This window comes from Marmota monax, unplaced genomic scaffold (genome assembly GCF_021218885.2).
Source record: "Marmota monax isolate L192 unplaced genomic scaffold, Marmota_monax_Labrador192_F-V1.1 WCK01_AAM20220418_F8-fsc00577, whole genome shotgun sequence".
NCBI lineage: Eukaryota > Metazoa > Chordata > Mammalia > Rodentia > Sciuridae > Marmota > Marmota monax.
In genome coordinates this window covers 200,201-272,289 of record NW_026693716.1, presented here as the reverse complement: position 1 = coordinate 272,289, position 72,089 = coordinate 200,201, and positions in this window count along the sequence as shown.

Below are 72,089 nucleotides of genomic sequence, written 5' to 3'. Positions count from 1 at the left end.
AATAGCAAAGGCAACACACCTATGGCCCACATACTTTGTGCATATTAGTCAGTGAGATTTCAGCTCATCCCTCTGCAAGAGCCCAGGGAACTAAAATTCATGAAAAAACTTGGTAGTGTCTTTAGTAAACAGTTTTGATGATCAACAGTCTTTCTCCAGGGAGTTTTGTGAAAAAGGGTTTTAGACAGAATGCATTCATAGATTCACTGTCTGCAAGAGAAGCAGAGGTAGAGACATTTGTTACAGTAACCAGGTCAATTTAACCACCTGCAATATGGCCTTGGCCATAAGAGCCATAGTCCCTGTCCTCATAATCTGTATAAAGGGGGAAGAGCTCACATAAACACACAGATGAAAGCAACCCAACAGATTCTACCTCATCTGGAGTTTCACAGAAAGGTAAAAAAAAATAACAAAAAGGTAAAACCAACAGTCCTGGCTTCCAAATTGAGCTGCATAATTGATATGACAAGCTATTTAAATTTAATTACTATTCAATACAGTGCAGATTTATTCAGGCACAACCACCTCATTTTTTTGCAGGCATCTCTTCTATGAAAACTGTGCTAGTTTAGTTTCATCAGAGTTAACTTAAAATGACCAAATCTAAGCTACTTCTGAACAAATAAAGCTGGAATCTATAAAGAAACATCATTTAGAACCTCAGAACTATAAACTCAAGCAGACTCAGACAGAGGGACTCTATGCCTTGGAATTCTCAGTAAAAATTTGCTAGTGTGGAGTTTCAAGAATATAAAAAATAATCCTACACACAGAGTCATGTAACTTGGAATGGCTACATCACTGTTGATGTATTCTGTGTGCTAGGGCTTTATTCTCATCACAACCCCATAGGCTAAGTCTTATTAATCCCACTTTAGAAATGAGTAAATGGGAGTCAGAAAATGTAATGACATATCCAGAGCCAGAAGCCACAAAGAGGCCTTTGCTGAGCCTAAAGCCTACACCACACTGCCCCACCCTGGCTCCTGGATGTTTTCTATTTTCCTATCATTTTGAGATAGGCTGGACATTGATAAAATAGCTCTCAGTGTGACATTGGCATGCTCTAAAGCAACACACAGGGTGGTGAACCCCAAAACCAAGGGCACTGTAGAAGTTCCACACCTGGCTTGACCTCTCTGGGAATACCCTAGAAGTAACAAAAGAGCAGGAAGGCAAAACATGGATCCGTTCTGACTAGATATATTGTGAATTTACTTGGATATAGGGGTCTTTCCCTTCCTGTCTACAGAGAGAGCCACCTCTTCATGGAAGGTACAGTATTTCAGGTTGAAGAATCTTGACAAAAGTGGAATTAGACATCTAAGTCAGGATAGATATGTTAGGTTATGAGCCCAGAAATGTCACATGAAATTCCAACTAGAGTTGTGAGACTTGACTCTGACTTCACCTTAGTGATCTGTCCACACTGCAGAGTCTTAGTAACCTACAGGTGCTGTAAATCACAATCACAGCTGAACCTAATGAATCCACAAATATGTTCAGGGACCGAAACATTCCATCCCACCCACACCATAACTTGGCTCAGAAGGTGTCCATGGGTAACACAAAGAAGCCCCAGTGCATTTTAGGAAGATAACTCAAGAAGCTGGCTCCATGATGACTTAGGACCATGATGTGATGCATTTTTCAGTCCAAAGATCAATTCAGAAAAGATAAAAAGGTTTATGAACTGCAGTTTTTGAAAAATTCATGGAGATTTCCCCTAATAGCTGTGGGAGGATGTTGGTATATTTTCCTAAACACCAACTTGAATGAATAAAACAAAAATAATACTTTCAGGGCTGTGGGAAGTAACTTAAAGCATATAAGAATCTGCTTAAAAAACTGCTGAACTCTGGGTAAGAATATGAGGTCAGCAATGTTCTCACCCAGGCCGACTCCCATCTCTCTAGCTCAACTAATTAAAAGTTCTGCCAGAGCTGGCACAGAGTAGTGTCTGAGGACCAGCATCCACACCACCTAAGCAAAGGGGATGCTTGCTTGGCTTAGAATGCATGGTACACACTGATTATCACAAAAATGGCACATTCCTGAGACACCACAGCTTCACTAGCCTGACACAACATATTCCTGACTGAAGTTGCCCACATGCAAGAGACATACACAAGACCTAGCAGAAATTACATCTGGGCATACCTGAAGATGATCAAAACATCCTGTGTACTACAACAGCACACATGGCCCCACTGTACTGAGTAAGATGGGATAGAGAGGCAGTTAGGGAAATGGGCCCCATGACAGCATTTTTTTAAAATTTTTAATGTAAAGGCTAATCCATGAAATTAACCTGTAGAAACATTTCAGCCAAGGCTTTGTTCCAGAGAAGCAGGAAAATGGAAGTGAGGGAGGATCTGAATAGAGGATACAGGAAAGTTCTAACCCAAAGGCACATTCAATCAGAAAGTCACAGGCCAAAAAGTATTGGCACTTTTTCAATATTTTAGTAGCATAGACTTTGACTAATAGTGTTGACAGGTTTCCAGTGTCATGTTTCCAAAGTATAGCTTTGATCAATAGCATTAATCTAGTAGCTATATTGATTCCTACACTAGCACACCTACATGGTCCCCTCTTGCTGCCCAAGAGTTCTGTTTCTTTGCTTCTCACCCAAACTTATCCTACTGTTTTCACATATATCCTACTTTTTTCACACTCTTTTCTGTGGTCCATTAATTTCTTTCTTCAGGTTTGTAAAACAGGAAACTAGAAATAAATGGATACTTTGCTGCTGAGGTCTGCTGCAATACTGGGGGACAAAGCCCATCACATGCTGTTGTAGTCATAGCAGAGAAGAATCCAGCTTTGCCAGCTGTGACCCACAGAGCTGACACTGGCAGGCATGTTAGCCGCTGGCATTAAACCAAACTTTCTTGGCTGCAGAGGCTTGTGACTTCTGTAGACTCTATCTGCCAGCAGAAGCAAAGAATCCCTTTTTGTCTCAAACTCCAGTTTCAGTTTCACTGGGGACACCTGCCCCAAGTGTCTGAGCACAGTCTTTATACAAGAACTGCCTTTATACAAGAACTGTATGTAGATAAAGGAAAACAGCTAGAAAGCTGGTCTTCAAGAATTAAAGAAAAAAAAAAATTCTAGCAGGGACATTAGTGACCATACATCACATGGGAGGCATATCTCACAGATTTAGTCCAGAAAATTTAATAAACCAGAAAAAAAAAACATAAACAAACCTGTTACAACATGTCTCACTAGAGAAATAACAAAATTTTCAGTTTGCCAGATGAAAAGATCTGGAGATCTACTTCCAACAATGTGAACACTACCAAACTGGACACCTAGAAATAGTTATGATGGTAAATTTTGTGTATTTTACAGATATAAAACATTTTTTCTCCCTGTCAAAAAGTAAAAAAGAAAAAATCTTAGGTAAGCTGCCTAAAACTAAAGGAAAACTGGGCCAGGGTTGTGGTTCATCGGTAGAGCACTTACTAACATGTGTGAGACCTTGGGTTTGATCATCAATACCACACAAAAATAAATAAATAAAACAAAGGTAGTGTGTCCATCTTCACTTAACTTTAAAAAAAAAGGTAAAGAAAAACACCTGAGTTCACATTACTGATGCCCTGTTACTTGACCAGCAATTGTAAACCTACTGGATGCATGTCTATGTACAAACAGAAAGAAATAAATAAATGTTCTTGGTGGGCCTGCTTATATGCTGGTTGGCAGGTGGTGACAGCATAGATCTGTAACCTCCCTGGATATCCCTCCAGGCCAGAGTACCACCACCCAGCAACATGCCCCACACAATCCTCAGCTACAGGAAGACAGGCCCAAACCTCCACTCCTTGTTCCCTAGGGGCATTCTCCCACTTTTCTCCCAACTACCTGCTTGAATCCTGACCAACTGGGAGGGTTCCCTCAGACCTGATGGGCCAGAAGCCCATGCACACCACACAGCCCATAGCCTTTTCTTGGTCTATATGTTCCTGTAACATTCAAGGGCAAAAGACCAGGAGGCTCTCATTTGAGACCACTTCTTCTTGCTGATGCATCTGTAGTGAATCCACACATTTTGTCTATGATTGAAATCTTAAATATAGCCTGACAGGTTTTTCTCCCTCGCTCACATTCACTTAGAGGAATAATAACAACTTGAGTAGCTGATTGGCTAAAAAAGTGAAAAAACTAAAACCAATGAAATGCATACTGAATGACCTTAAGACCTCTCTAGGGGCTGCAGGTACAACTCACTGACAGACCACTTGCCTGGCATGCATGAGGTCCTGGCTCCAATCCCCAGCACTACAGAAATAAAAAATAATGTCCTCCCTGGACTGTGGGGTAATCATTCTTCTATCAATAGTGAGGCTGCCTGTGTTGTTTTTGTACAAAGAAGGTTTGTGGGGTGTTATAAACTGCAACTCATTTGCCACTTATTTGATCCTACCTAATATAATTAATTAGCCTCTCACATGTTTGTGTACTGCATAATGTATCTATATAAAAAATTATTTTGCTTGTTAAACTTGTCACTTTTTGAGCATTTAAAAGCATGGTGGCTGAAAGCTGGCATGTAATTGATGAGGGTCAGCCTGAGAGAACAAAAGGGCCAAAGGCCAGGGTCTATACTTGCTGATGCACTGAGCTAGAGACCAAAAGTCCTCCTGGCTCTGCCAACAAGCTGAAAAGTAAGGCCACCCTTCAGACAGGTAGCAAGGGGCCAGGGTGTCAGACAACAGGGAAGCTTCTAGAGCTGGTAGGGGCCCCTACCAGATGCACCTGTTAGCTCAGGATGTGAGGTGGCAGACCACCCATCCTATCACATGGTGACAAGCCAAGCAAAACAGAGAGAATGAAACTGGTCAGATTAGGATTCAGGGCCTGTGCAGATGGGACAAGAGCCCAGGAAGAGGTGACACTGTACTCTATGACAGAGCATATTCCCTGCTTGGCTCTGGAAATCCCAGGCCCCCAAATCTGTCCTATTGGGGATTCTGTGTATACAGCAAGTGCCCACTAATATTTAATATTGGAACTCCCTGAAGGCCCTGCCCATGCAGGGCTTGGTAGGAATAAGAGATGCATGGAAAGAGGTTCATATTCTTCCACCCATCCATTTCTTTCCCACCTTGCATTTTCTTTGTTCCAAATCCATACCATCTTCTACCCCTTACCCAAGTTTACCCCAGTGGGGAATAAGAGAAAGTAGACTTACCAATCTCTAACCTACATGAGCAGGAGAAAGATCACAAGAAGGAAACTATGGTGGGCCCAGTTTTCTTCAACAATATTGTTTTAGATATTAATATTGTTAATATTGTTTCAGTTCCTTTATTTTTCCATTTAAACCTTAGAACTATTTTATTTATATATACAAAAATAAAAATCCATTGCTAGGGACTTTTATAAAAGCTGTGTTAAAATATATAAGTCAATTTGTGAAGAACCGGCATCTTTACTATGTTGAGTCTCACACTTCATGAACGTAGTACATCTCTCTATTTATTTAGGTCTTTTTTGATTTCATTCATCAATTAATTATAATTGTCAGTGTATAGTTTCTGTATTTATTTTGTTAAGTTTATGTCTGAGTAAATTTTTTGTGATTTTGAATAGCACTGTGGTATTCTTTTTTCCCAATATTTGAGTTTCTTTAAAAATTTGTTCTTTTTATATATACCTGACAGCAGAGTGTATTTTGACATACTTAGATTAAGTATAACTTATTCCAATTAGGATCTCATCTTCTTAACTGGCTCTTTCATAAAACTATTTTATTCTGGGAATAGGAAAGAGAGTAGAATGAATCAGACATAACTTTCCTACATTCATATATGAATATACCACCAGTGAAACTAACCCCACATCATGGACAACCACAAGAATGATTTTCATCTTGAATCTAATTTTTCCTTTTTAGTATTTGAAAAAAGGAGATCCTCATGCTGACCTTGCATCTGTGACCTGGCTTTTTTTTGGTCAGTTCTAGGAGTTGTGTTTTTTACATTCGTTATTGCTCCTCCAGGAATTGCTAACTTTGCTACCAGACTCACATGCTGCTATCTCCAAGCCCCAGGAAACCTGAACATCCTACACCTTCCCAGCCAGAACCCAAAGGTCAATGTACCTAGGGAGGGTAGCATGGAATGCACAGACCTTGGTCTGGGCTCTTCTTTCCACCTGCAGTCAGACAGTGCAGAACTTTTACATGGAAGTTTTTCCTTTCCCCCCAGAACACTGATGATCTCTTACTATGTGCAAGATGCCTGCTGAACACTGGAAAGACAAATAAAACAGGAGGGCGCCAGCCACCAAGAATGACTGCCTCCTCCTTATGGTTGTATATTTGTCTTCAGCTGTCTTGAAACTTTTGTGGTACAGCACCTTATAAAGTTTTAAACTTTGAACAACTCTCAGGTTAGATCTAGAATGAATGAGGTTGGTGAGAATAAACAATGAAACTAAAATAATAAAGAGGACAATGAACACATGGATACTTAAAATATGCACAATGCTACTCTAAATGCCACACCAGAATTAACATGTGTATCCTTTATCAAAGCCCCACAAAGCTGGATATTATTTTTCTCTATTTAACATTGGGGAAGTTGAGGCACAGAGAAGCTCAAGTTCATATAGTTAGGATGGGCAGAGCCAGAATTTACACAAGCCATTTGTCTCTCAAGCTTGTGTTAAGATGTGAATTATATTCTAATACTATATTATAAACATTACAGAAAATGAATTCTTTATAGCACAGTGAGTAATCCCACTTACTTGGAAACTGGCCATTTAGAAACTGGCCAATCCCAGGTTCACTGGATGACCTTGGGGGTGGTTATTTAACTTAACTGTGTTTCAGTTTCCTTGTCTATAATATACAGGTAGTAATAATACCTGCCTCATAACTCTGTTGCAAAATTTAAACATAAAAATGGTACTTGATTCATAGTAGTTTTGCTTTTTTTATTAATACATGTCAAGTTCAAATAAAAATATAAAATTGGAAAAACAGAGAGAGAAGTTCTTCATGTTTTTCTTGTCTGTATCTCAGGGGCTGCTATATTTTATTTAACTCTTTTTTTTTTTTTTGATAAAGTATAGACTGTCTCATTTCTGCTGTCAGGAAGAATTTGTGACTTCTCAGACAGAGTTGCTAATTTGGCTCTAAGGTGTCTTCTGAGAAGTGAAACTGCTGGATCATAAAAAGTTCTCATTTTTAATTTTAAAGTCTACTGCCCAAGCTGTCTTGTGCAGTGACTGCATCAGTTTACATGGTCTGGGCATTTCCGTTTCTCCACACCCACAGCAACACTTGACATTGTTATTCTTTGAGCTACCTCCCTTTGGGGAGGGGCAGAAGAAAGAAGTAGGATACATGGTATCCAGAGGAGACATTTTCTTTATGATTAATATTTCAATGTTTTCAAAATAAATTCTCAATGACTTAGGTAATGAAAAATTAATCATAAGCATCTCTCTTCAACCAAATACCCCTATGAATCTTAAATCTAATGAGAGTGATATACACTGAGCAAATACATACATAAAAATGATGATTGCAAATGGACAAAAAGAGATGTGAAGGACACTGGTGGGAGGTGACAATGTGGTTGATGATGATGAGATGAATGTGATGATGATGGTAGCTGCCACTATGTGCCAGGCACCATGCCTTGCACTTTGCAAATACAAATTCACTCATTTCTTGCAATGACTTTACAGAGATCACATTATTATTTTTATTTTACAGATGATGAAACTGAAGCACAGAGCTTAAAAATTTGCCCAGGGTCACAAGATAAATAGAAGAGCTAGGATTTAGGCATAGGCAACCCAACTACAGAGTCTATGTTCTTAACCAATTTTGCTACAACCACCCGCTTCCTATTAGGGAGTTGTTAAGGGTGGCAGAGGGGTACCACACCACATGCAAACTATCAGAGGGCCATGTGGTGTAAGACCAATGGGACAATGACATCTGTGCCTGCAGAGCTGATGAAAGGACTTTAGCATGTGAATTTTATTGAAGCTGAGTTTATATAATGAATGATGGCAAAATTGTTAATCTCTGGCTCCCATACTTCTACAGAGATAGAAATTTGAACTCAGGCAGTTAACAGTTTCATCCACACTTAGAGTAAGTTTTGGAGCAAGGGTGTAAATCCTATCATTCTGCCTCCTTGCCCAGTGTGGGAGGCAGGATGGTTCCCCAAAGATGTGTGTGCACAAGTCCCTGGAACCTCTGAGTTACATTTCAAGGCAAAAGGGATTTTGCAGATGTGATTAAAGTTAAAGACCTTAAGTTGGGGGAATTATCGTAGATTTTTCTAGTGGGCCCAGAGGAAGGGTTAAAAGCAGAGAACTTTCTCTGGCTGGAGTCAGAGAGATGAAGCAGCTGAGGTTAAAGAGATTCAAAGGGAGGGGCTTTCATCCTGCTCTTTCAGGAGGGTCCTCTGGGAAAGCATGAAAAAGAGTGCATACAGCCTCCAGGAACAGAGACCAGCCCCCAGATGAAAATGAGGACCTCAATCCTACAACCCCAAAAAACTGAATTCAGCCTACAGGGCATCTGCCAACACCTGAGTTCCCCCCTCTTAGTTTCTAGGGAAAGACATGTAGCACATCAGAGAGGGAGAGAGGGGAGAGGAGGGAGGGAGGGAGGAAAGGAAGGGAAAAAGAATGGGAGGAAGGAGGAAAGAAAAAAAGGAGGCAGGGAGGAAGGGAAGAAGGGAAGAAATTCCTCAGCTATGTTGGGGGATCCAGAGTGGATTTAGTAAAGAAAGGTCTTTCTTGCCAGGACTTCTGTGCTCATTCTGCAGAACACGGTGGTGAGTGCCTCCATCTAAACACCCACCATTGTGCCTGTCACTGTGCCCCTGGGAGCTGGAACCCACTCTGGGGCTGCTCCCTGAGTTCCACACAAAGCAGGAAAGAGGAAGCACTAGGATCTTGTGGGGGTGAAGGGCAGAGAGAGACAGACACAGAAGAAGCAAAGGGAAGTGGAAATGGGGCAGAGGAGTTCTGCTTAGCAACCACACAAGAAAATTAGAGAAGAGATGGGACCATTAAAATAAAATACCACTCCTCACACACCCACACCCGCTAATTGTTCTTGTGGCATTTGGCTCAGTGTTGGTGAGAAATTGCAGGGCTCCTGTTAGAGTGAGCACCATTGTTGAGGAAGCCCCGCCATCTTGGTTGATGTGCAGGAACCAGTTCTTAACCAGCTTGATGGTAGCACTCTGCAGGGCCCTGGAGGGAGGGTGGGAAGTCCTATAAGAGAGATGTGAACCCTCCCCTTTGCCTGTCTCACCATTTCTTTCTAGCTCTCAGCTCTTCCTCCTCAGTCTACCAACATCTAGAAGAGAAAGGAAAGTGTCCGGGGGTTTTCCCTCACCCCATCTTTTCCCCAGAATCCCACTCCCAGCCCCAACCCTGTTCTTTCCTTCCCACTGAAAATCCTCCCTTGATTTTCTTTCTTAATTTGATTTTCTCTAGCTCTGAATTAAGATCAAAGGAGGAAATTCTTTCCAGTCTTTAAAATATAATTCCCAGAGTCTCCCACTAGCAGATGTATACATAATGATTATAATTATTTTAAAAGAAATCTTTCTTGCTCCCTTGCCCTCTTCTTTTTGACCTCTCCTGCAGGCTGAAAAAGAGAGATTCTAGAGTGTCCCTGTGGTTGCAGGTGGACCAGCATACATCAAATTCTTCCAGTCAAAGTGGGAGATGCACTCACTCTCTCTTGGAGCATGAGGAAATTGCAGGTGGTACAGGCAGCTACCTGCTGGAAATAAACACAACTGACTCACCAAGTGGGAAAGTTACTCCCATTATAATTTGTTTTCAACTGTTTTAAAATCATTGAGTCTCAAGTTGGTGCTAGATAAGTCACTAACTCCTCCCGGCCTTTCTTAACCTTTCTTTTATTGATATCTTCAACGGACCCCAGATGGGAGCCCAAAGCAGCTCGCTATTCTCTTACGGCAAGGTTACTCTGTGCTGCACATATATTTTTGCAGAATAGGAAAGGGGCTTTTTGTCACAGATGATTCCCTTCAAAAAACAAAAAAACAAGTAATTAACAAATGCTTAGAGAAGAGCCCAGATGCTAGCTGATGATCAAGGAACCTGGCTTCTGCCCAGCAGGCTGTGCCGGTCAGGTTCAGGCAAGACTCCTCTTTGAAGCGAGCTGGTCCAGGTGGTCAATGGCTGGAATTGAGACATCTTCAGATCACAGTTTTTAATTTTTGTCAGAGGTGGTTGGCCTGGCTTCACAGCTCCATTGTAGCCCCTTCTTCTCCCTGGGATTTCAGGACCAATGACCACTCTGGGGCACAAGTCCAGAGAGTGGGTGGCTGCAGAAGACAATTTTTTTGGTAGCTGTGCCTGATTACCCTCTGGGAAACTTGTTTACTCCTTTTAGATCTGGGGTTGGAGTGGATTTACCCACCCACCCCAAATCTAGGACCTGTCCCTTTATGAACATTCTGTACCATCCACAACAATGGGTGGTTTCAGGGCAGGGCAGTGTGATTTTATGAGAATGCCAGGACTGGCTCATTCCCACTGACTTTGAAACCAAGAAGATGAGATGCCCCTGCAGTAATTTCTGCCAATTGGGGAGGGAGCAAACAGCGAGGGAATCAGGCTGAGAAACCAGGATAAAGAAACCCAGTCCTGATGGAATCATTTCCATCCCTTGATCCAGCTGTGTCTAAAGCTAGGCTATACTCTTGGCCACCTTTAGACTTATCCACTGAGCCAATAAATTCCTTTTTCATGTAATCCAGCTAGGATCACTCTTTTGATCACTGGCAACCACAGAAGTCTTAACTGTGAAGCACAGAAGCAAGTGCTAGTTGAAATGGTTCAATGCAAATCTTTGGCCACTGAGAGACAAAGAACTCAGAGGGCATGTTCAACTGACATGGGCAAGTGGCATCATCATTATACATTAAAAGGCATAGGAAGAGCTACAAATGTAATGAGAAGCTTCAAATCTTAGATGATCATATCACAGGCACAGGCTAAGTGCCAGGCATGTGATGACTTACTCATGTAGGCCCTGCAACAATCCTACAATGCAGATCTATTTTTACCATCATGGTATAGATGAGAAACCTGAGGCTCAAGAACCCTCTGTGCACTTCAGCAGCAGTTGGGGCTGTGTCCCTGATACTGACCTGTCCCCAGTGTTCTTCTCTGTTAAACAAGTAGACTGCTCCCTGGTGAACACAAAGCTCTAACAAAGTGTGCAACTGTGAGGGGTTTGGCTCTCAGGTGGCACACAGGATGTTTATATCCCACATGATGTGAAGGCTATCCGAGGAACAGCCTGGTACCCAGCTTACTTGGCTGTCTATGGGCTCTGCAAAAGAATCAAGTTCTTTTTGTCCCTGCTCAGAGACAGGCAGAAAAGGCCCTGGCGTGAGACCAGAATACAGTAAATACAAATTAGCTGTGTGACTTTGGACAAATCATTTCATCTTTCTGACACCCTCTAGAAGGTGGAGAACTCAGCCTAGGCTTGCTCACACACCATGTGGTTGGAGCATCCTATGGAAGGTGATTTGAAAAATAAGAAGAGGGGCTGTAGGAAGGGGGGTGTCACTTGACTCCCCAGAGGTGAACTGGCAGGTGTGGAGAGGTGGGAGATAATGACCCACACGTCTTCCTCTCTGCCCAGGACTGGAATGAGGAAGGTCAAGTGTTGACCTGAAAAGAAGATTTCTGTCCCCAAAGAAGAGAGAGATAAGAATTGTGAAGCAGAGAAGCAAGTGCCAGGTGCAGAACTTGAGAGTTTATTTTTACCCTGTTATCTCTATACTGAAATGTCAGGCTTGAAGCTGCCTCTCTCATGCTTTATCCCTGCTCCCCACAGTGTGGTGATGTAGCCTGGAAACAGGCTTCCTCTCCTCCTCTGCTTCCTCTGCCTTTCCATGAGAGTAACAGTGGTATGGTGAAGGAAGGCTGGAAACATTGAAAGAGAGAATTGGGAGAAGAGACCTTTTATTTGTTTTTTGGGGGGTTGGTTTACTTCCTCCAAGGGATCAAGGATGCACAGAGACCCTCTGCACTGTTAGGCATCTACTGCAAGGTTTGTCACATGGGCTTTTTATGTTGCAAGACATGAATACCCAACTAAAACTGGTTTTTATAACAAAGAACACTGAACTGGTCAAGGCTACTAAAATATTCAGGATTTCTCAGGCTGCAGGTAAGGTTTGATCCTGGGCCTCAGTACAGTTCTCTTTCTCCCTGCCTTCTGTGTGAGAGGTTTTGTCCTCAGGAGTCACACTGTGCTTGTCCACACCGCCTAACACTTCCGTAATCTTCCCCTTGGTCACAAATAGCTGCAGTGATTCTAAATTTCACATCTTCATTCTGAAGGCTCCCAGGGAAGACAGGAAGTGTGTTTTGCCAGCAGGCTGTTGTCAATCTCTTCTTGGATTTCATGCCTCTGATTGAGTTCTGTGCCATCCCTGAGCTAGTCACTTTGATGTGGGGGTATGAGGAGAAAAACACTTCTAAGTAGGAAGAACCAAACCATATTCCCCCAAACAGGGAAGTAATAATTTCATGGAGGAAATGTGGGGTGTTGAATCCAGAAGGTAGGGAACAGATGCTGGGCTACAAGCATGAGCCTATCCTGTGGTTGATTCACATTTTACTTTCATCCTCTCAGGTCCTGGAAAGCCTCTTAGACAGGAGACACTGTTCTGTCTTACCCCCAAATAGGCTAACATTGACATCTTTCCTTTCCAAATGTCTGTTTATTTAGGGTTCTGAGTACTAAGAATCCCAAGCCTGTCCCTTTCAAAATTTCACTGGTCTACAGAATCTCCCCCAGATTGACAGGAAGGTTCTGGCTGAAGTGAAACATGTTTGCCTGTGGAAAGCTTCCAGTATTCAAAATAAAATCCACACTGTACCTGCTGGCCAACCAACCACTTGCCCCCTTGCTCATATTTAGCTACACTTTCTGCTTCTTATTCCTTAAATGAGCAAATTGCTGTGGAGCCTCAGAACCCTTCAAGTGCTCTTTCTGTCCAGAATGCTCAGGACACATTCAGGGCTCTGTTTAAATGTCATGACCTGCAATAGGTCTTAGATTAGCCAAGCAGGTAAGACACTTGAAATTGCCATGTGCATCAATGGTTTGAGTCTCTCTTTCCCTCCTCTAGATTACCAGCACTGTGAAGCAGGGGTTGTGCTTTGCATGGCCTCCAAATCCTGCGTCTATGTCTGGTACATTGTAGGTTCTCATTACTTGTTGAATAAATGAGTGAAAATTCCTTTTGAATGGTCTCATGAACTTTTTAGGGTGGGGCCATTTCTGATGCTTTTCTTGCCTTTAATTGGGTGCCTGTGAAAATGCTGGGCATAAAAGAGATAAAATAGTCAAATTTTTCAAATGAAGGTGTAAAAGCTCTCTGCTGTAGGGATTTGCTCTAGATTGTACCATATTGGCAGGTCTTGAGTTCTTCTTTGAGGAATTCTCCTAAAAAAGCCATTGCTTGTGAGTATCTGAAGGCATGAAATTGCAGAAGGGAACATGGGACCATCTTTCTATGCAGATTTCTGAGTACAGTGGCAGGACCATCATGCACCAGTAAAAGGCAGAAAATGACATGTGAGCATGACATTGTTTACACCTTCACTCAATGACGTAACTGAGATGAATGCACTATAAGAAAAAGGATATTTAATCACATCTACTGCAGACCCACAGGTCAAGGCCAAAGTCTCCAGGTGCCAATCACCTGGTGGAATCCCCAATCTCTCTGTGGACACAAATTCTCCCTGAGACTTTATTGCTTGTGATCATCATAAGGACAACTGGGTGAGGGTATGGGTGTCCCAGTGCTGCTCATGAAAACTCAAAAATATCCACCTACCTACAGCCATCAGTCATCTCTATGCTCAATAGACAACACACCATCTGATGTGTGTGGTCCTTCTCTGTCCCCACATCCAGGCCCATTTCTCTCATCTTTCAGGGCACCTTGACCTTTTCTGTACACAACTCTCCATTATTAGTGATGAAATCTTTATTTAGGCAATTATTTGATTAATATTCATCTTCCTCACTGGACTTCAGAATTCTTAAGGGCACGGACAGCTCTTTTTAGCTGTTATTGGTGCTCCAGCCTGGCACCTAACACACAGATGGCCTTGCAAATGCTTTCAGCTCAGAATCAGAGGCTGAATTTTTTTAACTGTTAATCATACCTGACACCTAGTCACCACCTGGCCATGGAGTACTCTCTGGCATAGAAGAGAGGGTAAACAGGTTACAGGAGAGAAAGTAAATAAATTGACACAATTATTTTCCTTCCCAGAGAGGGAGAATGGTGGGGAAGACTTATCAAGCCCAACAGTTTAACCAAAGTCCCTTCCTTCAGGCTCAGTAGGCCTGGTTCTCAGGCTCACTAACCCAATATACCAGCAAAGAAAGCAGCTTCAAGCACAATCTAAACTAGTTCTCTGGAGAGGCTGCACCTTTGGACTTCAGTGCAAAAAGTTCTGGGTTTGATATTTAAAGTTTAAGTGGGTCACAAATCCTGGTCCTTATTATATACCCTTGAAAAACTCAACAAACAAACACCCAGGAATGGTATTGTACTTTGAGAGACAACCTGGCTCCAGTCTCTGCCTCCAGGTCAGGAAGATCTGGAGAGAAAGGGATTTCTCCATAGCCACACCCTTTTTTGTGGGGGCATCTGAATCCTAATGGGGTCTCCTTGCAACTGATGTTTCACCAACCAAGGGCTCAAGGGTTTTTTTGTGGATCTTTGGGAGAGACAAAGGGGTCACAGATCTGCTATTCCATCAGGAATCTAAAATCAAGCCCCCCAAACCATACTGAGAAACCACCAGCATCCAAACATGCCTGGTGTCAGGGCCACCACTACCAACAACCCAAGTTGCTCACCCTTGAGCCTTTCTCCTTTCAAAGCCAGAAGAAATGGCAGAGGGATTCATGGCTCATCTCTGAGATGTAGGCTCTGGCTTGTTCTCAGGATGAGTTCATTTCCTATTCTTAGAGATCAGACTCAAACTAAACAAACAGTTTCTATAAAGAGAGCAGGGATATACTGGGCTCAGTGTCACTGAAAGTTCCTTTTCATTGGGACAGACTCACTACTTGGGTGTTCTTGGGTTACCCTGGTACTACGTGTGGCAGGGTTGTACCTTTTTAAGTGTTGCCCAGGAGGAAGAAAATAAAGCAGGTGAGTCAGTCCTGGGATATGGCCCAATTCTCTTGTCTTCATATTTATCTATGTCTCTCTCCCTCCCTCCCCTCCATATCTCTCTCTCTCTCTCTCTCTCTCTCTCTCTCTCTCTCTCTCTCTCTCTCCCCACTCCTACATGCTCATTGACACCCTGAGAAGGGGCCAAGAGAAAGGAGATCATGCTATCAACACCTTGACCAGCCAACTTGGGCAGTTTTCTTCTGAGAATGGGTCCTAGTTCAGATTGTATTTGACAGAATGTTCTGGCCTTTTAGATTAGATTGCAAAGTTCCTCCTGGAATGGTCCAAGTGCTAAGGTTTCCTCCTGGTTTTCCATAATGCCACCAAATGCAGAGTGGCTAGGGTTTTCATGGCAGACCCTGTGCTGCAGATTACAAGGACCCTCATCATGCATGGTGATCTTTATGGCAGGGAGCAACATGGACCAGAGCCCTAGCCCTAGCATGACTTTGGTATTAATCACACTGAGGTGTGCTTGAGAGGTGGATGACTTCCCACCACCATAATAGCCAAGTGGGGGATGGAAATGTCCAGAATAACTGAATAAATATAAAACCACAGAAAAAAAGAAGTCATTACATAATGACAGCCTTAATGACTCTGCCAGGCAATTTCAGCACAGTATTCTAATAGGTTTGTAAAAATTCAGTTGGCTTTTCTCTAACCCTATGATGTTGGACTTACTAGTATTTCTTTTCTGCACATAAGGAAACTGAAGCACCAAGAGATGATGTATTTTGAATGTGGAGAATATTAAAATTTGGGTTGTTACTCAGTTAATGTTGAATAAAATAGAGGCTGTAAAATAACAAGTGATGAGTGACTATGCTACTGTTTCTGATCCTTTAAATCTGATTCACCAGAAAGTGACTCTAGCCTGAAAAGTGGCATTTCTAAACTTGGAGTTGAATGTAGGCAAGTTCTGAACTCAGTTCTAAATACCTACCTCTCTAGACACTGTTCTTATCATGGAAAGTGCATGGGCTAGAATACAATTGCAAAAAGTTCAAATACTGTATTTTTGAGCACCAAAAGTTTAAGAACCAAACATGAGGAGAATGATGGATGGAGTGGCAAGCTGAATCTAGGGTATGTGGACAGTTGTGCTAAACTAATGCTTATGCTCTCCCTCAGTCTCTTCTCTCCCTTCTTCCTTCCCACATTTAAATTTCTAACTGCAGGTGTTTCAAAAATTTTAAATGTTATTTTTAATCATGATTTTCATGGTCCCTTTTATCATCTTCTATTTTGAATTTTTATTTCTCTGGTTTCAAAAATGGAGTGTTTCACTGATCAGTAAGACCTTGAAATCTTGAAAAGTTCATAATAATCTTCTTAAGAGTTCCTTGAATCCCAAGAGCTCAAAGAGATGTTAGAAATCACTTTTTTGGTTGTATCATGTACTTCAAAATGCCTAATCACTTTTCCTCCACCTAGGTACATTTTTACTTGATGAATCAACCCAATCTTAGTTTATATTTTCTTTAGAAAAAAAAAAAAACTCTTCGATTTCATCAACTGTATTACAAATTAATGTCAAATATCAGTATATTGTAAGATTCAACTATGTCTGTCTTCAAGATGTGATTACATCAGAACTTTCCTCATGTTCTATGGTGAAACATGTTCCTAATAATAGGTTGATCTAGCTAAAGATAGAAAATATTCAAAATGGAAATTTGAAAATTCTGTGGATGGAATAGGTTGCTAATAGATGATACAGTAGATAATTCCTTAGCATCACCTGGATTAATCAATTTTTTATTTATTATTGACATTTTTCCTACAGAGAGATGTGTGCCTAATCACTTCTGAATGATTCACAGATAAACAGAAATATGGGTAACTGGAACCAAAATTTTGGTCTTAAGTAGATCAGAGACCTGGCTCAATAACATATTTTTCATAGATATGTTGCTGAACTATATAAATAGATGCAATTAAACACTGCTTTTTTTGGAATCATCATAAATTTTGTCTATCTTTAATATAAGTGTAGTTGCAGTTTATTTTTTTGAATAGTAGATATTTTTTGATTGGTGATCCAAACTTACAGATAGCCTGATCCAGAAGAAAATAATCCTTTGATATTATAGTAAGGGATATCTGTGACTTTGTTGCTTAATGTTCTGCCCAAAACCATCAGTAAACTTCTAAGATGGCACACCAAAATGAGTTTTTATAGTATCATTCCCCTTTCCACATGGTGGGAATTCTATTTCTTCTTGCTTAAATAAATAAATTTTATTCTTCAAAATTTCTGAGACAAGTGTCCAAATACAATTGGCAAAGTGAGAAATTTTGTTTCATCTCAAAATTCCACTTTCAACATAATCAATTATTTTTTCCCATGTTTCTTAAAAATAGGCTTCGGAAAAAGCATCCTGACTATCATATGGATTCACTTTCATTCTTTCATTCATTCACCCCAGGAATGAAGGACTTTTGTGGGAGGCCAACCTTACTGGTGACTGAGTTACACTCCCCAGCTGGGTGCTGAGGCGCTCAGTCACAGAAATGGGTGTGTCTTGCTACAGCCCCATGGGTGAAGCTATGCTCACCTATTCCTTTGTAATATAACCCCTTGCCCTGTTTAGGATAGAATCTTCCATTGAAGTGCCTTGTGTGTGTCCCCTCCTCTTACTGTGCCCTTGGGTGTGGCCTACCCACGTGTCAGTCAACCTGCTGACAGTGGACATCATGAAGATAGACTCAGCCCCCTGAAACCTGACCCCTTGCCTCATTTGAATAGCTTCTCCTCAATAAAAGGGGTCAGTGCATGCTCTTTCTCTCTCTCTCTCTCTCTCTCTCTCTCTCTCTCTCTCTCTCTCTCTCTTTCTGCGGACCCTTAAGGTCAGAGGAGCCCTCACAGCAACCCCAAAGAAAAAGGTATTTGTGTCTCTTGTGTGGTTATTTCATGCAGCCCAGTTAGCCCAGTTTAACTAGAGTGACCACTGAGCCTTTTAGTCGCGAGAACAGAAACCCTGCAGACTTTGTTGGAGGTGTTCTCTCAAATGGGTTTCAAGGGTTTTTACATTTGAAATAGGCCTTAAAGGTGCTCATTAACATATCTTCCAGTTAGCCTTGAGGTGTGGTACAAAGAAGCCCATTATCCTCATTACAGGGTCATTTCATTATCTATTCTATTTTATATTTATTCACTGTGAACAGAGAAAAACCTTACAAACAGATATGTGAACAAAGATCTAGAAAACTAGGGGTTTATTCTCAGACCTATAAAGACCTAAGCTGAAGTTCTGGATTTCAATTATTTTATTTGGATTTGAGATAAAGCTTCCCTTACATTTAAAAAGCTCTGGCATCATGAAAAGCATGAGTTAAATGCCAGCATCAGCAATTTAGTAAGGACCTAAAAAATCTCAAAGGGACCCTATCTGTAAATAAAAATACAAAAAAGGGCTGGGTATGTAAATCAGTGGATAAACACTTCTGGGTTGCATTTCTGGTACCAAAAACAAAAAAAAACAAAAAAAATCAAAACAAAACAAAAAATCATGACTAACAAGCCCTAAAATCTACAGTCTCTCTCATGCATGAATACAACAAATGGAGTTGGGGTTCTCTCCTGATAATTATCCCAGGCTTCACCACTGGGATAATAATCTGGGGACATGCTGGACTTGTGGCACATGGATGCCCACAAAAGGTTTCAGAAAGAAGCTGAAAACTCCATCCAATCATGGAACAAAATGCTCAGGTTTTCAACTGCTTATCTAAGCTTCACTAGACTAGTCAGAGGCGGGTGAACCCTGAGCTGCACGGAGAGTCCCTCTGGCCCCAGAGTCTGGAGAGAACTATGAGGAGTCCCTAGCCACAATTTCCAGTTTCCACCACTGCCACTTCCACCACCTTCAAACAACCTTTCTACCCAGTCTCAGGATAACAACCACTTACCATTTCCTGACTTTCAGGTTTCTTAACGTTTTCCCTGTGATTTGTTTTCAGCTTCTGTGTAGCAGAGAAACCTGGGCTCCTGATCCAGGACAGAAAGCCTACAAAAAGATTGAAAAGAATGGTGGGCTCCAGACAGAAAGAGAACAGAAGATTGTGGAATCCTGCCACCTCATCACTGGCTGTGTGAGGATTGAACAGTCCTCACCTAGAAGACTGGTTGGAAAAGGCTTTAGCACTTCCCCATTTTCATTGTTGAAAGATTAAGGATCATATTTGAGGATATAGCTTAGTCAGTAGAGTGCTTGTTTTGCTTATTTAAGGTCATGGATTCAATTTCCTGCACCACATACACACACACACACACACAGAGAGAGAGAGAGAGAGAGAATAAGTTAAGGACTGTGGGGACTGGGGTTGTCATTAAGTGGTAGAGTGCTTTTCTAGAATGTGTGAGGTACTGGATTGAACACGCAGGACCACATTAAAAAACAACAACAAAGAAACAAACTAATAATGTTATTGTATCTATCTACAGCAACAAATAAAAATTCAAGAAAAAAAGGACTGTGTATTAGACTTGTGTACCCTCACTACTTGTGTACCCATAAGTATATATATATATATATAACTTGTGCACCCTCACTACTTGTGTACCCATAAACACACACACACACACACACACACACACATATATTATATATATGTCTTCAGAGAGGGTATAAATTGTTTCTGTGATGCGTTTTCAAGTAACTTATATTACAGTTGTGCTTCACAAACCTAGAATCCCCCTACCCTTCTTATTATTATTATTTTGAGTGGCTGTGAATTGCATTAAATGCTTTGGGTAGAGTTACTTTGGGGAGAATTTCTTTCCAGTAATAGGACCTAACCAAGACAGAAGTGCATTGACACTTATCACTGTATATAAGGTCAAAGCAATTTGTGAATAAATATGTATATATTTTTTATTTATGGAAATGATATCACTGTTAGTTTAAATTTTTATTTAACTTTTCTGTTCTCTGATCTTATGAAAAACAGCTTGAGATTTAAACTCATTAGCAATTTCCTTAGGCATCAATGTCCCCATATCTCTCACCCCTAAAAAGAGACTCACAAGTATAAGTTTAAAGTTTTTACTATTCAAATTAAAAATGAAAAACAAAAGTCAGGTACAGTGACATACACCTGTAATCCAAGTGGCTCAGGAGGTGGAGGTAGGAGGACTGTCAGTTCAGTGTAACCTTCAGCAAAAAGTAAGGCATTAAGAAATTCAGTAAGACCCTATCCTTAAATGAAAAAGGAGAAGAAGGAGGAGGAAAAGGAGGAGAAGGAGAAGAAAATAAGATCTTAAACAAATTGTACTGAAAACACTGTATTCGATATATTATCATGGCTTGACATTATGAATTTATTAATGCATACATGCACTTTTTGAAAACCATCTTTATATTCACTATTTACCTGAAGTCTCAGGCATATCTCAGTTTACTGTATCCAAATTTCACATTTGAGAGCTATGGATTCATTGACATCAGCAAGATGAAAGGCCTGAACCACTAATTTTATGTCCTAGGTGATGGAATACACTTCCTGAACATATTCTCAACAGTGCCAAAGAACAGGAGAGACAGTGCACATTGAGACAGCTTGCAACTCCAACCCAGAACTGTACAAACGTGGGCATTGTTTCTCACTAGATTCTAAGAACAGATTCATTCCCATTTCAGATCCCACATGGTAAACATAAAGATTTGGTGTCCCAGGAGGTGGATGGTGTCAGGTCTTCAGATTTTTCAGTAGCCCAGACTCTATAGTATAAATACATTAAAGGGAAACTTATTTGCAATTTTACCTTGACCCTAGAGGCAGGATTGAGATATTTGGCTTTTATAATTGTGCTAATATTCATATCAAATTTATACGGTACTGAGAGAATATTTTCACAATTAAAGGCCTATATGTCTATAAATATTTTTTTCTATAGTTCAATACAGTTTATTCAGAGAGTCAACAAAATTTTAATGAAGAACAAATAAATCACTATCTATAAGATGACTGCTGTTTTTCATAAAACCTCTGTACATCATGTGATTGAATCCTGGCATCCAGCCTATATTGAATAAATTGACTAATTATCTGTCACTAGTTAACTAATTCTAAAACTTGTTAGCTCACATTTGGATGATCATCAATTTAGGCACGGTTCACCTGGAATCTTTGCTGCATATGATTAGCTGATGGTTGGTAGGTGCACTGAACTTCAGAGTGTAATCTGGCTGCCAATAAAACACCCTGATGTTTTTTCCCCAAATAACTCATGATTAAAAATATATATATAATGAGCTCGTTCTCATGGAGGTAACAGTATTCTGAAAGTAAAAACAAAAACATTCAAATGTTTCTTGACCAGATACCTGACTAATACTCTTTCATAGCCACAGCATTACATAATCCATAAAAAATAATAAGAGATCATATTCAAAGTTTTGGAAACACATTCTACATTTTTCTAGAGTAGGAGTAAAAATATATCATATACTTTCTGTATACAGATGAAACTGAAGAATTGTTACATGTTGGCATTTATGATTATTGTACCTTTTTATAATAGATGAGGTTAACATAGGTGTTCAGTGTGAAAGAATATTTGCTAAGTCTCACAACTACTAAGTAACTTTACTGGAATTCAGGTTCAACTCTACCTTATCTCAAAGCCAAAACTCACCTCCTCTAGGCTACATGAGTTATCAATATTTTTATATTCTCTTGGATGTTAGATGGTGACACTTATTCAAAAGAGCAGAATTTTTGTTTCTTTTGTACCAGAGATCTTACCCAGGGGTATTTAAGCACAAAGTCACACCTCCAACCCCATTTTATTTTATTTTATTTCATTTGTACCAGGGATTGAAGCCAGGGGCACTTGAACCTGGGCCACATCCCCAGCCTTATTTTATATTATACTTAGAGACAGAGTCTCACTGAGTTTTCTAGGGTCTCACTTTGGCTGAGGGTGACTTTGAATTTACCATCTTCTTGCCTCATTTTCCCATCCTTTTGGGATTACCATTGTATGCACCTTGCCCAACACAGTCATTTTTTTTTTTGTTTTGTGTTTGACTGTTTGCTTTAGTATTTACACAGTTGCTGAAGCTGGCCTTTAATGTGAAATCTCCCTGTCTAAATCTCCTGAATCACTGAAATTACAGAAACACATCACCATACTGGTTCTTTTCAGTTCATACAAAGGCAGAATTGGGATGTCAAACAGAAAGAGAGCTGTGATAAGCACCCCATCTTAAACGGTGTCTTATTTCCTAAGGTTTAAACATTGGACTTGTTTTGACACATAATGAGGAAATACTATTTTAATCAGAAGTCTGTTGATTCTCATTTTATCTATAAAATTTGTTACAGTGTAAAACTTGAATTAATTTGAAAATATAATTCATCCTGTAAAATTTCTGTGCTTTCTCTTCTCTCTGTTAGAACACTGCTTTCAATGCCTGTGCAAAATTATGATGAATTTACAGCTAGAGAGAAGTCTATATAATAAAATATTAATAGTATTAATTTTAATAATATTGTTGTTTCATATTTCTAACTTAGTATGCAATATGAAGAATTGAATTCATAACTCCTCTATCACTGAGTTACACTCCAAGTTCTTTTTCTTCTTTGTTTTATTGACAGGGTATTTCTCAGTTGTAAAGGCTAATCTCAAACTTTTGATCCCCATGCATCAGAAACCTGTATCACTGGTATTGAAGTGCATGACCCGGCAAATGGCTTTTTTGTAACATTCTTAAAGTTGAGTATGCAAACTCACCTAATGGTGCCTACCTTTAAGTCTAGTTACTCCCAAGGATGAGGTACTTTCTTTTTTCTTTATTTAAATTCATCCATGGTGACTAAGATGCACATAATTGCTTTGAGAGAGCATACAACACAAGCCTTAAGTCATAGACTGAAGGATCTATTTCTAGTGAATGAAAAAAAAATATCAGATATATAATATTTTGTTGCATAATCACATGACATTTTGTTTGTTAACAGCAGCACAGTAATGAGTATGTAACATATTTAGTTGTATATGTATTCTAGATGACTAAAATAATATTAGTATGGCTTCAGCTTTCTGAAGTTGCAGCCACAAAACAACTGACCAATGATCATTTGCATGAATGATAAGCTTGTCTGGATACCATCTGGAGATGGCTTTTTGTAATCCTATGCAGGGGTCTTGTGTTCTGGCCACATGACTTTGAAGCCTACACTGTTTTGGTCTGGGGAGGCAGAGCTCTGGCCTTCTTGCTAAGGGATTAATACAGAAGACTTCAGATGTTTGGATTTTATGATGAGGGATCCTAAAAATGTGGATTGTTGGGCAGGCCCAAAATGGCTATAGATAAGCTGTCTTGCTGATGCTTCCAGCAAGTTGGTTTTTATTATGTATTCAAGGCAATAAACACCCTGATTCAGTATATGTATTCAAGGTCATAAATATTTGTTTTTCAGCATGTATTCACTATGTAAAATTTTTGAATTTGGCCTTCTTTTTTTTTGAGATATGTATATATCCTATACAATGATGCAGGAGGCTATGGCTACCTCTGCATAAGCATGACTACTATGCCTACGGTGCCTCATATATTTCAACTTCTAGAGACTCAAACCTTGCTTCCTGGATCTGATCTGCCACAAAACAACTGGCATAGTCTGTAGGATTTTTTGAAGGTGAGAGATACCTGAGCCCTGATATATTAGTGGTGATGGTTTGGGGAGCAGGGAGCACCTATGACAATCAAGAAACATATAGCACTCAGCATTCACAATCCTATTAGAATGTACCCCTATGAAGAGTTAAGATATGATGGGGTGCATTTCTTGTAAACTTAAGGAAGGCTTCTGATTGCACTGTGTGTTTACAAGAACCCAGCAAGTTTAACTGTCAAGGACTAGTTTAAGCAAAGTCCTTTGTCCCTGGCTATGTAAAAAAAGTGGCAGGAGTAGCACTGATGACTTGTAGAAATAGCCTAAGGACCATGTGCAGCTGCTAGGGCCACAGTATGAGTGGTTTTCATTTATGTGACAGAAAAAAAGTGACACAAAGCTAGATGTGGTGGTTCACACCTGTAATCCAACATCCTCAGGAGGCTGAGGCAGGAGGAACCTGAGTTCAAAGCCACCCTCAGTAAAAGTGAAGTGCTAAGGAACTATGTGAGACCACACTTCTATATAAAATACAAACCAGGGTTGGGATATGACATAGGGGTTAAGTGCCTGAGTCCAATCCCCATAACCAACAAAACAAAACAAATGAACAACAACAAAGAAAAAAAAACTGACAAAAATGTATGAGAGACTGACAGAGTTAGAAAATTGTAAGACAAACAAGAAGCCCATAAAGCCAGAGCACAATCAGTAGAGGAGGATTTCTGTACTTTGAAAATACCTATCAACATTCCCCATAGTGTTGATTGAGTCAGGGAAGGAGAAGGAGGATAAAGGCCAGGAAATCCAGTCAATGGTGATGCATAAAATGAAACAAGAGCAGCCAATGGCTCCAGTGAACTACTGGCAGAGCCAGCACAGGTACCCAATTCCATTACATTTTACTTATCAAGCAGAATTTGTGTACTTATGACAATAAGTTAAACATGGGGCAAGAGATCCCCTGACTGGTTTGTTTTTATGTCTGTATGGTTTAGAGATGAATAGCATTTTGTGTAGTGCCTTGAAAATGAAAAGTTTAGCACTGCTCTTTACAGCAGAAGTTGTAAAATACTCAATGCCATGAGGTTTTTATAGGGACAAATGTGACTGAGTGTGTTACAAGGTGGCAGGGCTTCCAGAGGGCTATGGTTTTAGTAGATAGCCAAGGTCATAAACACATTTATTCAGTGTATATACCCAAGATCATAAACATTTGCTTGAGTTTATGTACTTACTTCAGTAAAATATTGGCAATGTGACTTCTTTGTCTGACCTGCAGTTAAAAAAAAAAAAAAAAAAAAAGTTCTATGGAATAATTTAGGGGACTGAAGGCTAGAAGCTAGAGGCTGGCTAGTGACAACTGCTGCCTACAAATAAAGCAACTCTACTATTGAACCTGCTCCTCAAATCTTCTTTAAACTCCTGGAGCCCTAAACCTTGTTTACTGGGTCTCAGCCCCTGCACAGCAGCCAAAGACCTGAAAACCATTTGTACTTTGAGGCTAATACAAATCCTCTGATTTAAAGCAAATTCCAAGGAGTATCATGTTTTTTCTCTAGTTTTGTGATTGTTGTTGTTGTTATACTTCCAGATGATATTCTTTATTTATAGTTTTTTAAAATATTTAGTTTTTACTTATACGTGGACACAATGTCTTTATATTATATTTTTGTGGTGCTGAGGATAAAATCCAGTGCCTCACGCATGCTAGGCTAGTGCTCTTCCTCTGAGCCACAATCCCAGCCCCAAATGATATTCTTATAGTGGAGATTTGTGTATCATTTGTTTTATAAACCACAAACGTTGCCGTATTTACTTCTCTCTTTATTTTCTTATGTGGAATTTCATATTTTCAATTTGAAAAACTCCTTTTTCTTGGACTGGAGATTTACCTCAGGGTACTTGAACATGTAGTCATATCTGAAGACTAATTTTTTATTTTATTTAGAGACAGATTCTCAATGAGTTTCTTAGCACCTCACTCTTGCTGAGACTGGCTTTGAATTTTCAATTCTGTTGCCTCAGCCTCCAGAGCCACTGAGGTTGCAATCATGTGCCACTGCACCCAGCTTCAATTTACAAGAATGTGGAAATACAGATAGAGTTTTCTGGTTGCGGTATTCGTAGCATGTTGCATTATTAACATGCTGGTAATAAAACATATCCATTTTAAAATTTCTTCTCTGATAAGAAATTAAAAATATATTTGTTTCTTAATTCCTTCAATTCAGTCCTTAGTCTTTTTCCTAGTTAACGTCAAGTTTTTGCTAGAAGTTTTGTAAGTCTTTGCTCAAACATATTATTTCCACGGGGGGGGGGGGGGGGGGGGGGGAATAAAACAGTATGAGATGAATGGAAATTCTGCTTTTATCTTATTTATTTTTTAAAATAATAATGAGTATTTGATTCAGGGATGTTTAACTACTGAGCTATATCCCTGGTTTTGTGTGTTTGTTTGTGTGTATATGTGTGTGTGTGTATGTGTGTGTGTGAGAGACTGTGTGCTTCTTCTGGGTATTGAACCCAGGCCCTGAGCACATGAGGCAAGCACTATACTAATGTTGCTCTATTCCCACCGCTTTTCCTCTTTTCTTCACTAGTTTTAAATTTTATTTCTTTTTTTTTTTAATTAATTTTGAGACAAGATCTTGCTGAGGTTTTTAGAGTCTTTGTAAGATGATAAGACCAGAGAAAAATGCCACCAAAACTGTAGCTTTGTGTTTTTTCTCTTTTTAAACCCTGCCCTAACATCAGTAGGGGCTGCTCTCCTTTGTTCTGGAGCGAGCCTTGGCCAGTAATAAAGGCTTCCTATTGGAATACTGCTGACCTTGTGTAGACTATTTTATTATTGAGGGATTTACTCAGCTGGCAGGAAATAAGAGAACAAATTTGATGTCATCATAGCCTGATGATAAAATATCTTTAGGTACATTCAAATATATCTGAATCTCTATGCAAGTGGAGGCCCCTAAAGGTGTCAAAGACTGAGAATAAGGTAGAGGTGCAGGGTGCTGCAAAGAAGAAAAGTAAGGACTCCCACACCTCATCTCCATTCATCCAAGGAAAAGGGATCCCAAGAAGCAGGAATTCTCAAGCAGGATGCATTTTAGTGAATTAGTAAGAGTCCTGATAGATTTATTTATTGTCAGGTCTATGGAGTTTTTGCAAAATGAGAATATCTGGGATCAGCTTTATTGGACTCACAATGAATGCCTTTTTTTTCCCTTAAAGGGAGAGAACTTTGAGGAGTCTCTCTCTCTCTCTCTCTCTCTCTCTCTCTCTCTCTCTCTCTCTCTCCACAAATCTTTCTATATATAATTTCTTTTTGTCTTATGCAATAAAAGCCAATATTTATTGATTTTTTTTTACTATATTGCAAAGACCAGGCCGTTTGTTTTATTGCCACAGTCCGGCTGGGCAAAATAACCGGGAGGTGACAAGCAACTTGAAGGTTGAAGCGGGAACTGCTTTATTGCAGAACAACAGTAGTATATATACCTAACTGATTACACACAGATTTACTCAATTAGCATCATCCAGATACAACAATCAACCTATAAAAAATCTCCATCATCTTAATGGCTTGGTGGCATTGTTTCACAAAACACTCCTCCTGGCAAACTGCCAGGTGCCATCTTGACTTGGTTGCAGCCCTCAACATTTTCTGTGCAACATTTTATTTAATAATTGAATGGACTATTCTGAAATAAAATTTTGGAAGTTATTTTGTTAACCGTAAGACTGTGCTCTCCTTCCAACCTAAAATGTTAACTTTATGAGCTATCAAAAGGTTACCCAACAATATTATCCCCAAACTCCCCAAATGTTCATCAGCTGAATGGGTAAATAAATTGGGTATATTCACCCACACAAATAAAAAAGAATTGTTGTGATTTTTATCAATTTGGACATATGACATGGCATTATATTGAGATAAAGAAGACACCAAAAGTGACAAGTTATATTTGATTGAATTTAAATTCTGTCCAACAACAGATCAACCTATGACATTAGCAGTCAGAATAGTAGTTAACCTTTGGACAAGGACTTTGACCATACAGTGAGGTTTTTTGTTCCTTGACTTGGATACTAATTACCCCAATGTGATCACTTTGTACTGTATGCTTCTGATTTGTGGATTTTTCTGGCTATATATAATAATTCAAGAACAAATTTGAAGAAATAAAATATGGAGTACCCACCCTCATGAAGAAGAAGTAAAAGAAGAAGAAGAAGAAAAAGAAGAAGAAGAAGAAGAAGTAGTAGTAGTAGTAGTAGTAGTAGTAGTAGTAGTCATTTACTGAAATTTTATACCACAAGTGCTGCTACCTGTGGGAAGAAAATACATTATGTATCATTTAATATGACCAGAAAGAGAACCACCTAGAAAGCTAACCATGCATCTTCAATTCATTTCTTAAAATCTTCTTCCAGAATTCCTTCTTAAATTAATTTTTCTCTCACATATAACTATGGCTATCAATTAATATAACGTGTTGTTTTATATATATTTTTTTAAAAAAAAACAGGAAAACATTTGAAAATACATGGAATATTAAGGGTCTAAAAATCATACCAACTATCATCACATTAATGCAAGGACCTCAGTAATTACCCAATCTCTACCAAATTTCCTGCTGTAGAGATTGAACTCTACTGGTAAGGCTACAGGTGGGAAAAGCCATTCAAGAAAATGCTATAGAACTCAAAGGAATATCCAGAAAAGCACTGCATTCTCCTTAGGTCTATAGAGGGTTCATCTGGGAATTTGCTTAGAAGATTTTTATCTTGATAAGGTAATATGACCAACTGTCAGATCAATTAATTCTTTGCCATTCTCAGTATTCTGTAGTCCCTCTTTGATCAATATGGTATACTACATGATAGCTCAATATGATTCATATAAAAAGTGAAAGTATACAAACTTGCATCAGAAATAATTATACACTAAATTACATAAGATAATGAGAAATAAAGATTGCTCATTTTTACTCAAAACTTTATAGTAACTTCAGCTGTTACTGCTGTAGTATCCCTTTGGTCCCACAGCATAGGGGGAAGGCATTGGCAGCTTCCCCAAATGCTGGGTGACTAATTAAACATTTGTATTTATTTCATCATTAGCTCTTAGACAAAATATGTTCCTAATCTTTGAAACAGAAACTGGCTTCTGGTAGAGGTAGGGGACAGAAATAAGCCCCCAGTCTCTGTACATTATTTAACATCAAACTAGTGATTCAATACAACACTGAGGCACACTAGGTTTCCAGGGCAAATATCAACCAGAAGACATATTCCATGCTAATAGGCAGCTCAATTCCAATCATTTAGTCCTTTTTCCTCAACTAAAGAAGATCTCAATCTCTAATTCCCACATCTAAATTAAAAGTTCTCTCTACCTCAGCCTGGTTTTAAATACTTATCCTTCTAATTTTAAATTTTCCTTGCAACCTAATGCCCAGTATTCTACTTCCTCCTTCATCTCAAATTATCTCTTTAACTTGTTTTTACATATTGTTATAGCCCCCCCCCACAAGTTTTTACCCCAGGATAAGGTACAATTTTAAAAGACTACCCCCTACATTGAAGTTTAACCACAGAGGCCCACAATACCATTTTCCTTGCTTAGTTTTAGGAAGGATATATTTTAACTAAAATTTCATTATCATAAATTCCTTCCCTACATTTTTCCTATTCCTTCTTCTGTTTTACACACAATCACAATGTAGCAAACTCTCAAAATATGTAAATATATATATATATATATATATATATATATATATATATATGTATGTATTTTTTTCATACAAAGACTTCCTAAAAATATATAACTGTAAGTATGCCACAAAGACCATTTAAAATTTCAATGTTAGTGATACAGATTAAAAAATACACTTTTCTTATAAATTGTGTTTGTTGTTTGTTTTCAGGGGTAAGAAGGCCATAGAGGATTGAGGGCCTTCATACTAGAACCAATTGCTTCACCTGAAACTACAAACTGTATTGCAGCAGAATTCCATTGAAGACTAAAACTTTTTTTTTTTTTCTGTAATAGAAAAAAGTTGAAATAGCACTAATGAAAAAGAAAGTCTCTATACCTTGCCAATAAGGACACAAAATGTTAAATAACTAATTTTCCCACTTGAGAAAGAGGCTTCATGTACCAAACTAGAGCATTATGAAGTATGTATTAATGAATAATAGAAAAAAAATCATCTCTCCACTTTCTACCCTTTAAAGACTTAAAACCATGGTAAAATGGTTTTAGAGAATGCCCATGAATTTGGTTATCAATTCAGAATACAACCTAAGGGATAATTTGTGAGTGCCATCTGGGATCCAGGAAGCCTCATCAACAAAGATAAAACTTGTTGAGATCATCCAAATTTAAAATTCACATACATTTTTACATCTGAATTGAATTAATCTTTTCTTGGTACCAGCTTCCATGTAATAAAAATAGTTGTTTTCAGGTTTTATAAAAAAAAATCACATCTTTAGAAATTAAAATGTGCAATATTCAAGTTGAAACCACAAAAAGAATTCCTTTATCAAAAAAGTTATTTGTGAGACAGGATTCATTGGCAATTCATTAATTCATTAATTAATTCATTAAACTCTAAAACTAACAGCTTAATCAAAAATAATTGTTTGAAACTCTCATTCCAAGTGTCTGCCACAAAAGGGTACACAGTCTATTATGTCATAAGTTCTGAAATCCAAAAGCTTTATAAACATAGTTAAAGGTGGAAACAGGATCCAGAATCTAGAAAAAGCTCTAATTCACCCCTAATTCCCAGTCTAATGATAGTTTTTAAGAAACTTGTAACTAAAAACTGTTACCTGGCACACTGGCATTTGTTTTCAAAAGCAGTGTCTGTATCATAGCCATGTTGTTTTCAGGCATTTTCTCCTGTAGAATGACTGGCATCTTAAATTTGCAAGTTTAAATTGTGTACTTACCCCTGATATTCACCCAAAGGAGAGAGTGAATATAGAGAAAGATTTTCTGTCCCCTAAAATGTTTTGAGCACTGCAAGAACTGCTGATTACTGTGTCTTATCAATGTTAAATCTCATGGATTCTTACAAGCAATTCAAAGGGAGATATGGCAGGGTGGGTTAGTTCATATTATAGCCAGTCTGCTTTCTGAAGAAGATATCCTGCAGATAACCTGATATGAGATATCCTCTCAGGAATTCTTTACATCTAATAATCCTACCAAAAGTCCATTTTAATATAAAATATGAATCCAATATGTTTGCAAACATACTCAAAAGGCATTCAAATGTCAATTGTCTCATATTGTGAAGTTGTTATGCTCGAATTTGTGATCCCCAAAAGACCACCAGAGACCAATATCAATGTAAGCAGCAAAGAGGTGTTCATTGCAAGCTAGCTCAGTCCTCTGCACACACACAGCAACTGGTGACGCTGACAGGCCCTGAGCCAAGGGTTTGCAGCAGTTTTATACATTCTTTGAAGAAGGCCAGGACCCCCACATACATTATAGCATCTCTTAGCAAATCATCACACACCATGGGAAAATCAAATAGCAACCCTAAAACATGATTAGTGTATCAAGTGGCAGGAAAGAATCTGGAAAGAATTATTGGTTAACTCAAGGGGTTTATGCACTTAAAATTAATTGATTTAAACCATGAGGATGTCACAAGAGGAATACATGCCAAGCTGCAGGGCTTCTAGTTTAGATATTGGTCACCACACCTAGGTGGGGGCCATCTGGAATTTCAGATATTTCGATATATTGGCCTATCTTAGGTGATCACCATCTGCAGCTTTTCTGAGAACTGTTTCCACAGAGCTTTTCTGTGATATTTTCCTGCTTTAGGACTGCAGTAGGTGAGAGGTTAAGTTTCAGTGCAAAATGAGGTCCCAAGTAGAATGAGATTGCTTAGGTCTTTCAAAGTATTTTCTTTTAAACATTAACCATTTATTTCCCAAAACTAAACCCAAAGAAAATGATAAGTGCTACAAGTTTTATACTACAAAGGACAAAAGCAAAGGCATCTGTGCCCTTTTTCTGGTCTTCTCCCCTCCCCCACTCTCCATCCTGCAGACCATTTGTAGGTCTTGGTTGTTAAAATTTATTTCTACAGTAGTCTTATAATACTCTAGATGCTGAAAAACTTCTTATCCTTTAACATTGCTTGGCTTAAATTGATGCACTGCTCCTAGGAAGGAAACCCAAAAGCCGTTTTAATGACAGATGTATTATGGAAAATTTTTCCTACAAAGTTCTGATGCTGTGAAATATCAACTCCCTGAATCACAGAAAGGAAATGACTTACATTCTTGGAAAGTTAAGCCACTAGCAGCTTTCTCCGACAGCATTTTCTAATCCCCAAACTTCACCCTGTGGCAAGTGGGTGTATTTCATACAAAAACTGCATTTAAATAGATGCTTATAAAACCAATAAACAAATATCACCGGGTCCTTGAGGATAAGGGAAGGAAAATACATGGAAAATACAGCAAGAAATGATTTTCCTCTACATTTAGAAGTGCTATAGCACAGAGTTGAAGTCAAAAGCAATCTGAGAATTGTAAGTTTGTCTTCCCTGCTGTGGGTAATGCACAGCTCTTGAGGAAAATGCTGGAAAAACCGATTCTTTGCTAAAATAAAATAAAAACAAAAAATAAAAGGGTAGAAGGGAGTTAATGACCTAATATTTCTTTAGGCACAAGGTACACAACTGTACGGTCCCAAAATTTTGCAAGCTTTCATTTCAACTTTAAAATATACTAGTTTTGATTGTTTTCCATCTCTTCATATCTTTTAGAAAACGCCCCTCTGTTAGGCTCTGCCGTCCCGGACTGGAGGTATTGTTTTCATCCTTTTGATCTCCCATGGCTGGCTCCAGGTGTCCCTACCTGACAGTGCCTGGCCAGCCAGCCCAGAAAGTAAACTGGGGGGCTTCTTTGCTGTCACCTGGACTATGGGCTGCAAACTCCTCCCGAAACTCACATTCTGCAGGCCGCCCCGGGGGATCCCTTCAGGAGCCCATGAGCTCCCCCCAGCCTCCAGGCCACATAGCAGGCGGCACCCACAGCCCCCAGGAATGCGGGCTCAGACGATGATCCCTTCACAGTGACAGAGATCGACAGGCAAGAGCCCTAGAACAGAGCATTGGAGACACCACAAGCCCTGGAACCTCTGGAGCTCAGCGATCCAGGGGTCGAGGCTCGGCGCACGGAGCCTGGAGCGCAGCCTGCAGTTGCCACTGGCCTCCCGCCGTTGCCACCAAGGTGGCCCAGGAGCTCTGGCCTCCCCTGCTTCCAGGTTCTGTTGTCCTGTGGCCCAGTTCTCCCGCCCCAGCATGAGCGAGCTTCAACTCCCAAGGTGACTGGCTCGCCTGGTGCCCGACCCTAGACCCCACGAGCTAGAAGAAGAAGAAAGACCAAGAAGGGGCCTTCCTGGAACTGGTGACCTCGAGAAACCCTCCCAAAACCCAGACAGTCTCGGTGGCCACAGTCTGGCTTACAGGGGACCCAGCCTGCGGCCAGGGCACAGTGCCCAGGCAAGGGGTGGACTAGGAGGTCCCAGGCGGTGGGTTCCTTCTCTTCCCTCTAGAATGTCCCCAGCACCAGGAGTCAGAGCCTCCTCAGCTGTTGATTTACTCTTGCTGGCACTGAGCCTGCCCACTCCTTCCTTGAGTCTCTCTAATAAGTCTTATCTGTTTTATGTGACTTTTTGCACCACTGAATTTGGCGGAGCAAGACAGAGCACTTAGCCTCTTTTTTAAAAATAATTTTTAGTTGTGGATGAAGACAATACATTTACTTATTTATCTAATGTGATGCTGAAGATTGAAACCAGGACCTCACACATGCTAGGTAAGTGCTCTACCACTGAGCCTCAATCCCAGCCCCACTTAGAACAAGCAGGCTGGGGTGAGCAGTCATGATACTGTTATTTATTTATTTATTTGCCTTGAAAACCACAGAGTGTCCATCTTCTATTAAGAATGAACACCTGGGAAGTGGCTTTGCAGGTTTTGTAGGAAGGCAGGCGAGTGCCCAATGCCTGGGATTCATGTGACTTACCTGGAAACCAGGCAAGCACCAAGGTTGATATTTCTTTGTGCAAGGCTGCCATCATGAGGCCACTGCAGATATTTATGACCAGTCAGCTACTGAGCCCAAGTGCCCAGCTGGGATTCACACATTTCTGAGCTGACTCAACTCTTCTGTAATGATTGCTATTTTCTGCCTCCAGCCAGAAACTCATATCAAGATATTGATTAATTTCAGAAGGAGGAAAATAAGGTTCGAATGCTGCCATCCAGGTCCAAGTCTTCTCCAGGGCACCTGCTAGGCCTGCTGTGGGCCTCCATCAAAATGGTCAGGAATTCATTGAGAAATTTCAAAGGGGCTGAAATGTCATTACTGTTTGTATAATTTTGTATTGATTAACAATATCATAAGTGACACAAACATGACAAAGGTGGAAGGTACAAAGCAAACCTCTCATTGGCAATCTTTTCTTTATTCAGTATTCAGCAGTAGAGTCAAGCAGTGGTTTACCTAGCATGACTTATTTTGGGGGCAGAAAATGGCGTAAGTAAGGATCTGGGTTACATTGAAAGGGTAAAGTTTCTAAGCTGCAAAGCCTGAAAAATTTTAAAAAGAACCACACACTACCATGCGTATCCAAAATTAAGCTTTAAAAATTTTCAAAACTGTTGCTAATTGGGGTCATTTTAACAAACCAGGCCAACATTCTAATTTAACATTTTCTTTTCCTGAATCTTACACACTGAGGGGGAACAGATACCATATCAGAATTTATTATTCTTATCCTTGCCCAAATTAATGCGCTGGTACACCTAGTGAAATCTTTTCAGGCTACCCAGTTCAGAAATTGAAAAAAAAAATAAATAAAACTAAATTATTGGGAGTTACTTGCCAACTTGGAAGTAGAGTTCTTTAATTTTCTATCTTAAGTATTTAAGTTTTCTAGCATGAACTATCTGAAATCAAACTAAACAATTGCTTAAACCCAACTTTTAACTGCAAGATAGTGCAATGCTTTAGAAACCCATTCAGATACCAGATTGTTACAATAAAAAAATCATATTTTAGATACACATTCAGCCCAGATCATTTCCAAGAAACAATCCATAATATCAACACATTACTGCATCCATTGTTCCCCCTTTTTTTGTGTGTTTTTTTTGTAGACAGAGGTGGAATAATCCTTAAAGTGCAGGGAAAGAATGAGAAAATTCCCCAAAGCGAAAATGGCTTTGGCAGCTGCTGGGAATTTCTCAGTTCCACCTTTTACTTATAGGATTAGTCCCTCTGGTTTGGTCTGACACCAGGCACCAGGCATTTGCCACATCTCCTAACTTTTTAGCAGTCAGCTCCCAAAAAGTTCATCCTCTGCTTGCAGTTGTTTTGAGTGCTAGGCTTCCCCAAGAAAGCAGAGTGGGGACTCCTTAAAAGTCCCCTTGGGAGTGTCAAAATTTGTGACTGAAAATTTGGTTCCCATCCCCCAAAGCCAATTAACGCCAATTTAATAATGAGGACAGGGCTTTGAGAAAAGTCAAAGCGAGATGTCAAAGTTGTTAAATCCCCAGCAGGCATCTCTATTTGCACTCAAGCCGACTACGGGAGGGAAAGAAAACACTGCTTCCCTAGTCTCAGTATTTAGCCTTAGATGGAATTTATCACCCGCTTTGGGCTGCATTCCCAAGCAACCCAACTCTGGGAAGACCTGGGCCCGGCTTCCCCAGCCGTCCCACTCGAGGTGGAAATGCGAACGGTGGAGGCTGGTTGCCGGCAGGGGGGGGGGGGTGGGCGGTCCTCCGCCGACCTTACCCCCCGACCCCGCCTGCCCGTCCCTCGTGCCCGCAGGAGCACCCCCCCTCCAGAGAGGGGAGACAGCGAAGGGGCGGAGAGGACAGATGGGTGGAGGGGCTGGGAGGAACGGGGGTGGGGAAAGATCTGCCATACTTCCGGGTTGAATCCTTCGGGCAGACTGCGCAGACCCCACCCATGCAGGAGGAAATTCGCAGAGGTCCTACCAGGTCCAGCGATTCACTGAAGAAGAAAGATTCTGGGCCCTTGAGTGGGATCAAGGGTCAGGGACAGAGGCGTGGAATGGCTTTGTCTCATAATGAGAGTTACTCAAACAAAAACAGGGACAAGACAAACATGACACAAACACGGACACACACAGTAAATGTGTAACACAAGTTTAGAAGCAAAGATTAAAGACAGACTGTGAATCCAATCTGAGAGAAAGAATTGCCAGCGAAACCAAACGGGTTGGCAGCAGAGTACAAACAAGGGCACTTTTGTCCCTCTACCAACTTAGGGCACTTTCGTCCCTCCCCGAATCCTCCAAGGCGTCCCTTGGGAGGAGTGACCTGTGGCTTCAGGACACGTCTGTCCACCACTGCCAGGGAGAACTTACACTCTCCGCTGGCAGCCACGCTACCAACCCAACCAACCAATCCAAGCCAAAAACCAAACCTGAACCAAAAAGCTCTGAGAGCTTACGCTCTCCACCAAGCCAAAAACCAAAAAGCTCTAAGCGATTGCAAAGGAAAAACAAGAAGGAGGAGAAGGAGAAGGAGGAGAAGGAGAAGGAGAAGAAGAAGAAGAAGCGCCTTACTTACCTCCTAAAGGAGTCCGTTGGGGTCTCCTTGTCCGGCGATGCGCACTTCCCGGCCAACGCACCAAATGTAAGGGCCCAGCTAACACCGGAGGAAGAGACCACCAAGAGACTGACTTCATGCAATAAGCAGAAGGGGATTTTTATTGAGGATCCGATTCAGCGCGCTAAGGCTCCAGGCTCACTCAGGAAGGGAAAGCAGCCCAGAGCCCAGAGCCAGGGTTGAACAATGCTTAAGTACACTTTTTTGGGGGGAGGGTGGGGACTTTACATACATCACAGTCTCCTTTAACAAATCACCATAAACCATGGGAAAGTCAAACAACAATTCTTAGACTTGATTAGTACATACATTGATGGAAACAGGGCTGGCTGGAGTGATAGGTCATTCCTGAGGAGGGGGTTACATTTAAACTGATTGGTTTAGGCCCTGAGGTGTGTACGTGCTGGACTGCATAGGATCTTAGGCTATAAATCAACTAAATGGCCAGTAGGGCATTGTCTTAACTGCCTCAGGAATTTAACCCATGCTTTGCAGTTTAGAAGCAGGTTTACAATGCCTGGTCCTTTACATTTTAACTCAGGCTTTGCAGCTTAGAAACTTTACCCTTTCAACATAAGCTTCTTTTACCATATCAATTTTCTTTCAGAAGCTTACAAACATTCTTGTCATAGGCACTTATGTCATCCACATCTCCAAATAAAATACGTCAAATCTTTCTTTTCTGAAATCTAGATTCTATTTTTTGATGTTTCATAGTCCTGCCAGTAATTATATTTCCCACCTTGGTCTCATTTATCCTCTGTGTGCTTTCTATAAAAAAATAAAATAAACAAAGAACAAAGAAAAAAATTCTTCTGCATGCCTATATAGCTCACATTTTTTTTTAAACATAGGACTTGGTGGTACTTTAAATCTCTCTAGATCAGCCTGTTCTCTAATTATTAAACCTTGATTAAACTTCCAACATATTCAATGACAACCTATATTTTATATATAAAGGGGTGTTGAGATAAATTCCAGCTGGTGTTTGTCCTTGGTGTAAACTGTGAAAGGTATGGAAAATAAGTCCTAGCACATTACTCTAAATCTTTTGTCATTTAAAATTACAGACCTCTGCCACAGAAAAGGAACACACACAAAATTACTTGCACCTGCCTGGTTTCAGACTCCCCACCCTAATGGGGCAGCTGACTCCAAAACAAAAACACCAGGAAATACCCTATTCACATTCCTGTTCCATGCTGATGACTCAGCCATATTCCAATATAATATACCCCAGGAATTGCCATCCAACCCTAAAAGAAGCCTATTTAATTGGGACCCTTGCCTCAGCTCACCAGCATTTTTTGTCCAAAAAATTAGCCTTACCAGGGTTACATCTATTGACTCCACTGCAAAATACTGAATAAAGTAATGCTTGCTAATCCCAGGTTTGATTTTCCTTCTATGTATTTGTCAGGTGTGCATCATTTGTTCTAAAAATTTAAACCAGAATTCCCTGGATACTGGAATGGGAGTCCCAAGATGATACAGATAAATAAGAATATTTTATTTTCATTTTCTATGTAATTAATAGGACTAGATTTGCATACACATTTCACAAATTATGCTCTTTTGAATAATATTTACTTTCCAAGTCTGAGGAGTATAAGAAATGTTGCAAGAGTCTTATGATCTTGTGGAGATGTTTTTGCTTTAGAGTCAGATGCAGCTCATTCTGAGTCCCAGCCCACCTACTTATTAGTTGTGGGAATTTGTCCATAGGAGAAAAGATACACTACAGCCTGGACATTATGTCTAAGCACAAATTGCCAAATAAGTTGCATTTCATATATTTAAGAGTCAAGGCTAGGGAAGATTAAAGGTATGTGTCCCTAAGGTCCTTGTAACCCATTTTTCATTTTTTTCTGTCTGATATCTACAATTAAATAAACTGTAATCAGTATGACATGGCAAAGAATAATCTGTTTTTGGACACTTCCTTGTTGGAGCTTCCTCCTCTCATTCAGGGCATTTTTCTCCTACTGTTTTGAGCTTAAGAAAAAAATATTGTTAGAAAATAGTATCTGTCAACTCTAGCACATAAAGAGATAACCTAGGTCTTTTAAATTCCTGACATCAGGTAACATGGCTCTCACATCTTGAATGTGGGTACTCTGAACTGAGATATGACAGAGAGGCAAACTTGAGGGTGTAGTATTTTAGTAACAAAGATAGGCTGTGTTATGCCATTAATATAAGTTTTTTTATGTTCTTAATATAAATACTAGAAATGTTTAAATTACTATAGTGTATTATGTGTTTCATTGGGCATTGTTGCTTTAGGAGGTTGTTTTCCAGTTAAAAGTTCAATCTGTCTCATAATAAGAACATAGAGCATCTGGTCATGGTTGCACATGCCTGTAATCCCAGCAGCACAGGAGGCTAAGCCAGGAGAATTGCAAGTTCAAAGCCAATTCACAGCAAGAATGAGGTTCTAAGAAACTCTGTGACACACTGTCTTAACTAAAATACAATGAAAAAAGAAGGACGGGGGTGAATATGTATGTAGTTCAGTGGCCATTGCCTCTGAGTTCAATTTTCAGTACCAGGTAAAAAAAAAAAAATGGAACACAGAACAGAAAATGTCCGGGTTTTTAGCCCCCCCCCCCCCCCCCCCCCCCCCACCGCTGCTCCCTCCTGACCTGCAGGAGAGATTGGGGAGAGATGCCTCGACCAGGAAAAACCAAGAAAGGAAAGGCCAACTGACTGCCCCCATCCAGCCCTCCCTTGCCCAAGGACAATCAGACCAGTCAGGGAGACCAGTCAAAGCAGGATCTCAGTTTATTGAGAAAACACACACAGTTAATATAATGTACAGGAGCCATTCAGGATAAAGGTCAGCAGGGTGGGAGAATTCACATGTACACCCATCCTACAGGCAATAATAGGAGACATGAGCTGTCCAGGAGGGCGGAAGGGTTCTGAGCCTATCCTAGAGGTCATCTGATTTTTTGTCACAACCCAGGCAATGCCTTCTGTCTAATCACCAGGTGCTATCTTAGCCACATGTGGCCCCAGGACCAAGAAGCAGGTAGCAACATGCCCTATATGTTACATCATGCCCTACAAGAAAATGTTAAATAAAATTTTATACTAAGTGTCATTATATTACTTTTATTCGTGAATCATATATGGGCATATATAATCCATAAATTGAAATGACTTCCTATGAAAGATTAAATGCAAATCTTCTGATATTTGGACTGGATTCCACTTCTTGAATTAAATCTTACCTTAAAATAGAAGTAGCCTGAGGCTCTGGGGTGCAAAACCCAGATAGGAAAAAAAATGCAACCAACAATTTGTCCTAACCTTATTCATGCCTGGAGTGGATAATATTTTTGTCACTTAATTTAAAAAAAAAAATGGTTTATTGATCTCAGATTTGAGGGCCAATGTCTGAATCTCTGGCAAGTAAGCCATACTTAGTGAGAACTCTCCAATTCTGTGTGCAGCCAGAGAGGAGAGAACAGGCTTCAACAATCACATCTTTTCTCCTGAGTGCACCATTACTGCCATTCAGCTCTGGACTTTACTCTCATGCCTGGAGTCAAAGGTTGCTCTGCTGTGCAGGTACTGAAGCTCCCTAGGGAGTAGGCCTGGCTCTTGAGCACCAGGAAATGGTGAGTGTGCAGTATCCTCGGGATGGAGACTGTGGGAGGGATACTGTTGGAAGCAAAACTGGCTGTGGTAGGAACAGGAGCTAGCACATGGGGACTGTTGGCAGTCTCTGGAGTCTGCAGGCCTAAGCCATGCACTGGGACAGTATGCCCTAAGTCCTACAGGCCATCCAGGGGTGGAGCATGTCAGTGGAAGAGATTCCTTGCTGCCTTCCTTATCCTCAAAGAGCATCCTCATCCCCTGCCTGAAATGCCATCTGGCAGATGTGTGCTTGTAGCCCAGTGTATATTCAGATGCTGATGATTGACATGTGGAACAATTAACATAATAAATTTTGTGATTCATATTTAGCTAAAGTGCTAAATTGAGTATAATGCTCAAATTCGGGACCCCCAAAAGACCACCAGAAACCAAGATCGATGTAAACAGCAAAGAAGTGTTTATTGTGAGCTAGCTCGGTCCTCCGCACACACACAGCAACTGGTGATGCTGAGAGGCCCCGAGCCCAGGGTTTGCAACAGTTTTATACATTCTTTGGAGAAGGCAGGGACCCCCACATACATCATAGCATCTCTCAGCAAATCATCACACACGGCAGGAAAATCAAATAACAACTCTAAAACATGATTAGCACATTCACTGGCGGGAACAAGTTGGGTAAGGGTGATTGGTCAGTACAAAAGGGGTATTCATTTGAACTGATTGGTTTAAGCCAAGAAGGGTCTATGTGCTGAACTACATGGTTTCCCAACATGTTATCAACCACCATAAACTACTGGGAGGGTCTTCTGGCATCCCAGGTATTTCCTTGTCTCATGCTGATTGGTGGCTGCTAGGGGGTTGCTATGGATCCCCACCTAGCCTGACTGAGTCAGGGACACCTGGCACAGCAGATCTCTCCTGTTATTTGTAGATAAACAACTTAGCAGGGTGGGAATGTGCCTAGGAGTGCTATATGGGTCTTTCCAAGGACAAAGGTGATGTCCCTTCCTTGGACAGGCTTTGCTCTGAGGTAGAAGCTGGATTTTAATGAGCAATATACCTTTGATGGACTACTAATTCTGATTAAAGTTGATGTATATCCAATAGGAGCAATAAACTAACTTGCCTAGGTCTGTGCCAGTGTTAAGTAATTGAGATAAGATCAAAATCAATTACATATTGACCTTAAATTTAAATATTGGTATTCTTATAAGAAGAGGAGGTAACACACTTAAAGTTGCAGAGAAGGCCAGAGAAAGCAAAGTCAGAGATTGGAGTGGTACAACAAGCCAGGGAACATCAATATGTTAAATCTTGTTACCAGAAGCTAGGAGGGGAGCATTGGATGGATTCACCCTCAGGACACCCTGGAAAAAAAAGAAAAAAAAAAAAACACTGTTATCTGAAAACTTTTTCTTTTGTACTTATTTTTACATGAAATTTGATAAAATTAACTATTCTTTTGAGCCACTGGGTTTTGGTCATCTATTGTGTCAGTTCTAGAAAAACAATAAAACATTTGTTACAATACTGCTGATTCAGTATATAATTTGCTGCTTGATTTTATGAGTCAATGTGACAATGTTAAAAAAAAAAACAAAAATACCCCTATAGCTGGCAAAGCATTAGTTTGGGAAGTGTCTGTGAGAGTGTTTCCAGAAAAGATTAGCGTTTGAATAAGTAGACAGAATAAAAATGTTGTGTCTCCTTAAGGATGGAAACAGGGAGGCCAGTTAAGAAATAATGTACATTTTCAGGGATAAAATGATGGGAAAAATTAATTTGTTTGTTCAGGGAGTGGAGGGAATAGGAAGATATGAAGGATACTAGAATGAATAAGACATTAATATTCTATGTGCATATATGATTACATGATCAGCACAATTCTACAACATGTAGAACCAGAAGAAGGAGAAGTTATACTCCATTTATGTATTTATGTATAATGTGTCAAAATGTGTTCTATTGTCATGTGTAACTAATTTGAACAAATAAAAGAAAATTAAAAAGAATTCATTTGTCTGTAATTCCATGAAAGCCTTTTTAAAAAATTTCACCTGAATCAGTTAGTGTTTTTGATAAGGGAGCAGTATCAAACAAGATGATTTTTTTTTTTTTTTTGGTGCTAACAACACTGCAGAGCTATCTGAGGTGTGATAAATTGCATTTCCCTGAAGAACTGAGGGAAAGTCTTACCTAGAAACAGACATTAGCTCCTGAGAAGGGCTTATGCTACCCATGCCTGACCACTCTTATTAGTCTGGGCAAACTTAACAGGGATGCCTCCCGCCCAAATATGATGGATCTAATGGGCATTTGGCCAGATCATTCATGTTTTCTAAATTTAGAAAAACAATTGTTGAAGTATTTTTCTAAAATAAAATGGTTAAAGAGATCTAGGCAGGATGGGCACTGAGCTTGTGGCTCAGTGGTAGAGCACTCAGCTAGCATGAGTTTGATACTGGGTTTGTTTCTCAGCACCACGTAATTTATATAAAAGTGTTGTGTCCATCTACAACTAAAAATATTTTTTAAAATGGCACTATAGAATACTTTAATGTGTTTTTTAAGAAAAAATTAACCCTTTTAAGATTTGCTGCCTTCTGTTTGAAATTTAGAACAGGTAGCCCCAGGTATTTCCCATTTAGGAATAGCTGTCTCCAGTCACAGGTGAATAAAGAAAGAATGTGACAGTATGCCAAGCCGAAAGGTAGTGATTAACCATTAAACTGGTAATGATAGTCCAACCATTCTGCATTAAAGACCCTTTTTGTAGCATAAAAACCAAATGGCCCTACATGTCTACTTAGCCCTCCTGAAGATCCCAGATGCAGCATTTCTTGTAGCCCTCACTCTTCACTTATTACATCTGGGATCTTCAGGATGTGGTTCTTTAGTTTGGTGATTAAATAATTTGTGAAGCATTGAAGTAATCTTGGATCCTCTTCACCCCCAGCAGTTCTGAATTAGTTGGTGGTAGCCAAAAAATCACTACTCTATAATATGCATGGTGTGTTTCAAATATGTAGACAGATTTTAGATATACTTCTGTAGAAATAGGGATACAGATACTAATTGCATTTTGGGAAAGAAGTATTGTTAAAAAGGAAAATAAAAACCATAAACAAACTGCAAATATTTTAAGCAATGAAGAAAAATTTTAAAAAGTGATTATAGTCAAGTATAGATAAATGATACTCAAATGCCAAAAATAATGTAATTTAACCACAAGTGGAGGACATTGTAATTCCTGAGATTTGTTATGTCCTGTCAGAAATTGTCAGAGTGGGCCTGGGGGACACTGAATTAAGCAAAATCTATGTGGGCCAAAGGACTATGAAATTTGGAGATAATTTAGACAAGTATTAACTATTTGGGAAACAAACCCAGTAAAGACGATGTGTAAGGTTGGCAGTAGCTTTCTTGCTCTAGGTAGAGTGCAGAGTTAAGTCAGCACAGGGGGAGAGGAAGTTCAGGATATATCTTCACAGAGTCAGGAGCATCAGAAGATTAAAGCCATCCTCAGCATCGTTGAGTTCCCCAGTGTCTCAGCAAGACCCTATCTCAAAAAAAATCTAATAAATAATTAGAGCTTGGGGGTGGATTGTTGCTCAGAGGTAAAGCTTCCCTGAAGGAGAAAGAGGAGATGGAGAAGCAGGAGAACAGAAGTGGGCAGGTAGGAGGCCAGTGGGTGCCAAGGCTGGAGTTGGAGCTGGCCCTGAGTTCTCCAGTGGCCTCCATGCCTCTCAGATTGGGGGTGTGACAAAATGTGCATTTGAGGATAGTGCAGGTCTGTTTTTCAGTAGCCCACTAACCCCTGTGGAAGCTCTGCTCCAAGAATGCTCCTTGTCCCTGCTATGTGACCCGGGTTGCTAGGAAGTGCAGCACCACTCAAGCCACTGTGAAGCTGAAGAAGTGGGAGGAGACAAGTCCTTCTGTGGGGTGGGAAAGGCATCGCAGGGTGCTCTGGAAGCGACCAGAAGGCAGTCTCCTTTGTCCTTCATTTCCCTTCATGTTCCCACTAGGTCTAGCCTCCCCACCATTCTGTACACCTGCTTTTTTGAAGGGAGAGGCAATTGTCATGGAGCAGAGGGTTCCTTGCTGTACTTCACCTTTCAAAGCCTTGACTCTGTACAGGAAGCCCAGCTCCCATTTCCCAACCCTGCCTTTCCTACACTTCTGTCACAGGTTGTAAGGAAAAAGCATTTGATAGACCCAGTCTGATTCCCTCTTAAAATTGGGAGCCACATCACCACAAAGAGATTAAAAGCTAATTTCAGCTTGACTGTAAATTATTGCAAATTCTAAACTTGCTTGGAATGCCTGCCCATGCCATGAACTCACCCATGCTGGGTTTTCCCTGACCAGATAGCAGCGCTCTCTGAAACTTTAGTGATGCCTCATAAACCTTGGCCTTCCCTGGCCAGATAATGACCCTCTCTGAGGCTCTAATGACCTTCATAAATTCTGATGTCAGGGCCATCAAAAATATAAACTAGCCTTTATGTTATGCTCATCAGAGTTTTGTTATCTGTAACCTTGTTTGTGTAATTTTCTGGGTGATAAAGCTAGGCTGCAAGAAAACTGCAGGGCTGTCTTGTTCCCATGGTTTTTGGTGGGAGAGGCAGCATGGCCAATTGAAATAATAAGCTTGCTTTAATTTGATTTTAATTGAAGTCAGTGGTCTTTTCTTTGTGTCCTGGTGTAACACATTGCCCGGACTCCCCTTCCTTTCCAGATCTATCAAGCTTTTGTAAATGATTTAAAGGATCCTCTCTGTTGTTGATTTTTAGAACTAAACTTCTTATTGCAGCTGTCAAAAATAATAACATGCTATATTTTCTTGTGTTTCAATGTTCATGTAATTTCCCTTTCTTTTTTGTTTTTTTTTTTTTTTGTTTTTTGTTTTTTGTTTTCCTCTCCTTTCCATTAGTGGTTTGCTTCTTGCTTAAGTACTGCTGTAATTCAACTTACTTATAAAATATACATGATTTTAGTATACATTAATTCTAATGTACCATTTATAGCCTATTCAGCATTATTTTTGCCAAATTTACCTCTAAATTATTTGTGATAAATCTTTTTAGTATATATATTTTTTAATGTTGAAGATTAACAATAAGGCTTTCCTTCAAAGGAATAGCCAAATGTCATAATTGGGAGGTCTACTTTTTTTCTTGTTTGATTATAAGTTTCAATTATAATATGATGATGGCATTGTATATTTGTAACACTTACAAAAATTTGGGAGAGGGGAAATGGGGATTGAACCCAGGGTAACTTTGCCTCTGAGTTACCTCCACAATCTTATTTTTTAAATTTATTTTTAGTTGGAGAAAGGGTTTTACTAACTTGCTGATGTCCTTACTAAGTTGATGAAGTTGGATTTGAACTTATGATCTCCTTCTTTATCTTTCCACTACTGAAATTTCAGGCCTGTAGTATTTCATCTAGTCACTATTTTTTTTAATTATATACATGTTGCACATAAACCACATTAAACCAAGGTAATTAATAATAAATTCATAATGATATGAACTTAATTAAAATACCCTATTAATATGTCTTAGTTATATGATATGTAAGCTGATTTTTTATTTTGTTCATAGGTTTGCATAGTTAAAGGCCCCAAGAAGAAAAAATATTCCAAGAAGAGTATTCCTTGATAGATAAAATCAGCTTATTGTAGGATATTTCATATACAGTTTGACTATATAAAAGAAGAGGATTCCAGAACAGGAAGAGATGAAATTTTAACAATAATGTTATTTTTATAATCTCAAATTTTGAAAATTGTACATAAAATCATTTGAAAAATAGGGAGTAATATTAACTTAGATATACTTACAAGGGAGTAAGAGAGGTGCACGTGGTGACTTTAAAGTGATTTGCTGAATTATCAGGAACTTAGATGTAGTGCAAGGATTAGCAAATAAATGTCTGTAGTAAAATCCATATTTGTAAATATAATGATCTTTCTTGTTTTTTCTTTTTGTTGTTGTTATATTTTATTTCTTCTAGACCTCAAACTCAGGGACTTTCATGTGCAGTCTTGTTAAGCAATCACCTTACCACTACTCTAGTGATAACTTGATTAAGAATGTGTCCACACCTATTTATTTATTTTCTATAAGAGATTTCAGAATATAGACACAGGATTCATTGGTTCCCAGTTCCTAATTTGAATAAAATAATTATTCTTCACATTTATGTTATATTGATATCTCACTGCAATTGTAAGATATTGAGGATATATATAAAAGTTTAGAATATCTCTAGTTTTCTAAGTGAACAATTCCAAGATTGATAATAAATTACTTTTCATCTTTTCTGGTACATATGTGATTTATCTCCTTTCTTTTCTTAACTATACCTATTTTCTATTTAGGTAAATTTGAATAGTAAATTTTTATTTTCTTACCTTTAAATATAAAATAAAAATAGCTGACATTTTTCAAGTTCAAGATTTTAATTAAAAAAATACGTGTTGTGGCATCTGGAAATGGTGCTGTCTTCTGCTTTGCAGAAGTGGTGCTCATTCTGTTCTACTTTTACTGCCATTTTAATTAGAAATACTCACCAAAGTGTTCCTTCATCTGTATTCCTCTGTAAGCTATTGATTAGAAATGAATTCTCTGAGAGGGATTGCTTTAACTTCTGGATTTATATATTGAGAATGTATTTTTCTTGTTTATAGATAATCTTTAGCAATATTCTACTTAGATTTTTTCCCTTCCATTTATTTGTGGTACTTTGTGATACTTTTTAGGTTCTAATAATCATGTTTTTCCAATAAAATGAAACTGTGAGACTTCCATGTTAGTTTCCTGTAGTCCTGAATATTTTTAAATATCTCAGAATCTAACTCTGGTCCCTAAAGTTAGCTAGAACTCAGCTATTAACCTATGTAAATTGTTTGTCTTCCTAATGTTAAATAATAGTCCCCTTTATGATATAATAATTCATCTACCCATATTTGTCACTGAGTTATTTTAACAGTATGAAATTTATTTTAAAAATAGTCCTTATTGATTTTCAAATGTAATGGTGATTTTTTTTATTAATATATACATTGTTATAGGAGATTGAACCAAGTGGAACTTTTCTAATAACCTTCATCCCCATGTTTTTCATATTTTAATTTGACCCATAATCTCATTAGGTTCCTTAGGGTCTTGCTAAATTGCTGCAACTGGCTCTGAATTTATGATCCTTCTGATTGAGCCCCCAGGTCAAATCACTGGAACAAAATGCAATCACTTCTCCTGGATTTTTTGTTGGTTAAAATATCTTTACTGGACTATGGTTATTATTCTTTCTCAATACTAATACTAAAGTTTCATTTGCCTTCTTTTTTTCTTTATTTAAGATTGAGAAGCTGGGCACAGTGGCTCATGCCATAATCTCAACACATCGTAGGTTAAAAAAAAAGAGGAACATCCCAATTTTAAGCCAACTTGGGAAATTTAGTTTTTCAAAATTAAAACTTTTCATTTAAAAAGGACTGTGTGTACAGCTCAGTGGTGAAGAACTTCTGGGTTCCATCCCCAGTACTGGGGATTGGGGTAATTGAGAACCATAAATTTAATAATCACTTGTATTTTCAATTATATGTTTGATAGAATTATCCCTGATGATTAGATTTAGTAAGTTACTTATTTTTATTTTTATTAGTATTCCATAATCCTGTCTTTTGCTGCTTTTGGTGTTGATTTGTTCTTGTTTCTCTAGGGCTTTGAGATGTAATGTTAAGGCATTTTTGTTGACTTTTTCTTCTTTTAAGAAATGAACTCCATGCAATTAGGTTTCTTCTTAGAACTGCTTTCATAGTGTCCCAGAGATTTTGATATGTTGTATCTGTGTTCTCATTCACCTCTAATTTTTTTTTTAAATCTCCTCCTTGATTTGTTGTGTAACCAAATGTTCATTCACTACCATTTTGTTTAGTCTCCAGATGTTGGAGTAAATTTTACTTCTTATTTTATCATTGATTTCTAACTTTATTTCATTATGGTCTTATAGAATGCAGGGTAATATCTCTACTTTTTTACATTTGCTAAGAGTTGCTTTGCAGCATAATATATGGTCTATTTTAGAGGAGGATTCATGTGCTGCTGAGAAGAAAGTGTATTCTCTCATTGAACGATGAAATATTCTATATATGTCAGTCAAGTGTAAGTTATTGATTGTATTATTGAGTTCTATAGTTTTTTTGTTCAGCTTTTTTTGTTTGTTTGTTTTGGAAGATCTATTTAGTGAGGAAAAAGTGTGTTAAAATTACCCAAAATAATTGTGTTGTAGTCTATATGACTCTTGAACTTGAAAAGGATTTGTTTGATGAATATAGATGCTTTATCTTTGGGGGCATATGTATTTATAATTACTAAGTCTTGTTGGTGTATTTTTTGAGCAGTATTGTAGTATTCTCCTTTATCCTTTTTGATTGACTTTAGTTTGATGTCTGCTTTATTTAATATGAGGATGAAAACCCCTGCTGACTTTCATAGTCAAAGTGAGTGGTATGATTTTTCCTAACCCTTCACGTTCAATCTGTGGATGTCTTTTTCTATGAGATGAGTCTCTTGGAGGCACCATATTGTTTTTTTATTGGTGAGTTTAGGCCATTAATATTCAAGGTTATTATTGAGACATGATTTTTATTATTTGTATTATTAATATTTTATTTATTATGTAGACTTCTCTCTAGCTGTAATTTCATCATAATTTTGCATGGGCATTGAAACCAGTGTTCTAACAGAGTGCAGAGAAAGCACAGAAATTTAACAGGTTGAATTACACTTTCAAGTTAAATCAAGTTTTACACTGTTACAAATTGTGTAGATAAAATGTGAATCAACAGACTCCTGATTAAAATAGATAATATTTCTTCATTATATGTCAAAACAAGTCCAATGTTTAAACCTTAGTAAATAAGACACCATTTAAAATGGGGTGATTATCACAGCTCTTTTTCTGTTTGACATCCCAATTCTGCCTGTGTATGAACCTGAAAAGAACCGGTATGGTGATATGTTTCTGTAATTTCAGTGACTCAGGAGGTTGAGGCAGGGAGATTTCACACTCAATGCCAGTTTCAGAAACTGAGTAAGTACTAAAGCAATTTAGTGATACACTGTCTCACAAGAAAATATGACTGTGTTGGGCAAGGTGCACACAACTGTAATCCAAGAAGAATGGGATAATGAGGGTGGAAGATGGTAAATTCAAAGTCAACTTCAGCCAAAGTGAGACCCTAGGTAACTCAGTGATATTCTGTGTCTAAGTATAATACAAAATAGGGTTGGGGATGTGGCCCAGGGTCAAGTGCCCCTGGCTTCAATCCCTGGTAAAATAAAATAAAATAAAATAAAATGGGGCTGTAAGTTTGACTTTGTGCTTAAATACCCTTGGGTACAATCTCTGGTCCAAAATAAAAAATAATCTGCTATTTTGAATAAGTGTCACTATCTAACATCCAAGAGAATATGAAAATATTGTTAACTCATGTAGCCTAGAGAGGTGAGTTTTAGCTTTGAGATAAGTTAGAGTTGACTCTGAATTCCAGTAATGTTACTTAGTAGTTGTGAGCCTTAGCAAATATTCTTTTACACTGAACACCTATGTAAACCTGATCTATTACAAAAGGCACAATAATAATAAGGGTCAACATGTAAGCAATTCTACAGCTTGATCTATATACAGAAAGTTGATGGTATGTTTTTACTCCTACTCTAGAAAAATGTAGAATGTGTTTCCAAAACTTTGAATCTGGCCTCTTATTATTTTTTATGGATTATGTAATGCTGTGGCTATGAAAGAGTATTAGGTATCTGTTCAGGAAACAATTTGAATTCTTCTGGTTTTGCTTTCAGAACACTGTAACCTCCATAAGAACAAGCCCACAATATTTTTTGATCATAAGTTTTCCAGGGAAAGAAAACCAAGGTTTTTTTTTGTTTGTTTTGTTTTTTTTGGGCAGCCAGATTACACTCTAAAGTTCAGTGTACTTACCAACCATCAGCAAATCATATGCAGCAAAAATTCCAGGTGAACCCAGCCTAAATTTATGACCATCCCAAATATGAGGTAATAAGTTTTAGAGTGAGTTAACTAGTGACAGATAATAAATTAATTAACTCACTATAGGCTGGACGCTAGGATTCAATCACATGATGTGCAGAAGTTGTATGAAAACAGCAGTCAGCTTATAGATAGAGTTTATTTTTACTTCATTAAAATTTTGTTCACTTTCTTAGTAAACTGTATTGAACTATAGAAAAATATTTGTAGACATATCTGCCATTAATTGTGCAAATATTCTCCCAGTACCTTATACATTTGGTATGAATATTAGCACAATTATAAAACCAGTTATCTCAACCTTGCCTCTAGGCTCAAGATAATTGCAAATAAGTTTTCCTACAATTTATACTATAGAGTCTAGGCTACGGAAAAATCTGAGGACCTAGCACCATCTATCTCATGGGATACTAATTGTTTGTGTTTACCCTGTGGTACCTGAAATAGGAATAAATATGTTCCCAGAATCTAGTGAGAAACAATGCCCCCATTGTACAATTCTGGGTTGGAGCTGCCAGCTGTCTCAATGTGTACTGTCTGTCCTGTTCCTTGGCCCTGTTGAGAATATGTCAAGAAAGTGTATTCTGTCACCTAGGACATAAAAATGAGTGGTCCAGGCCTTTCATCTCACTGATGTCAATGAATTCATAGCTCTCAAACATAAAATTTGGATGCATTAAACTGACATATGCCTGAGACTTCAGGTAAATAGTGAATATTAGGATGAATTTCTGAAAGTACATGTATATATTAATAAATTCATAATGTCAACCCTTAAAATATTTTGAATATAGTGTTTTTTAGTTGTTACAATTTCTTAAGCTCTTATTTTATTCTTCTCTTCCTCCTCCTTCTTTTTCTCCTCCTCCTCCTTTTTTTTTTTTTTTTCATTTCAAGACAGGGTTTACTGAGTTTCTTAGTGCCTAACATTTTTTCTGAAGGTAACAGTGAACTCACAATTGTTTTGCTGATAAACCCAGACTTATTCCCTCTTAAAATTGGGAGCCGTCTCACCACAAAGACATAAAAAGCTAATTTCAGCTGTACTATAAACTATTACAAATTCTGGACTTGCTTGGAATGCCTGCCCATGCCTTGAACTCACCCATGCCTGGCTCTCTCTGACCAGATAACAGCCCTCTCTGAAACTTTAGTGATGCCTCATAAATCTTGGCCTTCCCTGGCCAGATAACAACACTCTCTGAGGCTCTAATGACCTTCATAATTTCTGATGCTGGGGCCAGCAAAAATATAACTAGCATTTATGTTATGCTTCTCAGATTTTTGTTATCTGTAACGTCCCCCACCTTTGTGTAACTTTCTGGGCTATAAAGCTGGGCTGCAAGAAAGTTACAGGGCTGTCTTGTTCCCATGGTTTTTGTTAGAAGAGGCAGCCCGGCCAGTGAAAATAATAAGTTTGCTTTAATTTGATTTTAATTGGAGTCAGTGGTCTTCTTTTTGCATCCTGCTCTAACACTGCCTCCACCTTCTGAGACACTTGGATTACAGGTGTGTGTCACTGTGCCTGACTTTTGTCTTTTATTTTTAATGTGAAAAGTAGAAACTTTAAAATTATACTTGTGAGTCACTTGTTTAGCAAGGAGAGATAGGGGGACATTGATGCCTCAGGGACTTGCTAATGAGTTTAAAGCTCAAATTGTTTTTAATAAGACCAGAGAATAGAAAAGCTAAATAAAAATTTAAAGTAACTGTAATATTATTTCCATGAATAAAAATATATACATATTTATTCACAAATTGCTTTAATTGTATATACAGTGATAAGTGTCAATGCACTTCTGTCTGTTTAGGTTCTACTATTTGGAGGAAACTCTACCTTAAAATAATTCCATCCAGATGCACTGAATGCAATTCTCAGCCACTCAAAATAATAATAACAAGCAGGGTAGGGGGATTTCAGGTTTGTGAAGCACAGCGTAATATAAGTTACTTGAAAAGGCATCACAGTAAAAAGGTATACCCTCTCTGAAGACATATATGTGTGTGTGTGTGTGTGTGTTTATGGAGTTCTGTAGTGAGGGCGCCTAAGTCTAATAAACAGTTCTTTTAAAAAAAATTATTTTTGTTGTAGATGGATATAATATCATTATTAGTTTGTTTCTTTTTTTTTTAATGTGTTGCTGGGTTTCCAACCAGTATCTCACTCATACTGGGAAAGCACTCTAACACTTAATCACAACCCCAGTCCCCACAGTCCTTCACTTAATCTTTCTTTTTGTGTGTATGTGGTGCAGAGAATTGAATTTGTGGCCTTATATAAGCAAAACAAGCACTGCAAATGCAGTTACATAAGGGGCTTGAACAGTCATGAATGTGCACATCCCCAGGGGTCCACTCTAGATCTTGTTCTCCACAGACACTGAAAGTCAGCTGACTATCCCTAGGGTCCTGCCCAGACCCCATCCTCCATAGACACAGAGGGACAGCTGACTATTTTTTTCTTCATAGAGTTTCAAGGAAACCCCAGCTGGGGAAATGGTGGTGCTGGTTCTATTCTTCTCCCTTAGTCTCCAGCTCCTTTTTTGCAGCAGAGAACACTCAAGCAGAACATGCTGGATGAAGGGAAAATAAAGGCTCAATCTGGGTTTGCAGGCTTTCACTGGGTTCCATCTACTCTGTCCCTATTAAGTGGAAAAGACCTTCAGGTCCTGGTAACTGACCCAATCACACTGCCTTTCATTCTATCCTGTGAAGAATAGCAATTAATTACACATTTGTTCTTGTCATGCTTTGAACTAAATTGAGATTAAAAAATGTTTACATGTACACAAAAAATGCAAATGTGAACAATCATTCTGGGAAAAAAAGGGGGTTAAAGCTTTTTTGGTTTGTGCAAAAATGATGATTGATTGGCACTTTATTATGCAAATTATGCTCCCCAGGAAGAGATGGAAGGGAACAACATAAAAGCTACCAAATGAGGTGAACATTCCCATGTGACTTATTTTCTATTCACCTTTCCCATTTTTTTCTCTAATATTACCCGATTTCCCTCATGAAAATTACTTTTCATTCAATGAACAGAATATATGTCCTAAAATTAAAGTCTAATATTATATGTGGCCCTGACATCTGGGGAAATTTTAAAGGATTAAAATTACTTAACCCTAACTCCCCTTTCCATCCTGTCACTGCAGGGCTGGTCTCCTGGCCAGGGACATCCTGTCATTCTCAGGCAGCCTCTGCAGAATGATTCCAGCAAACCAGTTGTATCTTCTGGTGGGAACAGTGTCAGTTGGCCCTCTTTACACTAGGAGGTTGTCTCTGAACCTTGCTGGAGGGACTTCATCCTCTCCTGTGAGTCATTCCCATAATGAGTCACCTGTGGCCCCAAAACAGCCTGTGTAGCCTGTCAGTATCTTGTACACCTCTCTGTCCTAAAGAAAGGTGATCACAAGCTGTTGTGGGCTCTTTTGTGTGGTACCTGATGTTGAGTGCTTAGTTCTTCTCATAAGCTTTCCCTTAACAGGTGAATGGGAGGGCATTAAAGCAAGTCTGGGGAACTTTAAAAAAGTCCTCTTACTTTTTCAAGGAGGTCTAAGAACCCAAGATAGACCAAAAAGACACCCTGTCTAAAGTTCAAATTCCATGTCACCCAGCCAGTCCTTTGTGCTGTGACTGAGATTTGCAGGTCCTGCCTTCCCAGGATATTGGGCTGCTCAGAGTCTGTATATGTTACCATCTATTTCTGTGTAGCAGAGCTCCCCAAAACTTTGTAATGTAAAACAACACACAATTATCTTGGGTTTCATGGCTCAGAAATTCAGGCATGGCTAATCTCTCTGCTCCATGGTCTCTCCAGAGGTTGCAGTTACAGTCCCAGCCCTGGGCTTCTTACAGGACTGCAATGAAGATAAAAGCCAGGCTCCAGTATTTCTGATCCAGTGGCCCATTCATTAGTTGCTAGAAACACTCTGTACCCTGCAGGGTGTTTGTTTGAGGCTCAGGGTCTTTGCTGTGCTTGGTCAAAGCTTCCTTCATACCCTGGTGGGGTTGCTCTCCCCACAAAATTAGCGTGAGAAGGACAAAGGGTCCCATGGAGCAGGCCCATCAAAGTGTGATGGTGCAGCATGGCTCTGGGGCTCTTCTTGGCCTCTCTGTGCAGCCTTCTGTCCTCCTGGGGTCAGGCAGGACTCTTCTGAAATGGGTGTCTTGTGGTCTACTACCAGATAAGGGAAGTCAGAGCATTTGTTTGGGGCCAGCTCTAAGACAAAGAGGTGGGCATTTGTTTTCTTTGCAGGAAGGGGCTCCAGTTCCCATGAACTGCCTTGAAAAACAGAAATTCAGAATTCTAGTTTCTAGAGCTTTCCTGAGGGGTTGAATGGAGGCAGGAGGAGAGGAGGAAAAGAAAGACATCTGAGGCTGCTTCTGTTCTCAAAGTGCCATGCTTCAGGGTGCCATTTTCAGAGTTCCAACAGTATGAATGTCAAGAGGCAGGGGTGTAGGCATTTCTCTCAAGAGCTGTCTCCCCTTCTGGGCTTGATAACTAGACAGGTACAGTAGGGCACTAAGATGCTGCTTCCTAATTTGAAGGGCAGGCCTCTTGCTGGAAGGCCATGCCCCCCAAGACCCTATTTCCAGACTCTCCCCAGGGGCTACACACCCGACCTTACCCATGATAAGAGCAGCAGGAACAGGGCCCACCTTAGCTTCCCAAACTTGCTCGCTCCTTTTCTCCATCTTGATAATCCTGCAATTGTTGGAGGCCAGTGGTGAACCTGCAAAAGCCACAGGAAGACAGCCTGAACCCCTGTGCCCACTGCTGAGAAGAGAACCACCCCACACCCTGAACCAGAATGTGAGATCTGTTGAAGTGAGAATCCAGTCATGGCTACACCTGTGTGTGCTCTGGAGTTTGTTGAAATAACCGTCATTGTGCTAAAAAAAAATGTGTGTGCATCTGTGCATTCACATGCATGTGTACACACACATACCACAATCACATTCTTATATTCTACACAACAGTTAAGTTTACCAATGCATATACTGGTGTCCATCCCTTCCCTCAACAAACATTTTCTTTCTTCCATCTGAGCTTAGGCTAGGCATTTGCTAGGAGACATGGTTGAATTAGAGCATGAGACAGACTTTTTCCTGATTTAGAACTTGCAGGGTGAAAGACACACATCAATGTGCTCACTTGTAGCTTTTGGGAACATGCACTGAGTTTTTTTGTCCCCCAGGATGTTCCTGGAAGCAGTCGTGGGCACCTCCATCCATTTCCAGGCAGGACGCCCGAAGGCTAGCAGGTCAGTGCATGTGGCCCACAAAGCGCTTAGAGGAGACTGCAGCAGGTCTGAGGCTGCTGCTGCCCTCACTGCCCACACACACACCGCATGGCACAGGAGGTGCTGCACTTCCCACACAGAGTCCAGAACCTCCCACCCTGAGGGAGGGGAGGTAGGCCCTCTGGACCTTAGCTCTACCTTTATCTACTCTGGTTTTACAGCTGCTCCTCATTCTCACTTCTACAGAGACATTTAATGTTCCTAAACTACCTGGTGAGACCCTGTAGATGTGAAATATATTTATTAAGCTATTATTTTTTTCCAAAAACTTTCTTCACCATAAATAAAGTTTCTTGTTGATGTCCTTAGCATCCAACTGAATTTTTGAATTTTAGATAAAGCACAAATGTTTTCTATAAGTTCACCCCAGATATTCCCTAGAATAGGTCTACACTAGTACTTTCATTATTTACCAGAATTCCAGATTTAACTGGGGTCCTGCATTTCTATTTGGCAAATCTGACAGCCCTATCATAACACTGCCCTTTCTCCTCCTTTTTCTGTGAAGTGTGTGTATAGTGTCTGAAGAATCATGCACATTTCACTTTGTTCTTCTGTCACCTCAACAATTTCAATAGAAGTGAGTGAGATGCAGGGCAATATGTTCAATAATTCACTTTTTCATTAATCACAGTTCCTCATGTCACAAGGAAAACCCCAGAAACAATAAAGTCAATGCACAGTCCAAATGCCATGGCAAAATCACATGCATGGACCTAAATAAATGCCAGTTTTGAAAATTAGAATTTATAAGGAGGTAATACATCTTGAAAAGCCCTAACAACCATATGCATGGTTTGATATTTTGAGTCTCAAAAAAATAAAATGCTTAGAGAAAAACAAAAGGCAGACTCCTTTTGTTGAAATGTATAATCGGAAGCATTTAATGAGGCTGAACATGCAGTATCGACACAGGTTGTTGGAAAGAACAAAGATTTGTGAAAGGCAAGGGAACCTCTGAGGAATGGTCAGACTCTTATTAGTTTTAAATGGTTTCTAAAACATCAAAACCCCCATTAAACAAGAAAAATTACTAGACTTGTATTAAGCAAGAATATTTTCTCTATAGCTTTGTCGTTAGCAATGGAAATAAAGTACTTTGTATCATTAAAGTCAAGGTATGGATATAGGATCATTCCCATCATAAAACTAAGAAAATAAATGTGGGGTTTTTTTTTAAACTAAAATGAGCAGAATTAGAAAGTTTCACCATCAAATTCCTTCTCAAAATATGAAAGAGAAAGAAGTGCTGCTCTGGATAGAAGCAGAGCATCAGCACTTACAGTCCCGCGTGAGAACGTCTGCACAGGCCAACTACCTAATATGTTGGCACCTTTGCCAACTCTCCAGAGCATGTGCCAGCCTTGAGGTTCAATTTGTTCTGCTTTGTTAATTTGAAATATTGAATGGCCAAATACAGCAAATGAAAAAGCCCCAGACAGTTCCCTTGCTGTCTTGTCTGCTTTCTCCACCCTTCAATGATTCCACAAGATATTTGGCTTTCCATCAAACTCAAATAAAATGGGGGAAAATATTTGTCTTTACTAATTCATGTTTCTTTGCCTGAAGTGACTAGAGGAATCAAAAGCCAGAGAATAATTGAAAGAGTGAAGCAAAACTCTAAATTTAATCCATTAGTACTCAAAAGTTTAAATTTCATTCTAGATTGTAATATTGTCTCTATAAAATCAAATTTATCAAAGGAGCATTTGAAAATTCAGTGAATCACTATCTGTTAATTTCACACATTGCTCAGAAGCAGCTTCTTCCTAAGACAGTGCTAATGAAGCACAAATCCACCCAGCACTCAGGAGACCAACCGAGGATATGAAAATTTGGATGCAGAGTTACAGTACACCAAGATGGGTGACTCACCAGCAATCCAGCTGCAAAATCAGAAACCATGCAGAGGCCCAGTAAAGCTCTGCACTCAGTCCCTCCCAGAGTGAGAGTGGCAGAATTATGGCACATTATATCACTGGGGCGTAAGGAGACTTGGCTTCTACTGGAACATAAAAGCACATGGCAGGAAAATCAAGTTCCAAATAAATCATGTCATTCAGTCACTATTAGCACACCATGATGAATGTCTTTGACTATTTTTCTCTGTTATATAAGATGCTAAGATAAGTGTGGGATGTATGGAAACATGACAACTACTCCAGAATTCTAAAGCCAACTTGATTTTATTTTTAAATGCAAGTTGGTGCTGAAATTTTTGCCACTTTTTCTCCACAATATACAGATTCCTTATTTCCAAAATATAAAATGCACTCCTAACATTGAAACAGTAGCTCCTTCCCACAACATTGTCTTTTGTAGCTCAGTTTATTTTTATGCAACAACTACTGTCTTTCTGGTTTAAAGCTGGCCTGAGATGTTGATAGAAGTATCAGCTGGTCCACACCCTGGCAGAACTCACAGGCTAGCAACAGAGACACCAGCCAGTGACATAGAAGACCAGGGAATTCCATACTCTATTCTAGTAAGTTAACTAGTGAGATTGGAAACAAGGCAAATATTTCAGAATTCTAAAATCAACTTGATTTTATTTTTAAATGCAAGGTGGTACTGATATTTTTGCCAATTTTTCTCCACAATATACAGATTCCTCATTTCCTTCACCTTCTAATGTTATTGAAAATGGGATGCATTCTGCATTAGATGGGGTCTCCAAATTACAATCGGCATTATTCTTTCTCAGTAGTACAAGGTAACAGTGATGCATTTTTCATTAAGGGGCAAAATTACTCCATCCTGATTCATGGGATCAAAAAGAGAGACACTTCTTGAGGGGTGTGACTTGGGCCTGTTCCTCCCTGGTGCTGGGACAGAGAAGCACATTCACCTCCTGACTCTGCCTCCACTCCACCCCCTTCCCTTCATAGCCACAGCATTTAATCTATTCTCTACCACATTTTCCCTCCCAGATAGCCTGCCCTGCCTGGGCTGACCTCTTCCAGCCCTTTCTGCCCAGTCTATTCTCCACTCTGTGATCCTCATATTCTTAAATTTTTATTCTTATTTATTGAGTATGATGGACAAATTGAAATAATATCCTTTTAATGTTGATAAAATATTCTACTGTGGAATGATGACTTTGATCAAACTAATTAACATACCTATTGCTGTATCTTTTCTATGGGGTGTCAGGAGTACTTGGGAACTACTCAGTTTATTTCAGACTAACAGGGAAAATGTGACACAGGTGCTGCAGAGACATTTGTTACTTGAAGGTGGTGATGTCATCAACAGGTGTTTGGCATGCCCAAACACACCAAATTGTGCATATTCAACATATGCAGCTCTTTGTACATTGTTAGAGTCTGTAAACAAGTCAAGATGGCGCCTGGCATTTTGCAGAGGGAGTGGTTTGTGAAGTAATGCCAGCGAGCCATTAAGTGTGGAGATTCATTATTGGTTGACTGCTGTATCTAGTTTATGTTAATTAAGATAAGCTGTGTGGAATGTATATATACCCCTCTGGTCCTACAATAAACAGCTCCCACTCCTGCTGTATTGATCTACACAAGTCATCCGTCACCCCCCGGTTATTTTGCTGCAGCCGGACTGCGGCAGTACATCAATTTTACCAAAGTAAAATTGCTCTTTAAAGTAAATTTAAACAACTGCAACTATCCTAAAAATTCACATTGATTTGATGCACAGTCTCTTCTTACACAGCATGAGGACTTGTTGGGGCAGGCTGTCTTCACAAGCTCAACAATGGAAGGGGTCAGGTTCCAAATAATCTGTCTTCCACGTTAAGCAGTTTTTCTCCTGCCACTAGGGTCCTAACCAAACTGCCTGACCTCAGCGTGGTCAGGGATACAGTGGGTCTCACCTGATCAGCACCAATGCTCAATGGTTCATGGTTCACTCCCAGAGGTCCTGACAGGTGTGCGAAGCTGGCTCTCTAGTGAGCATTTGGTCCAAACAGCACAGCCTTGTTCAGAGAAGGCCATCTCTCCTGCTTCCTGCTCCTATTTTCTTGGTATCTGTCCCTGGCAGAAGAGCAGAACCTCACACTACTCACATCTTCTTGCCCTGACTAGCTCCTCCATCCAGGTAAACATGTCACCTGTGGGTACAGCAGTGGGAGTCACAATTCCATCCTGCTCAGGAGATGCCTTGTTCCACTGCCCCTCCAGTGCAGCCACTCACTGCACAGTAACCAAAGCCTAGCTGTCTGCAGGGTGAATCCAGGCCAGGCACATGTGGCCATACCCTCCTAATGGGCAGATTCACCTAGAGCTCTGTGGGGTGGCCCTGGTCAGTCACATCCCCCTACCTAGTTTGCTCCTTGTGTGGAGGGATGTGGAACTCACAGCACAGCTCTGAAAAAAACACCCTTGGGCTGTCCCCACCATCCCTAAAGTACCAAAATGTCTGATTCATGAATATCCCCAGTGGGAGTGTCTTGGAAAAACACAGCTTCTGGTATAAAGAGAGAGGGACCTTGATAGTGAAGATACAAATAAAAAGGAAAGCCACAAATTAATTTTGTACCCTTCTTTATGAAAAAGAGAGAGTCATGCCTGTAGTCACAGAGACTCATGAGGCTAAGTTTGGGGGATCACAATTTCAAAGCCAGCCTCAGCAACTTGGCAAGGGCTTCAGCAACTTAGTGAGACCCTGTCTCAATATTAAAAAAAAATTAAAAGGGCTGGGATGTGTCTCAGGGTTTAGGCACCTCTGGGTTCAATGCTCAGTAGCCACCCCTCCCCTCAAAAAAGAAAGAAAATCAGAGGGATTTTTCACTAATCTACTTACCATGAAAAGAAGTTGAAAAGAGGAAGCACAGGGGAAAAGGAAGGGAGGCAGCCAGCCTCTGGACCCTTCTGGCATCTTATAAAGGGGCCTGGGGAGCAGGGCGGGGCTGCATTCCCAGTCCTTGCCCATGGGCTATGGGTCTCTGTGCACCTGCGCTTCACATCTCCCACAGCCACAGTCAGTATGTGTAAGGGGTGGCCAAATGGAAAGGCTCCAGCCTGAACAGCTGCATCCACTTCAGAACTCAGGCCAAATCGATGCCTCCTGGTCCAGGGAGAAGCCACCTACACCGACACATCATGACCCCTGCCCTGTGGCTCCAACTCCCTCCAACGTGCAGTAGAGATTCTTGAACACAGAGCCTTTCCTCCTAGTTGGGAGCCACAAATGAAAAACAAACAATTGCTCATATCTGATGGCACAGCTAAATGGGCTGGACACATGCATACCCCTGGAATACCTAGTGAGGCACAAGTCTCCTGCCATTTTCTCATAATCCCCTGTGTGCTTTGCTTTGTTTTGCAAGAATACTTAACCTGAGAGCTAAAGGGCAAAATGCCACATTTACCACATTCTGAAATATGGGCAGTTCAGGTGCAGGAGATCTCTAGGTTTCACTCACATGGCACACATGTGAGCATGTAGCTTTGACCAACACCTATTCCTTAACACTCACCCCTGGTAACTATCATTTCTCAGCCTCTGTAAGTTCATATTTTTAGATTTCCTATGTAAGTGAGGTCATGCCAGATTTCTCTGTGTCAGGCTTATGGAATTCAGCACAACATCCTCTAGGTCCATCCAAGTTTTTGCAAGTGTCAGCATCACCTTCCTCTTCAGGTTGAATATTTCACTATACAACCACCAATTTGCTTATCCATCCATCCACAGGACATTAAGATGGATTCTGTCCCTAGCTATTTTGAAGGGTATTCAGCAAACCCATGAGTACACACATCTCATCCACATGCTGATTTTATTTCTTTTGAATATATGCAGAAGAGGGCTTGCTTGGCCATGTGGTCATTCTATTTTTATTCTTCCAAGGAACCTCCACACTGCTCTCCATGGTGTCTCCACTTGCACATTTGAAAATCCTCAGTGAGTAATGCTTCATGGAAATTGAGGAGGGGGCAGGCTGGGGAGTCAGCCATATGCTTCCACCCAGAGGAGTTGTTAGGGGAATGGGCGTGCGACCTTGAAGCCCACTGAAAAAAAGCTCAGTGGCCTTGGAAAGTTGCATTGCCATGCACAAATCTTACGGAAGGTGAAGCTCAAGGCAGAAGCACACAGCACATGTTCTTTGGAAGACATCAGGCTGGAAGTCTGGTGCTGGCTCTGCCCATCCACCTGAGGGTCTGTCAGTGGTAAGTGATGCTTCACTACCTTCCTGTTCTCCCTAGTGGTATCAGTCTACAGCCCTGAAATGGTTTTCTTGTGACATCCGAAAAACCTGCTGTCAGCTGGACACAGTGTCTCATCCTCTTACCCACTGCTTCCCACGCTGGCAGTGCCAGCCTCCCCATGTCCACTGGACCTGCCAGCTGCCTTGCAGCCCATTTCTGCAGATCAATGCGTAAGAGGGACTGGATCCAGAAGACCCAGGCAGGCTGCTCCACTTCTATCCAGGATGCAGTTGAACACATCCAGGGCTTGATGACTCCCTGAGAAAAAAATTTTTTTTTAGATTTAAACCCGGAGTGATGTAAGGCTGGAACTGCCTGCCTCTGTGGGAGAAGAGCCTATCTAACAATGAGGAATGCACAGCAGAAGGCAAGAAATGTAAGGTAAACTATATCCTGATGAACCCCTGGATGCTACTGGACCTGCAGTCCACTTTTCCCCTGAATACTTTAGCTATACAATGTTACTCTTTGTTGTTTGTTGAAACTTGTTTTAATTGGATTTTCTGTGATTTGCAAAAGGAAGATAACAATCTGATATATTTCATAGACTCAGGACAATTTATCTTGCAATTTTTTGGTTTTTTAACTATGTAGAATAGCATCTGTTTCTATGAAAAAAAGAAGGAAGGAAGGGAACGAGGGAGGGAAGAAGAAAGAAAGAAAGGGAGGAAGAAGAAGAGAGAGTGAGTATTGGATGGAAGGCTTAGCTGAGCACTCAGCCTAAGAATAGAAGGGCAGACATGGTTGTTCTCACTGTCTCCACAAAGAATGGCTGCCTGCACTCCAGGTGGGATCACTCATAAAATAAAGTAGGCTATTAGGCTTATCTGTCTCTCCCACAGCACTCTAATTAAATAACCACCTTTAAAAATGTTACTATCTTGAAAGAAATTCATTTAAGTAATTTTAGTTAGATGGGAAATTACAAGGACCAGTGGTCTTTGATTAAAAAAAAAAGGCTGTTCCAAACTGACTCACCAGAAATCCCTTTCTAAAATGATTTCCAGTGCGTGAGATTCCACAATTCAGGCCTCAACTGTGGTTCAGGATGGGGGTGCTGCCACCTAAGCACAGAGAAGTCCCTAGCCATTAGGAGACTAAGCCTGAAGGCAAGGGCCATGGTTACAACTTACCCTGAAAACTGGGCTTTCTGAAGGTTTGGACACAGAGAAAATCCACATTAGGGCCACTGCCAGATCTTGCTTCTCCTGGGAAATGTACAGTAGTTGCAGGTGCAGAGACAAATGCAAAAATTAGAAGCAAAAATAGCTCAGTTCAAAGCTCAAGCCCCTCAGGTTCACAGAGGAAGCCCTGGTGGCCTGGAGGACCTCATCTGTCTACCACAGAGGAGAAAGCAGAGAGCACACAGAATGGGAGGGCAGAACTCTTATATTTATTTATTTTTAATCTGAAATGTTTAAGCATCCTATGCTTTTGAAAAGGCCAATATTTAGAATCACAGATCTGGAAATGTAATGAAGAAAGCAATTTCTAAATATGAACATATGCAGCTTCCTATTAAAGTTTGAAAACCCACTACAAATAAACTATAAATAACAGAAGAGAAGTAGAGGAAGGGGCAGAACAAGAGGAGGGAGGAAGGGGGAGGCAAGGGGGCTTGCAGTGGAGAGAACAATTTTCCTTGCTTGTGGGATTATTTCAAAATCAAGTCCACTGTTGTGTTCAATGAACTAATTAAAAAATTAAAAATTAAAATTTGAAACCTCAAAGCAAAACCCAAACCATGTCCTTCCTTGATTTCCACCTGCATTTCTCACAGGGATCAGCAAACCTGGAAGTGCCACAGCCACTGTGGCAGGGGCTAGGGGATTCCTCAAAGGCCAACCCATGCAGCATATGTGTGCAGGCAAAGGGACTCCAAGAACATTGCTGCAGATTGCCCTGAAACTGCTGAATTAAACACTTGCCCAGGCAGAAGTCTTGCATGTCAAATGTATGGGCAGGGAAGACAAAGGACAAAGACACAGTGTTCAGTTCCCGCAGGCCTCAGTATGACCCCGCACCTCCCTGCCTCCTTAACCAGTCTCTCCCAAGATTCCCAGTCACAACTGGGCACCACTCATCAGGTCTAGCTGAGGGCATTTTTTGTTTGTTTTGTTTTAATTTTTTTTAAAAAATGTATCTTTAGGTGGACAGCATACATTTATTTTATTTATTTCTATGTGGTGCTGAGGATGGAACCCAGTGCCTCACACGTCCTAGGCAAGTGCTCTGCCACAGAGCTACAGCCCCAACCCCCTGAGAGTGGTTTTTATGACAGCCTCAGGTAATCATTTCAGAACTTTAGCAGCTCCAACGTTCACACAGGTGATTTTCATAAAGTGCACTTCAGGGTCCAGCCCCTGGGTGGCCACACCTCCAGCTTTGGCCAGCCTGGGCATCTGCAAATGGCCATACTGGAAGCCTCTGCTCCCCATGCTAGAGTGATGTTGGACACCCTGGGTGGCTTAAAGACTATCCTCTGTGGCCTGGAGGCCAAAATACTGAGCTGGTGCCCAGGCCATGATCTAGGTCACCTCCAGGTGCCTTCCTGTGCCCTCCCAGCTCCAGTGATCCCCGAAAACCTCAAAGCCTTTTGCCTGCTAGCTGCCTGACTCCAGCTTCCTCCTCTGTCATCACAGGGCACCTGTGTGTCCTCTTCACCCAGCCATCCCCTCATAAAGACATGGTCACCCTGCATAGGGGCACTCCCTGCAGCAGTGTGACCTCATCAACTAACTCTGCAACAACACGACTGATTTTAAATCTGTTTGTATCCTGTCCTCGGGAACAGAGTGTCTATCTACCTTTTGGCAAAGAACAATCACAGAACTCCACCCCTGGCCCAAGAATGCACGTCCTTTCCAGGTCCACATCCAGGCCCATCACCCCCCTAGTGCCATTCAGCCTTGCACTTGATAAGTCTCAAAGTCAATGTCACACAGACACCTTGATCTGGTTTGGGGGTCTCCAGAGAGGAGGCCTGGGGAGCTTGTGGTCAGGGACCAGAGGCCGAGGGTGGGCACCGCGGGGCAACTTCCACTGAGAACCCCTTCTGTGCCTTCCTACCCACCGACCGTCCCAGCCCTTTAGAGACAGGGCCTCGCTGAGTTGCTGAGGCTGGCCTCCACCTGGCAAGCCTCCTGCCTCAGCCTCCTGAGGCACTGGGATGACAGACACACCCCACTGCACCAGGCTCCTTCCGACGTTCCAAGCCATCCCCCTCCCCTGTGCCAGCGAACACCTACCGCGGGGGTCGCCTTCCCAGACCGCTCCCTACGGGCGCCTCCCCATGCTCTGCTCCTCTTCTGACGGGAAGCAGGCTGCAAAAGAACTGGGCGAGCGTGGCCACGCCCCAGGAGCGGGGAGTGGGCGGTGCAGGAATGGGGGCGTGGCTACACTCCAGGGGCGGGGCGTGGGCGGTGCAGGAGGGGGCGGGGTGAGCGTGGCCATGCCTCTGGGGAGAGGCGTGGGCGGGGCGTGGGCGGAGCCAGGACCGCGCTGTGCAAGGGCCTCTGCATGGGGACGCTGCAGCCTCCCGGTTGCCAGCCAGGCTTCCTTTTGAGGCCAAGGCGGAGCCCCCGGAACCGCGAGGAGGCGACAGCGCATCGCTGCTGCAGGTTTCGTGAGGCCCAGATGACCCAGCCAAGGTCCACACCTCGTTCCCGCTCACAGCTGGGCTCCTCTAGGGAGGCCTTGGCTGTCCCCCGCCCGGTGGCGAGTGCAGCCGCTGCGGGAAGCCCCCGACCTCCGTGGCCCCCGCCGGTCGCGCTGGGCTCGGAGCGACTGCGGAGCCGCTGGTTTGCAGAGACACTGCCCAGGGGACAGGTCACCTCAGGGGTCTCCCCACTTACCTGGAGGAATGCTTCGGAGTTGGGTGAAGTGCCCGGGAGCCCCAGGACCTTGACAGCTTGTTGCCACCGCCACCAGGTCCTGAGTCTGAAAAGTTCCCGCTTAGGGTGAAGAGTGCAGGCGGCCAGTGGCCAGAGCTGCCCCTAGCCTGCCCAGCGCTGGTGCCATGGGTGTGAGATTCGCCTCTGGGGTTGGGACCGAACTGAACCCAGGGGCGCTGGCCACTGCTCCAAGTCCCAGCCCTTTTGACTTTTAAGACAGGGTCTTGCTAAGTTCAGAGGCTGGCCTGAAATTTGCCATCCTCTGGCCTCAGCCTCCAGACTGAGATGACAGGCGCCTAGCTCGGATTTTCCAATGGCTGGAACAGTCGGAAAGGGGTCCGCAAGGGACAATGATGGTGGCCCTAGAGGCTGAGTCTGTTGCAGGCAGGGGTGAGGTCGGGAAGCCTGCCTGGTTGTCACTGCGCTACTGCCCCCACCCCTGCTGAAGTCCCTCTGGTCCTTGGGTGACCCTGGTGCAGGAGCCAAGTCCTAGGGTCCCCCTGCGCGTCCCCAGTCCCACATCCGCCCTGTGTCCCCTGTGTTCCGCAGGGCGTCCTGCGACGTCCGTCCCCACGGCTGCCAGTGTCCCCATTAATCACAGGAGGCTGAGGGTGCAGACCTGCGCGCATGCACCCAGCGGACAGCCCAACATCCTCCAAGTGGGAGGTGGCAGTTTGGTGAATCCCCCTGGGGAGGGGACAAGGCACGGTGCTGACCTGCTGACCCATGGGTGAGTGGGGAGAGGGGTGGCCGATGCCCTCCAACCCTGGCTCTGCTTCCCATCAGCCTCGGACCAAGGGAGGCCACTGCTCCCTCCCCTCAGTGCAGCCCTGGGGCAGCAGCCCAGGGTCTTTCTCCCAGTGGGGTCACTGGGTGGAACCCGTGACTTCGCCTGGTCTGATCCTCTTGGCTCTTAGGCCCTCTACAGGCCTTGGGTTCTTATCCCCCAAATGGAGATTTTTCTTCTAAGCCCAGGCTCTGGGAGGGGAGATTGGAACCGGCCAGGGGGTCTCCTTGTTGACAGACTGCCAAGTCCTCTTCCTGGAGGGACCCGGATTGGGGGCTCCTCTCAATCCAGGCTGCTTGGGTATCTGATCACACAACACCTCCCAGGTCCATGGGATATGGTCACACACCTCCAGCAATAGGAGACAGAGGCCCATCTTACAGATGGAGAAACTGAGGCTCAAGAACTGTAAGGAGCGCCGCTGGGTGGCAAATACCTGTCATCCCAGCATTTTGGGAGGCTGAGGGGGGAGGATTGAAAGTTGGAGGCCAGCCTTAGCAACTTAGAGAGGTCCTGAGCAACTGAGTGAGACCCTGGCTCTAAATAGAATATATAAATGGTTGGGGTTGCGGGTCCGTGGGTAAGGGACCCTGGGTTCAGTCCATGGTGCCAAAAAAAAAGCCCTTCATGTCCTGGGTTCTCACTCCCACAGGGGCCCCTGGGAGCCGGCAGGAAGCTGGGATTGATGGGCCACCCAATCCTGCACTGGGAGTCACCCCATAGCCTGGGCCCAGCTGTGACCAATTCAAACACTTCAGGGGACCAGCCCCCCCCCCTTCACCTAAACATCACAACCATTTTTCAGGCTCGGGCTGAAATAGCGCAAAAAATGGGGGTGCTGTCATGGCTGCTAGGTGGCATCAACACGATAAGATGTGACAAATCCCCTGCTCCCGCCCAGGCTGTGTCCTGCTCATAATGGAGGGAGACATTCTCCCCCCCACCCTCACCCCCGTGGGCGAAGGGTCGCTTGGAAAAACTGCCTCTGGGAGATGAATGTGACCATCAGGCCCCGCGGTCAGGGAGTCAGAGGAGATCCAGGCCACTCAACCCGCCCACCAAGGGCTATCTCCACCCAGAGCCAGCTGGCCATCTCCCCGACACCGGAGGAGTAGGAAGGAGAAGACCACACACCCCTCTGGTCACCAGGGCACCTCTGTCCCAGCTGGGGCCTGCTGTCACTGTGGCCTCTGGTCTGTTCCGGGGAAAGGTTGGAGCCGGGGTCAGAGGAGGGGCCGGGGCCAAACCTGCCCTTAGGGGTCAGATCTGAAGACGCACAGCGACCTCCAAATATACAGGACTCAAGTGAGGCCAGTTCCACGCACCAAGGGAGGGGATGCGGCCCAGAGCGCTCTGGGCTCTCACGGCCAGTTGGATTCCATTTTTTGGAGGGGTATCAGGGATGGAACCCAGGGTCACTCAACCCTGGGCCCCATCCCCAGCCCTATTTTAAATTATATTTAGAGACAAGGTCTCCCTGAGTTGCTTAGGGCCTGGCTAAATTGTTGAGATTGGCCTTCAATTGCCATCCTCCTGCCCCAGCCTCCAGAGCTGCTGGGATGACAGGCCACCCCTCTGCACATGCCTTCTTGGAACTTTTGACCACCATGTGAGGCCCTGGGTTCGATGCCCAGTGCTACAAGGGGGGAACTTAGAATTTTAGAACAGTTTTAGATTTGCAGAGCAGTGTGACGGTGGCAGTGCATTCCTGTGTGTCACCCATCATCATTTGTCGTTGGCACCCAGTCACCACCTGCACCCACCACCTTCCGTTTTACCTGATGCTCCTTTTTCTGTCCTAAAATCCCAGCCAGGGGCCTTGATGTCCCATCTCTAGAGGCTTCTCTGGGCTGTGACCTTTTCTTCAATGGCCCTTGTTCTTGGTGACCTCAACAGTTTGGGGGAGGACTTGTCAGGTGCTCTGCTCATGTCCCTTAGCTGAGCTCATGGCCTGATAGGGACCCTGGGTGTGGGGAGTCCACCGTACCCATGTATCTGCTGAGGCGCTTGCTGTGGACGCCTCCAGTTGGCATTGACCACCACCTCCTGGCTGGTTCGAGGGAACGCTTCAGACCCACATGGTCCCCCTTCTCCTGTCCACCTGGTGTCCTGAACTGCACATTTACCTCATTGACTTGGAACCCACAGGTGGCCGAGCCCAGCCCCTTGTTGACCAAGTTCCTCTGATATCAGTGTGACTCGCGTCAGTGTACACTGGGTGACAACCCAGAACGACTCTCTCTGGTTGCTCAGACTGGTCCAGCTGGGCTGTTGAGAGCCTTCTGTTGGTTCCTGGTCCCTTCAGTGTATCACCATCACTGACCGTCTCAGGGTTAGAGAGCCACTGAGTGAGTGGGAGGGGGCAGCCTCTGACAGCTGGCCATTCCAGAAGGTTCCTTACCAATAGGCCAAGCACAGTATGCATGAGCACACAGAGGCGTCCCCCACATGGGCAGGACCTCAGCAGCCAGGGTGTGGGGACATGGGATGGAGTGGACGAGGAGATTGTGGGCAGAGGTGGAGGTAAAGCTCAGGATTCACCCTGCCCCCGCTGCCCCATGCGACAAGTGAGCTTGTCCCAGGGCCTGACCTGAGAGAAATCCCAACAGCACATAGTGGGGGACACGGAGGCACCCTTCCTGGGGACAGTGCCCAGAACCCACACCTTTGGCCTTGAGCCCAAGCCATGTTGGAAGAAATATATATAACAATAGTAGATAATTAAGATATGGCCAGCTGGGAATGGTGGCACATATCTGTCATCCCAGTGGCTTGGGAGGCTGAGGCAGGAGGATCTCATGTTGGAGGCCAGCCTCTGCAACTCAGCAAGGCCCTGAGCAACTCAGTGAGACCATGTCTCTGAATAAAAATGTCCTTGGGTTTAATCCCAATTATTCCTTGCCCCTAAAAAAAAAAAAAAAAAAAAAAAAAGTTTAAAAGAAGGAGAGAGAGGGAGGGAGGGAGATGGAGGGGGAGGGGTGGTGTCGTCCAAATAACATTTAAGATTTTATTTAAAAACACCTCAGGGGAGGGAGGATTCCACCAAAGCAATTCCAAAAGTTATAATTTAAAACAAAAAAAAACTCTTCAGACAGAACTAACCACACCACAGAGCTCACGGGAGAGGGGAGGCCAGGCCCAGGCCGTGCACGCTGCCTTAGTGGGGACGCAGTCTCCATGGAGTGCCGCCTAGGTCCCTTCATGGACTTGTCCTGCTGGTCAGCCAGGATCTTGGCCGAGGATTTGGTGTCGTGAACAGCTCGCTGCTCTCCTCTATAGGCTCTTGCTCAATGCTGTCCTGCCCGTTGATCTTGGCCAGCAGGTTGGCTGGAGTCAGCATCTGCACCAAGGACCTGCAGTGGACAGTTGGGCCAGGAGTCCAGCTGGGCCCAGAAAGAGTCCCCCTCAGGTCCACAGGCAGCAGGACTCTGCCAGCTGGGCCCCCTCCAGGATTTGGCTGGTTGTTGTGGAGTCAGCAAAGAACAGAGCTTCCATGACTGGGAACATAACAGCCCCATCAGGGAGGCCACCAGTGTGACATAAGTTCTGGTCCTCACATCTTCACCCTAGTCTAGAAATTCCTCAAGCCAGGCACAGTGGCTTCCCAAGGGCTCTGGAGGCTGAGGCAGAAGGATGGCAAGTTGGAGGCCAGCCTTAGCAACTTAGTAAGGCCCTGAGCAACTCAGTTGAGACCCTGTCTCTGAATAAAATACAAAATAGGGCTGGGGATGGGGCTCAGGGGTCAAGAGCCCCTTAGTTGAATCCCTGTACCCTCATCTAAAAAAAAGAAAACAGGCATCATGGCCCCCAAATGCCACAAAAACCCTTCCATGAAGCTGTGTGGGGTGCAATGTCCAGGAGCTGCCCCATATAGCCCGAAGCCTGATGCCAAGACACCCCACTTGGGATCCCCAGGGAGACATGTTTTCATATACAAATTCTCCTCTGCTGCACTCAGTCAAGGAGCCCTTTTGGGGGACCTGAGAGACAATGCTCAGGTTAATGAACTTTCCATCAAGTGCAGTTAGAATCCTCTCCCCAGGAAACCTGAGCAAGGAGGGTCAGATCAGTCCCAGCCTCGGCCCCAGAACCATCAGCCCCTGCAGAACGGCAGACCCACCTCAGGTCCCAGCCCTCACGTTCCAAACCAGAACCCCCTGTCATCAGGATGGAGCTGTTCCCAAAGAACTGGGATCTGAGGCCTGTCCTCGCCCAGAGCCATGACGCGGGGCTGTCAAAACCAAGTTCAGAGACAGATCTGCTCTTGGCCACTCATGGAGGAACTTAGGCTGCTGCGAAGCCTCAAGGCAACAGTGGATTCATGTTGAACTTACATTTTCAGGGAGTAAAGTGGTAATGGGCCCGAGAAGGACATAAAATTGGGGAAGAGCCGGGCTCAGTGGCACATGCCTGTCATCCCAGCAGCCAGGGAGGCTGAGGCAGGAGGATCACAAGTTGGAAGCCAGCCTCAGCAACCTAGCAAGGGCCTAAGCAACTCAGCCAGGCCCTGTCTCTAAATAAAAAATAAAAGTGCTGGTACGGGGCTCAGTGGTGGTCGAGGCCCCCCGAATTCAATCACCGGCATCAAAAAAAAATAAGTCCACAAAGGAGCAAGGGAGACCCACTCCCTGGGGTCAAATTTGGCACCTTTCTGGGACTTCAAAGGAAGCAGATGCTGACCTCAGCGGGACCAGAACACACAGCACTTCCACAGCTTCTAAAGGGAGTAAAGACCCAGAGCGGCGCAGTGGGGGTGCTCAGAGCCGGGAGCATATCAGAGGCAGGGCCTCAACTCGGCTCCGGGCTCAGGCCTCGCCACGTGTCCTCCCTGTGAACTCTGTCTTCTTTGGCTTCATCAACTGGCCCATCATGGACAGGATGTCTTGTCCCTCATGTAGGAGAGAGGACTTTCTAGGCAGCTACCAAAGCCCTTCCTCCTGCCTCCTGTGGATCCCTGATGTCACTCAACTTGGAAGCCTGAGATGGACAGGCCCAGCACAGCTCCCCTGGGAAGGATGAGGGGCTCCTGAACTCAGAGGGATCCCCTCAAGGTTTCCCCTGACCTGCAAGAATCAAGCAGAGTCGTGCGTGGTGGCACGTGTCTTTAAAAATCCTGGCAATTTGAGAGGCTGAGACAGGAGGACCGCAAGTTGAAGGCCAGCCTCAGAAACTTAGTGAGGTCCTGAGCAACTCAGCAACACTTTGTCTCTAAATAAAATATAAAAAGGGCTGCAGATGGGGCTCCATGGGTAAGCACCCCTGGGGTTTAAGCTTCAGTACAAAAAAAAAAAAAAAAAAAAAAACCCTCTGGCCAGGTAGGAAGAAATTGCAATCCCAAGAGTCTCTGGCCTCTCCTGGGCAAAGCTCCAAGGGACAAAAAGCAAAACCAGATTCCCAGCAGAAAGCCCAATCCTGTTTGGGAGGAGGAGGCCCACTTCAGAATTATGAACAAACCTGTCTTTCTGTCTAGCAGGTCCCAGAGCAGCGCCAGCTGGGAGCTGGAGGACTCAGGGCTTGGGCTCTGCAGAGGCCAGAGCCTCTGTGAGGCTGTCTGAAGCCCTGTGAAGGCTCCCACCAGGAAACCCCAGCCCGGGGTGGAGAGCAGCCCCCAGCAGGCTGGCAGGCGGCCAGGGGCAGACAATGCCCAGAAATCAGCGG